This window comes from Medicago sativa, chromosome 1, assembly GCF_051527215.1.
Source record: "Medicago sativa cultivar Bolivia chromosome 1, Bolivia_mono, whole genome shotgun sequence".
Taxonomy (NCBI): Eukaryota; Viridiplantae; Streptophyta; class Magnoliopsida; order Fabales; family Fabaceae; genus Medicago; species Medicago sativa.
This window is the reverse complement of record NC_140749.1, coordinates 34187834-34252293: the sequence shown is the minus strand read 5'-3', so window position 1 is coordinate 34252293 and position 64460 is coordinate 34187834. Positions and strand designations below refer to the sequence as shown.

The 64460-nt window shown below is 35.7% G+C and overlaps 4 protein-coding genes and 3 pseudogenes across 5 annotated transcripts; 4 read left to right on the top strand and 3 right to left on the bottom strand.

Moving 5' to 3' along the window:
* Positions 1–9332: 9332 nt before the first annotated feature.
* LOC146954522 (uncharacterized) lies at positions 9333–10165 on the bottom strand. The gene has a single exon (XM_085758017.1). It carries the CDS (start codon positions 10099–10101, stop codon positions 9418–9420), a length of 684 nt encoding a protein of 227 aa, XP_085614143.1. The 5' UTR covers positions 10102–10165; the 3' UTR covers positions 9333–9417.
* A 2748-nt stretch (positions 10166–12913) lies between these two features.
* On the top strand, positions 12914–14905 carry LOC146954521 (GATA transcription factor 12-like; annotated as a pseudogene).
* Positions 14906–20311: 5406 nt separating this feature from the next.
* On the bottom strand, positions 20312–23311 carry LOC146954520 (subtilisin-like protease SBT4.3; annotated as a pseudogene). The gene is made up of 2 exons (XR_015013713.1): positions 22839–23311; positions 20312–22129 (listed from the first exon to the last, which is right to left on the bottom strand). The product of XR_015013713.1 is annotated as a subtilisin-like protease SBT4.3 (transcript).
* Positions 23312–30496: 7185 nt separating this feature from the next.
* Positions 30497–31374, top strand: LOC146954519 (uncharacterized). The gene is made up of 3 exons (XM_085744929.1): positions 30497–30642; positions 30844–31265; positions 31355–31374. The coding sequence occupies exons 1-3, from the start codon at positions 30497–30499 to the stop codon at positions 31372–31374; spliced, it is 588 nt and encodes a 195-aa protein (XP_085601055.1).
* Positions 31375–33071: 1697 nt separating this feature from the next.
* Positions 33072–38502, top strand: LOC146954518 (uncharacterized). The gene is made up of 4 exons (XM_085744916.1): positions 33072–33269; positions 33651–34061; positions 34248–34569; positions 38405–38502. The coding sequence occupies exons 1-4, from the start codon at positions 33072–33074 to the stop codon at positions 38500–38502; spliced, it is 1029 nt and encodes a 342-aa protein (XP_085601042.1).
* A 2781-nt stretch (positions 38503–41283) lies between these two features.
* Positions 41284–42879, top strand: LOC146954517 (uncharacterized; annotated as a pseudogene).
* Positions 42880–62531: 19652 nt separating this feature from the next.
* On the bottom strand, positions 62532–63311 carry LOC146954516 (uncharacterized). Its single transcript, XM_085744901.1, has 2 exons — positions 63002–63311; positions 62532–62905 (listed from the first exon to the last, which is right to left on the bottom strand). The coding sequence occupies exons 1-2, from the start codon at positions 63309–63311 to the stop codon at positions 62532–62534; spliced, it is 684 nt and encodes a 227-aa protein (XP_085601027.1).
* Between the last annotated feature and the right edge of the window lie 1149 nt (positions 63312–64460).

Below are 64460 nucleotides of genomic sequence, written 5' to 3'. Positions count from 1 at the left end.
AGTTTCATGATTTTCCTTCAAAAAAAAAAAAAATAGTTTCATGATTTACCCTGAGAACTTTATAATATAACTTTACAATATAGCTTGTAATTATAAAAATATTTAGTTAAAAAGTCAATAACTTTGACCAAAAATTACAATAGAAAAATCCACAAGCTACCACAATATAGCCAAGAAAAATAAAATTACTTTACAACCTAAAAACATAATAAAGGACTTAACCTCCAAACTGAATACTCAAAATCGAAAGTCACATAAAATCTTGGAGATTAACCTTTTCCAATAAAGATAGAAGTTGTTCAGATTTATTGTGAAAATGTTTCATATTGCGATCCTTCCAAATAGTAAAAAGAGCTGAAATCTAAATAATGTTAAAAGTCAAACAAGACTTAATGAAGAAACCCCCAAGACCTTCAAACTGAAGAAAATGCTGAAATAAGGAACCTTGAAGAGAGTCGTTGTGATGCCTAACCAACCCGATATCAAAAGTCAAAGTTGACCATAAAAAGCACAAGAAAAAAAACAAATGATCATGATCCTCTACCAATCTGCAAGTGGCCCAACAAAAAGAATCATTATAATCCAAGATATTTCTCCTAAACATATTCATCTTTGTTTCTAATCTATTCATAAACAAACGACAAATAAAAATATTGACCTTAAGAGGAATTTGCTTAAGCCATAAAACATGATTGCAACGGTATATCAATTGCCATGCTCGATCTAGTCAATTGATTATAAGCGCTTTTGACCGTAAACCTATAGAAAGAATGAAGCTTCCAAATTCACCTGTCAATCACATCAACCTGCAAAACCACAGGTGAAAGCTGCTCCGCCACTCCCTTACCTACCCTTCCTCCCACGCAAACAATCTCCTTCTCTACTTCCACGCCTCACCATTGACCTCCCAACCCGAAGAGAACATCTCCACAACAATTAATTATTTATTAACAAAAAGATCAAACAACCTATCATATCTAACATCTAAAGGTTGACCATCCAACCAAGGATCCTTCCAGAACAACGAAGAAGCCACATCGCCCACCTTTCTAGAAATATTATCAACAACCACCGATCATCTAACACACCATTCCTTATTTTAATAAGATTCAAGTTTTGCCACCACACGAACCCCCTCCCCTCACAACACATAACCACCCCTCCTTCTCACCATATTTCGCACACATCCCATTATACCACGAGCTTCCCCTTTCCTCCAACATCCTCCACGCCCATTTACCAAGTAAAGATAAATTAAACTCCTTTAACTTCTGACCCCCAAACCTCCATTCTGCCTATGTAAACATATAGTTTCAACCACCCCCCCCCCCCCCCCCCCCAAATGGAATCAAGGGTAGAAATGATGATTGTGGAGCTTTGAAGAAGGAAAGAAAATAAACTGGAATGGAGGACAATACAGATTTAAGGAGAATCCGTCGACCCCCCAATGACAGGTTTTTGCTTTTCCAACCAGACAGTCTACTTCTAATACAATCAACCAAAGGGTGTCACAAATGAAGCTTTCGCGGATCACCACCAATAGGCAGCCCCAAGCACACAAAAGGTAAACAACTATGCTTCAATTCATAACAACTGCCACCTCATGAAGCCAAAAACCCGCCACATCAATACCAAACAACATGCTTTTATGAAAATTTAGTATTAACCCAGATATTTTCTCAAACAAAGGCAAAACATTCTTCAAAGTGCGAACATTCGCCCAACTTTTCTGACCAATCAAAAGAGTATCATGAACAAACTGTAATTGAGTAACAGACAAAGCATCTTGCGCCCCCACATGGTACGCACTAAATAATCCATTATCCATTATCGCATTCATCATAACATTTAAATATTCAACAACTAACAGAAATGAAAGGAGAAAAAGGATCACCTTGTCGAAGCCCTCTCTCTAAAATAAACTCAGCAGTTCGACTCCCATTAACAAGAACCGATGTTGAAGCTAAAGTAACACATTCCATCATCCACTTACGCCAAACAAACAGAAAATTCATTTTACCCATAACCTTTTCTAAATACCCTAATCAATTTAATCGTAAGCTTTTTCAAAATCTACCTTGAACATAAGTAATTCTTTCTTTAAAGTTCTTGTTATTTTTCCGGAAATTATTGATGAAGATATGAATGCGGAAAAATAAAAGAGTAAGGGAAGAAGAAAAGAACACAAGACAATTTATCGTGGTTCCCCTCTAAACCTAAGGGTACATCCACTCCCCTCACACCCTGTGAAGGATTTTTTCCACTATGTAAAGAATTTTTGTTACAAAGCAACCTTAATCCCAAAGGCCCTCTAACAATATTTCTCTACACACCAAGATAGCACCCAACTATCTTTACAATAAGAATCTTCACCAAACCTATGATGAAATTCTCACAAATAAACAAGATAGCACTCCCACTATCTTTTAAAACAATTCCCACCAACAACGGCGAGAAACTTTACAACAAAGTGATTGTAGAATAACAAAGTGTATGGCTGTATATTTGATCAATATCACTCTTAGAAATGGACTTAGTGCTCAGAAAACTTTTCTTTATGAATGAAAAAGAATGAACAAAGTTTTTCCAAGAATGAGAATTTTAATGCAAGTGCAAGTGATATTGAATTTCACAATCGAGTGTTTAAAAATTGTTGTGTACATAATGCTTTTATTCTCAATTGAATTTATAGAGTCTAAAAAGATGTTTATGAAATGATACTATCTTTCAACTAAAGTTACCAATGAATAGAAATATATTTAAAATGGTACCTATTCATACAAATGAGAATGAAGAGCATATAAACCAAATGTGGCCGTTGGCAAAATAAATTATAAACAAAATAGCCTTTAGCCACTCTAAAAATAGTTGTGGCATGGTATTAAGCCAGATAGCCGTTGCAGATATATATATATATATATATATATATATATATATATATATATATAAAATAAAAAAATTTGTTGCCCATAAAACAAAATATAATAAATTATTCGTTTGATAATTGATAATTCTTAGGTGAACTTTAACCCAACACGTCATTTTTACACTCAATCAATTAAAATCCAATACCTCATTAAAATAATAAAAATAATTAAAATCAATATTTTTTGGTTATTTTTTAAGATTTATCTCTCTTTAATCGTCTCTCTCCACCTACTTCGATCAACACCACCATCCCAGTATTATGAGAAATTTTTCAAATTAGTTTTTTTTTTTTGAATCCTCTTAATTTCTGCAAACTGGATTTTTTATTTGATTAGGTTTCTTTGTTGGTTGGAAATTCAACTATTAGTTAAAAGAGGAAAATCAACATCTACCAATTTAGATATTAATTTCACTGCATCACGTTTTGATTGCAATTTTATGTTCAAAATTCAACCAGTTTGAATTGAAAATGAGGATCTTCCTTCTCCTTCTCTCATGAGGAGAGCATTGAGCGAAACTATTGAAACTACGGGATGCGTGGAAGAGAATGATATATATATATATATATATGAGTCAAGATCCGTTGACACCAGGTGTAAGTCATAAGACTTACACCAAATCTCAACCACTAATTTACTTTAATCTAGAGGCTAATGATTTTTCACTTAAAAGTATACGGTAACACCAAATGTATTTTTCTCACCTTAATACCTCCCTTTTTTTTCCCGAACCATCAACTCAATCTTCATGCGCCTGTATTTTACCTATCATGAATCTTTATTTGCTCTATATATGAGGCAGGATCCGTTGACACCAGGTGTAAGTGAATAAACTTACACCACAATTAGTTCAAAAGAGATGCACATGAGCCTTCTTTTTTGTTTCATCCTTTATATAGAGCAAATAAAGATTCATGAGAGGTAAAACACAGGCGCATGAAGATTGAGTTGAAGGTTCGGAAAAAAAAGGGAGGTATTAAGGTGAGAAAAATACATTTGGTGTTACCGTATACTTTTAAGTGAACAATCATTAGCCTCTAGATTAAAGTAAATTAGTGGTTGAGATTTGGTGTAAGTCTTATGACTTACACCTGGTGTCAACGGATCCTGACTCTCTCTCTCTCTCTCTCTCTCTCTCTCTCTCTCTCTCTCTCTCTCTCTCTCTCTCTCTCTATATATATATATATATATATATATATATATATATATATATATAAGGGGCGAGAAGAGTACAGAGAGGAAGAGTAGAAACTCGACAGTGGTGTGCGACTGGGTTTCACCATTGTTAGGGAGAGAGCACAAAACCATGGCCGAAGAAAGAGACAGTTATTTCTCCTGTTTTCCATTTCTTAATTAATTTAAAACAATTTTAATAATATGTGTCATATTTTTACTGGCTGAGTGTAAAAATGATGCGTTGGGTGAGAGTTCATACAAGAATTTCTCATTTGTTAGTCTGGCCCATATTGAAAACAATAGGTACTGGATTGAGGAATGTCCAAGTGTACATTCATAAATCCATTTAATAATAATCCTTTTTACATTAAAATTAAAGGGGTTTATTAAGTAAATGGCTAATATAAATATTTATATTTTGGTTTTTAATTTCACATCTTTTAGTCTTTGTATAATTTTCAATCTGTCTAAAGTTTTTCACCTACTTTTTTAGTCTTTGTAAAAAATTTCGTCAACATTTTTAATTCTTGAAAATGCTAAAGAAAATCGTTACAAAGACTAAAAAGTGCGATTTTTTTATAGAGACTAAACATGAAAGTTTGGATATTAATAAGGACCATTTACTTGATAAACCCAAAAATAAAAGATTACAACACATAAAAAAATGAGTGAATAGGCTTGTTTGCCCACAAATTTAAAGCAATTGATCAAATTTCTCCTAAAACTTTTTGAAATATCTAAATAATCCCTTAACTTTCTTAACTTTTATTCGCTTAAAAAAATTGTTTATCGCCCGTGCAGGTTAACACACTAGTTATGTGAGACAATCTGAGTTTGATTTCTGAGTGGAATAATTTTGGCAAGACATTATTTATCTTACAATAACTCCGTATTACTCGTGTGACACCCTAAATCCCAAAAATAATTATTACTATTATTTAATTAAAAATAGAGTTTGATTCAGAGCGGAAAATGTCAAATAAAAACTTCTCTAATATTATAGGAATTCTTCCAGAAAATTGAGGATATCACATTGACTCGTAACAAACATAATTCAGATTTCACTTCATTAAAAATCATAATAATATTAAGATCGAATTTTACATCATAGACAATGATTTTCCTGTACAAAACGAAATAAGTAAGCATATCCCTTTTCCCGTGTCACTATCAGAACGGTGCTTTTCCCCAAAATAACAGACGACACAAGACAAGTCTTCATGAAAGTACTTGACTCCAAGACTCATAACCTATATAACTACGGTTTCGCAACCGCAGGGCCAAGCCAGCAAACACAAACAACGAAGGGGTGAGTTTCAAGAACATGTAATAGTATAAAATAAATGAGAAGAACACGTAAACAATTAAGTCAAAGTCGTATCACATCAGAAACATAATATTCAGAACCTTGAATAATATAATATCAACTCAACCCACATTAGTAAAATAATATCATTACATCATAAGAATCAAAATCTTCACTAACACAATGTCATAATTCAATTCCAAAATAATCACAACATATATAGTCACCGATAATCATCTTCATAAGAAGATCAACAGATAATCACCTTCATCGTCTCACACAATTACACTCATTCACCAAATACAAATCATCATCAATTTTGTTATGCATATGAACTCAGTCCTAAGACCTATATGAATATGTGGTACCACACCTACTCATCGTTTTGCCAGAGTTATATTACTGGACTTTTTCTCAACATGGTTGCCAGAGATATGTTACTGGACTTTTCTCAACATAGTTGCAGAGATATGTTACTGGACTTTTCTCCCACATATGCAAGACTTATGCTCTAGACTCTATATGAACGCAAGGAATTAAATTCGACAAGTATTACACATATACACATAAACACATGTTCCACCTATGAATGCAAGACTCCCCCTAAAATGCACAACTCTAAGGCAAGCACACAAATCATCATCACTCACATCATCATCATAGAAAACATCGGCATCATGAAAATACATCGTCATTCACACCGCACATTTTAATCTACTTCATTATTCTCATCATCAAACAATTTTAAGCCTTGTCATTTGCATAGAAAAACAAACAGATTGATAACTCTTCACAACAATATAGAAGTGGATTTATTCGAAAAAAAATATATAAAATCTAAGAATACTTATTAGAATACCACTATAGCCAATTTCATACAGATGTCCAACACAACATTTTACAAGAAACAATAGACACAACAAATTAGCCCATAATTAGTTTCTATAGCACCAAATTGGCAGAAGCAAAACAATTATCTACCAAACATCAACTATCTTGTGCTAGTTCTTCAATCAATTAATAATTTATCAATTCAAATAATTGTGGCAAATCAAGCATGAGCACATTCACAAAATTTATCATTAACATCAAGTACCACATATTCACATAATTTAAATCAAAGCAACAACTTAATAATGTTTCTAAATCATCTTTTAACCTCACACTTCTAAGTTTGCACATTAATTTAATTATTCTCTCCAAGGGCTACAACCGTCGCGGTGAGCCCCGAATGAACTTTGGGAAATACGACTTTCCCGCTCATCTCAATTAATTTACACTCATGATCTCGAACTCTTCTCTCTCACCCCATACCTTGATTGAAGATTCACCGAAAGAAATTGGATAGCTCAATTAGCATGCCTCATCTGCAGCGACTGTCGTATCTCTATCAAGCCGTGTTCCAATTTTCTTCACTTAATCTCCCTTCCACTCTTGATTAAAGTGACAAATTGTTTTGGATTGTGTCTCAGGTACGGCTGACTAAGCGATTCAGTATTAGGTTTTTGTGCTACCCTTCTTAACCTAATGGGATAAGAGTATATATACTAGCTATTGGGCTATATTGCGGCGCTACCGGTTGAAAGGAAAATTAGGTTTCATATACAAGGATCTTCTATGTCTATATATAATATGAAGGACCATTGGTTTGGGTGAAGCGTGACAACCACTTCACCCCTTTGGCTCTCGTTTTTTTTTATTTTTTTATTTTTTTATTTCTTCTTTTCCTCTTTCTATTTTAATTGACATTCATATATTAAAATAATATCATAATAATATAATAACTTTCATTAGCTATTGAAGGAAGCACATAAAATTGTCACAAAAACACAAACACACATAGAGAGAATTTGATAGGATTTTATAATCTACCATAAATATGGTCACAGGCTACTAGCTTAGATAGATGCTATAATAACTAATTTTATTTTACTCACTCATAACTAATATCATCCCAAAAATAATCATAGTAAACTACTATCATTTTTGTATAATAATTAGAATAATAAATCAATAAATAAAATATTTTAAATAGCATTACTATCATTAAACTTCAGTAAATTACTATGCAAACACTAAAAGCAAACAAGTAGAAAATTATCACATCATATCAAAGATATACATTATAATGATAATTAATCACAATATTATTCATTTTTAAGAATAAGAATTTTGGGGTGTTACAACTCGAGCCTTTTTCAACCAGACAGGTAAGACAAAAAATATAATTATTTAATGTTCCATTGAAAATTTAAAACACTTATTTTAGATAATTTTTTTAAACAATAATTACTCCCTCCGAGCTCGATTATAAGCTACATTTCAATGGAAGAGCACTATTAAAGATAAAGACTACTTGCACCAAATAATACCTTGATCTCTAAATACAAGACTTGGAAATTTGTGAAAATATTCAAGCAATCAAGTACATGAAAATTTGTGATACTTGTAATCTGTTATTAGTATAAAATTCAGCACACTTGGCAGATTAGTGTAGATAATTTTTACATTTTGGATTTTTTTACCATCAACCAAACCTTAGTTTTCTTCTTCTGGTTTTCTATTCTACATACACTGGCAATATGTAACTGTCCCAAGATTCTTTTTTCTTTACACACTTTATACAATCCTCAAATACTCGAATACATTCACATACATAATTCTCGCATATCTGCATCTTTTCGCATATACATATATATTAATCTTTTGCAATACTCAATGATGATGGTCGATAAGGGGGTTATAGACCTTTCATTTGATTCGTTTTCAGTAGTAGATGGATGCTTAAAGTGAAAGACAGATATATTTTGTTAAAGAACTCTGCTACAGTCAACATCCGAACAGAAGCCCAAAGACAATACCAGACCACCAACCCCTCCAAGTCAAACAACATGCCTCAAGACACAATACACCTACAAGAGGCCAAACTAATTCTTCTCATAACCCAGAAGAAGAAAACATACACATGATTGGATAGGACTTAGTATTATAGTCATAGTAATTCATTTGAAGTATGTCATAAAGTGATACCCGACATCATCAGACCTATAACTTGTTTTCTTCATTTTCAAGTTTCAACAACTATATATGCATACGGATTTGGATCCTCTAAAGTGAGAAAATCAAGGGTTGTTATTGTTACATATTTATGATTTGTTATGATGTACTTACAATATTTACCTTTAATTTGTTCATTGACGGTTTATATTACTCACTTTACACTCTGAAGTGAGTTGCTCACTTTAGAGGAGCCAGAACCTATGTATACTATAATACTTCAGTTCTAAAATGGTTGCTTCCAATTTAAATTATGAATTATGAGGATCATCAATTCATTGATTTTTCTCAGTTGGTCCGTTAGAGAAGAATTTGACTGTTATAATGAACTAAATGAAGCCAAAACCAAAGTTTCAAGCAAATTTAAAGACAATATTGTTCACTCTTTTGGTTTTTAAATATGCAAAAACCAAACTTCATCAGGCAATTGGAAATAGCTTACAACCAATCACAACAATAATTCTGATTAGTTAAAAAACAACTACAATCACAACAATAATTTTGGTTTTTAAACTGTGCATTGACTCCACATAAAAATTTGGTGCAAACGTTAACATTAAGATAAATTTCTAGATTCAAACAAATACCTAAAAGCAGGAAATGAAATTAGCAAGGAAGAGGTTAACATCATGAGAAATTTTCAGAATTTAACATAGTTTTACATACTTCAAATTTTGAAGTTGAGGCACAGGAAACCAGAAACAGTGCTGTTATAAAACCAACCCTACTTCATGTTTATAAGATGAACCGATTTAGGATTCTTTGCTCATCAATTCTGCCTCCTCTTTCTGCTGCTTATCACGAAACTTTTTCATATCCCTGAATAAGTACCATACAGGACCTAAAATTAGCTATGCAGAGGTTAACATCATGAGCAATACTTTCAGAATATTAAAGACAGAGTTTTTCATGCATCAAACTTTGAAAAAGAAATTAACAAGCCAAGAAATTTTACTCGAGATAAGTCCGCATAATAAAGCTTTTGAGACAATTCAATTTATCCTCCATAGTTTGCATTTCAACTTTGATACTTTCTAAGTTCCCTTTTAATTCCATTCTATCCTCCAAAGACTTAATAGACTCGAGAAAATTCAGCGTAAAGCTTTTGATATATCCAATATACGTCAAAGTATTATCAAACTTTGCCACATTGATTATCATCCATTGTACATCAAGATTATCCAGATTTTCTCCCTTCTTCTCCAATTGTTCATCTTTTTCCATAAATTTATTTAGCTCAGCCAACACATTGTTCTTCGATTCTTGCTCTTCTTCTTCAGCACCAAAATCACCATCTTGTTCTTCCTCTTCCTCTTCAGCATCAAAATCAGCACCAACACCATCTCCATCTTCGTTTTCCTCCCCATCAATATCAACATCAAGATCTTCCTCATCGTGTTCTTTTTCTTCTTCCTTAATACGCGATTTGAGAGCATTGAATTGTTCATTGGCCTTACGAGATATAGAAGCGAGGTCGGTGATCGAAGTAAGAAGGTGATTCTTCATGAAAAGAGGATCAAGAACTAACAATTTCCACAACTTGCAAACGCATCTCAACTCCAAATGATTAGTTGAATCAACTTTGGAGAGAATTTCGATCATCACTTCATCTGGGAGTGACATTTCTTTTGCCATCGATAAATGGGAAGAGGTTGCCGGAAAATGGTAGTTACGGTGGCGGAAAGGGTTGCGAGTGAGAGAGGTGTGGCCACCGGTTAAGAAGGGAAAGGAAAAGTTAATTTGTCTGTTTGTTTTGATAGAATTAGAGAAGATATTTAGAAGTATGGAAGATAGAGAGAGTTTTAATTGTCATGACTCGCATAACTAAGAGGGACTTTAAAGTTGTGTCCACAATTGTAGTAATCTGAGGTAAAGATTGAAATAAATTTAAGGCTAAATTACATAGGATCGAGGTTTGTAATAGATTGTTTCTAAATTATTTTGGTCACACATAAGTCATTTTAAGTTGGTGTTGGTAAACGTTAGGAGTAAAAATAAGTGGAGAGAAAAGACTGTAGAGAGAGAGAGAGAGAGAGATCTTAAAAAATAACCAGAAAAAGAGTAATTCTTAGTTGAACTCTAACCCAACACGTCATTCTTACACCCAACCAATTAAAACCCAACACCTCATTAAAATAATTAAAATCAATTTTTTCTAGTTATTTTTTAATATTTTCTCTCTCTAGTCTTCTCTTTCCACTTACTTCGATCAACAACACCATCCCAGTATTATGAGAAATTTTCCAAATTAGTTTCCCTTTTTTCTTGTTTTGAATCCTCTTAATTTCTGCAAACTGGATTTTTTATTATATTAGGTTTCTTTGTGTACTTGCAGTGAGTACAATAATAGAAACTAGGGTTTAGTCTAGTTAAGTGATGCCTTGAGAATGCTCTCAAGATGAGTATTTATAGCCCTTCGTGGGCTTGTAATTCAGTAATTTAAGCCTCAAGCAGCTTGGGCCCTAAGTCACTCTAAAGCATTCTAGATGTTTCAAGAAGCTTGTTGAGGCGACCCCCTTTAGAGGACAAAGTCGAGGCCGTTTGGGCCCTTCTGGAGGGCATATGTTCCCTTAATTACATATTAATGGTCCACATCCTCCCAAGCACGAGTCTTGGGACAAGATGAAGTGATTAATTATGAAGTCGGTAGTCCACAGCCCCCAAGGACGAGACTTGGGACAAGGCGAAGTGATTAATTATGAAGTCGATAGTCCACAGCCCCCAAGCACAAGTCTTGGGACAAGACGGAGTGGTTTGATGGTTTGATCATATAGTGTGGGTGATGTATTTTAATGGCACTTTTATCTTTTGTAATTTTGATGTAATACTTATCGGAAGATTCCTTCGACGCCCTGATACTCTTAATTGGAATTTATTTTATTTTGTCTTGATGTGTGATTTGTACACGAATGTTTTTCTCTTTTCTTAAATTGCTTTTTCTTGACGTCGTTGTGATTTAGGATCTCTCAAGTCTGTTCAGGATGGCGAGAAGGCGAATAAACCTTGAGGCGGCCTTTTTTATGGAAGATCTCGCTGTGAGGTTTTTTCAGCGACCCTTTTTTAGGGAAGACCTCGCTATGAGGTTTTTCGGCGTCCTTTTTTAGGGAAGACTTTGTTGTAGGTAGTTTTTTCTTTCTTCTTTGCTTTTTAATAGCACTTCTCAGCCTTCTGGCTTTGGTTTGCCTTTTGGCGTTAATTCCTCTTAGCCTTTAGGCCTTAGTTCTTCTTAGCCTTTTTGCATTAATTCATCTTAGCCTTCTTAATTAGACGACTGTTGCTTGAAATGGTTTTTATTCTTCCCGCCCATTGTTGTTTAGATGACCTCTGCTTGAGTGGATTTTATTCTAGTGAAGATAGATAGATTCTCTAGGTTAATTACGTTTAGTCGTAATTTAATTTAATTTTGGTAGATTTTCTAGGTTAATTTTATACAGAATAGGGGGGCCCCAAGCATCTTTTTCATGTTCTTGGTAGTATTTTTTGAGCGATGACTTGTTTTTTTGTAGAGCTCACTTGGGGTTGACGATTGTTTGCGTTCAGAGCCCTCTTTGGGGTTGATGAGTTTTTACGTTCAGTGCCCTCTTGGGGTTGACGATTTTTTACGCCACGGGGTACCCGGGGTGGTCGTCCCCGGGTTTAGAAACTAGGTTTAGTATGTTTAAGTGATGCTTTGAGAATGCTCTAAAGAGGGGTATTTATAACCCTTCGTGGGCTTGTAATTCGGTGACTTAAGCCCCAAGCAGCTTGGGCCCTAAGTCACTCTAAAGCATTCTAGATTTTTCAAGAAGCTTGTTGAGGCGGCACCCTTAGGGGGGAGCGCCCAAGGCTGTTTGGGCCCTTCTAGAGGGCATATGTGCCCTTAATTACATATTAACAGTCCAAATCCTCCCAAACACGAGTCTTGGGACAAGACAAAGTGATTAATTATGAAGTCGATAGTCCACTTTGTTGGATGGAAATTCAACTATTAGGTAAATGAGGAAAATCAACATGTACGAGTTTTGATTTTAATTTCTCTACATCGCATTTCGATTTCAATTTTATGTTCAAAATTCAACCAGTTTGAATTGAAAATCAGCATTTACCTTCTCCTTCTCTCATGAGGAGATCATTGACCGAAACTATTGAAACTGCGAGATGCGAGGAAGAGAATGATTTGGAGAGAGAGAGAGAGAGAGAGAGAGAGAGAGAGAGAGAGAGAGATAAAGTGAGAGAGAGAGAGAGAGATAATAGGGGCGAGAAGAAAACAAAAAGGAACAGTAGAATCTCGACAGTGGTGTTCGACTGGGTTTCACCATTGTTAGGGAGAGAGCACAAAACCATAGTTGAAGAAAGAGACAGTTATTTCTCCTGTTTCCATTTCTTAATTAATTAAATCACACTTTCTAATTTTAATAATATGTGTCATATTTTAATTGGCTGAGTGTAAAAATGATGTGTTGGGTGAGAGTTCACACAAGAATTTCTCATCCAACTAAATGTTAGGATATAACTAAGAATTTACAAAAAAAAAAAAATAATACTCAATCTCATGCGCAAAGCTCGAGTAATTACATTAGCTATGTGTTTGATATGCTAAACAATAACTATTGGATAAAACAACACAAGACAGAATTGTACAATACAAACTTTTATAATATTGTGATGGCTCAACTAAAAACCACAACTTCATATTAGTCACCCTCTTTCTCACTTACTCATTCTCTTCCCTTCTTGCTTCATAAATTTTAGCTTCAACTTTCCCAACACATATTAAAAAAAACATCATACAATTCTTAAAACTACATTCCCTACGTAGGAATGGAAGGCACAACCAACAACATTTTCCAAACCACCTTTTCCTCCGACAACAACACTACCGACAATTTCATTGTTGAGGACCTCCTTAACCTCAACAATGACATCGACGATGACGCTACCATCATTTCGGACACCAACCTTGACTCGGCCACAGGCAACTCAACCGCCGCCTCCTCCATCGTTACCGTCGTCAATAGTGTTATCTCGTCATCATTGTCCGGGTGCGACCCTAATGTTGTTCCTGAGATTGGCTGTCAGAATTTTTCTGACAGCCATTTCTCCGGAGACCTGTGTGTTCCGGTATATTATATGTGTATATGCATTATCAATTATTATCTTTTTAAAAAAATATAAAAAGCATATAGACACTTCACAATTTCGTAACTCATTTGATTTGACTTTTTCTATTAGTTCCATGAAAATTTCTATCTCATGCACGTATAACATATAATAACATCACATTCCATTTGAAGATTTTGAACCCTTTTTTGCCAATAATTTCAGGAGAAAAAACAACTAGCTAGGCTAAATACACCAGAATGGGGCACATTTCACGGTTCGAAAACTAAATATTATTGCAACATTTGTTTCAATTATTACCAAATTATTGAGTATCACAAAACAGTACACGTGAAAGCATTAGTACGACTATATGAACATAAAATGTGCATGCTTCATTAGTTATGTACAATGTTATATTATTATTACTACGTAGCAAATAATGTTTCAAGAGCATATATAGAGGAATAATTAATTATTGTTTGTGTTGAAATTTGAAATAGGAGGATGATTTAGCGGACCTGGAATGGATTTCCCATATTGGTGAGGAATCGTTTTCAAGCGAGGATCTTCAAAAGATGCAACTGATATCGGGCATGAAGGTGCGAAACCAGGATGAAGAATCCCGTGAGCTTTCCCAACCCAACCGAAACAGTCCTATATTCAACAAGGAAGTTTTGGTTCCAGCTAAGGCCCGTAGCAAGAGGACTCGTGGGCCCCCTTGCGACTGGAGCTCGCGTCTTCTTGTTTTGTCTCAAACAACACCGTCTTCTTCTGAGTCAGAACTCCTTATTCCCACCCCCACCTTACCCACCGTCACTGTTCCAAGGAAGCAGGCAAAGACTGCTCCAAGAAGAAAGGACAGTGACGGAGGGTCAGGTGGAGATGGTCCGAGGTGTCGGCATTGCATGACAGACAAGACGCCACAATGGCTAACTGGGCCTAATGGCCCAAAAACATTATGCAATGCTTGTGGCGTAAGATATAAGACGGGTTGATTGGTGCCTGAATACAGGCCTGCAGCTAGCCCTACATTTGTGCTGACCAAACACTCCAACTCGCATCGTAAAGTGTTGGAGCTACGGAGGCAGAAGGAAATGTTGCGGGCGCACCAACACCAACAAAACCAGATTTTACAACATCAGAGTATGATGTTTGATATGTCCAACAATGATGATTACTTGATTCACCAACATATGGGACCTGATTTTAGGCAGATGACGTAGTAGGTGCTAGTTTAGAACATCTATGGTGGAGTCTCAACGTTAATTGATTTTGTAGTAGAGTTATACAACTTTTTACATTTGTTTTCCACCATAAAATTTTGTTAGCGATTATACATTTTTTTTTTAAATTGAAATTTTTAGTGTTTTTTTCAACCTTTTCCTTTTTTATAGTATTATTTTTGTTTTTTCTTTAAGTCATTTGTATAATTTTTTAAGATATTGTCCACTTTAAGTTGTGAGAGAGCCATTACAGATTTGTCTTAATTAAAAAGGTGAGTATTTGGTGGAGGACATGTGGTAAACCCAAATGGTTAATGGTTGGATGAGTTATGTGCTAAAAGAAAAACTTAAAGGCTTCAAAGGTTGCCTCAAAGTGTGCAACAAAAGAGGAGTATGAAGGGTTGGAGAATAGGGTGTTGTTGCTAGTTGATGAAATTAAAGAGTTGGATATCAAAGGTGATGTTCGAAATCTTTCTTCGATGGAGGTGGAGACCAGAAGTGATTTAATTAAAAGTCTTCGATGGAGGTGGTCTAAAATCTTTTGATGGATAGGTGTTATCACCCTTCCGAACTCTTTTGTTCAACTTGAATGTTTGATCGGAGGTGCTTTAATTAAAAAGACGAATAAAGATTTTTGGTTAATTTGACATATTATTGTTTGAGGTGGACGGAATTGTAGAGATCAAAGTGATTTATTGGAAATTGAGTTTGTGTGGGTTGAAGCCATCCCCTTATATGTTCTATGAATGGAGTTTGTCAGCGGAAGATTATTTTAATTTTTTAGGTAATGATGCTTGTTCGCATTGTTTGTTGATAGGTTGGTTCGTGTGAATTTTATGGGGATGTGTATTCTTCGTAGGTACGACTTTGGCTTATGTTCGGTCTGATGGATGTATGTTGTTAATTTTGAGTTTTGTTGCTATGTTGTGGTTGTGTTTTTAAAATACTCGTTCTAGAATTAATATATTTTTTTCTTAGAAAATGAAAAATACAATAAAATAGATATAAATGATTCATATTAATTATAAAAGCAAACATATATCATATTATCACACTATTGTAAAAAAAAACATATTATCACACTAAAGAAAAATATTCACAACATGCATAAATGTATTTAATAAGAAATCGAGGATGTCTTTACTTCCATTGCTTTTCTCCAATTTCAGTCTCATCAATGGTTGTTGAGAAAAATTGTCTACATATGCACTTTAATTTGAAACACCATTTTGTATGCATAACACCATTTTATCATCAGTGTGCATAACACCATTTTGTACCTAATATTTTTGTTGTTTTTGATGAATTGCATCTAATGTTCTTAATAATTATGTTACTCTATTTTTTGTGGTCCGATTCAATTTTATTCTCGTGTTTTATGTTCCCCTATTTTAGGGCAACAGTAACAAAACCCACAAAACCTAAGACGTGATGTAGTCACCGTCCTTTCAGAGTTATCCGTCTCATAAGCGTAAATCATTTTCTATTTTTTCAAGTGAAAAGAATTGTATTCTTTTCTTTCCACATGCATGTCATTTCTAATAGCTGTATAGAATCTCTAAACTCGTTTCTTTTGTTACTTCGTATACTTTTCTGAACTTCAAGATATAGCTAAGTCTTTTCATGAGCAAAATAAAAAGGATGCTTTTATCAATTTGTTTCTTATACATCTTAGATTTAATATATTTGTAAAAACCGAAAATTCTGAGAATTTTATAGGTACGTGTGTTAGTGTTTGTATTCATGAAGATTGCATGCTTGTGTGTTATTGAATGAATACAGAATAGGGGGAACAAATTCTTTTATTTTCCCTTCTTTTTTGATAAAGTTAAATTCTTTCTTGGACCATAATAAGTTGCTTCTTTGTTGGTTGAGGAATCCTAGAACCATTATATATTATCATTTCATTCCAATTTAATCTTCTTCACCTCACTTTTTCCATTCCATTATTTCTTGTTAACACTCTAAAATTTAATTACTTTTCTCTTGGGGACGCTTATCAACATCTCTTATTCATTCAAAAGCTATTGTGTATCTTTGCTTTCGCTGAGGCCTGGTAAGTATTTTCAATTATTTTTGCTATTTATTTTCTTTTGTACTATATATATATATATATATATATATATATATATATATATATATATATATATATATACACACACACACACACACACTAGCGTTGGCATGGAAGTATGTTAATTTATAAGGGTTAATTTGAAAATTTATAAGTTATACAGTCGCCGAACGGGGTTTTATGGTAATAGCGGAGCGGTTCTGTCCCCGCTGGAGCCACCAGACCTACGAACAGTAACCGTCAGTGCATCCTTGGTTTAAATTTCTTTTTTTAACTATGAAGCATGAACTCCAACACGGACACCTGACACGACACTGACATGAACATTTCGACACCACTAATGTAAAAAATATAGGACAACGACGCCGCTACATATATGTTAATTTATTTACAGACAGACTAAAATGTAAATCAAAATACATAGACAAGTATCTAACTTGACCAATTTATTTCATTAAAAAAAGTTCTAAAACAAGACATCATAGTATTTGACCTTTATTTATTCATCTACTATCAAAAAGCTAAAAATGTTATAATAAACTTTAATGTCTATAACCCCCTAATTGATCAATCAAAAATATGTGTAACTCTTGTATCTACAGTATGTGGAAGCAAGAGAGATAATTAATGTTTCAGATATTTGTCTAAGTTGTCCAACACGGCTCGTATGAGTGTAATATAAGTGTCAGACACTGGTTTTAAGAATGTCAAAGTAAAGAAAAAAAAACAATTTTATTTAGGACAGCGGTCTTATTTGTTCGACACGCGTCATACGGGTGTTATAGAAATGCCGGACACTAACGTGTGTCCGTGGTTCATAGTTTTTTATGCTTCAGGTTAGGAAAGCGTAACAACCAACTCATCTCAATTAGAAATCAGGATTAATGGATCTCTCTAATCCTGTCAATTTGCCCAAAATCAGTGATAATATTGAAATGGTGGTGAAATTCATTCGTCCAAATTTGGAAACTCATCTCTTCTAGAGATTCCTCTATCAAGTTCTAATGCTGCTATAATATTGCCTTTTCTTCCTTTGTACGTAGTACAAGTTAATAAATAAATATCATGCATTCTGCTTTGATAGAGATAAAGATCGTAATAATTGGCAAGAAAGAGAGCATAAAATTGTATTCATAAGGATGATACTTAGAGAGATTCATATTGAATAAACATAGATTGATAAAAGAATGATACAATGGAGAGAGTTATTTATAGCTACTTGAAGTAACTAGCTAACTAACTTTCACACTAGTAACCAACTTCGTAACCTATCAACTAACTAAAGTTGATTCACTGTACCGTAATAATTTGATTTCTCTTGTTCATATATTATGAGTTCTTCGGGTGTCATGCATTCTGCTTTTGAATGATTATAACCCGTAATCCCTTTGCTTTATGCTATGCATTTTGTCTTAATTGAATAAAAAAAAAAGTGACGGGGAATGTTGTTGATTTTAGCCGAATCATCTTTGCTTGCACCGCCATTTAGTTCCTTTACATCAACCAGATCACAGTGATAAAAATTTTACTAACATATCTACTTCAAAATCCTTATTATATTCAGGTCTCACCACATGTATGTATAATATAATCCTACAAACGATACCCTTGAAAACATCTTTGGTGAAAATGTTAGCAATGTTGTTACCTTTGCGCTGGAGCATATGTTTTAATATGATCTGCATGAACTTATTTAGACCGATAGATGGTCTGGGGTTTCACAGGTTCCACAATATCTTATGGATAGAAAACGTGAATGATAGGTTGAATAACTAATTCAACTACAAGAAAATAAGCGATTTGAAAAGACCATTTTGGTAGCTAATTCGCAGCTTATTCCTTGCTAACATATTTAGCTTGAAAAATGCTACAAAATACCTATTAAATCAGCCGTAGCATGGATTGAGAGACAAATTTGCTAGGGAATTAATTCCTTGTAAATCCGAAGCTAGTTAAACAAAAATACTAGCAAATATTTAGGAAATCTGTAGCAAAGAAGCATTCAAAATTTATTTTCCATAGCAACATAACTGTGACTTATCATAGCAATTTCACAACAAATCTAAGCAGCACTAGCATTGTTGTTACCTTTGCGCTGGAGCACTAGCTAGCCACTCAATGAACATGCTAACGGCAGCATATGTTGGTATAATATATAATATGATCTGCATCAACTTATTTATGTCTATAGATGGTCTGGTGTCTCGCAGGTTGCACGATATCTTATGGATAGACGACATGAATGAGAGGTTGAAGAACTAAAGAGTTAATTAGTATTAAGATTATTTTAAAACATAATAAGTATTGAGATAATGAGATGGAATAAACTCAATAGGAAGATTCATTCTCTGACATCAAGAAATGAATTCAAAGACTACGGAATTCTTTGTCCTACTTACCCTAATGAATGGTGATTAATTTATAGTTTATATACATTTTGCTAGCATGTAAAATGGCTATTTTTAATAGAACTACTTTTATCTTTATAATTATCTAAAACTATATTAGATCTAATACATTGTTCTCTACCTTGTTTGTATTCCCTTTCATATATAGTTCAGAGAAGATGGAATTTCTTACTGAACTAGCAAAAGAAGCTATCTCAAAGCTTGAAGAATTGGCAGTGGAATCTACGGTGAAGCAGTTTGAATATGTGACCCACTACAAAAAAAGTATTGCCGACTTGAAGGAAGAACACGATAAGTTGGAGGGTGTTAAAGAAGCACTACAAGGATGGGTGGACACAAAAAGAATGAATAGTGAAGGAATTGAACCTAACATACAAAAGTGGCGGCTAAATGATGTTGCAGCTTTTGAAAATGTGTTAAGAAGTTTCTATGAAGACCTTCACTGAAGATATTAAAAGCTTGGAGTTTCAGCTCATATCCTACCATAAAGCTCCACCAACTCTTGGATCGACCTTCACTGAAGATATTAAAAGCTTGGAGTCAAGGAAAAAAATCATAACAGAAATCATAGAGAAACTAAAGGATGATGAGTTCAAAAGAATCAGCATATGTGGGATGGGTGGAGTGGGAAAAACCACATTGGTGAAAGAACTCGTCAAATCCGCAGAAAATGAGTTATTTGATAAAGTTGTGATGGCAGTGATATCCCAAAATCCGGATTACAAGTATATACAAAGTCAAATTGCTGATTGTTTTCTGCATATTATCATCGAACAAGTTGTAATTGTGTATTTGTTTACAAAAAAAAAAGTTGTGACAACACCATAACCTTCACACCTTTCACCTTCATCTTCTCGTCGCAAATTTGTGTCACTTGATTAATAATTATTTTTTCATTGAAAAATAATGACAAATTAGTTCAAGAGAAAACTAGTTGTACACGAGTTATTATATCATCATTGTATCTTCAGTGTTCATTTATTTTGTGCAAATTCATTTTTGTTCTAGTGTTATCTATATTAAATTTTGAACTATTATAAAAAATCAACACGAACAACTAAAAAATATAGAGAGCATCATAATTCAAGACTCAATAATCATTTATTTAGTTTTCCATGACAATAACATGGTTGACTATAGAGATAACATTTGCACAATGATAGGACTTCTGACATTGTGGATTCCATCTGACCAAACAAGTGATGAGGAAAACACAGTTTGATTTGATTTTACTCTTCCAACAACAACAATAACAAATGATTGTTTCTCATTTAATGATTTGAAAGAGAGAAATTTTGGTTCCACACTAATCTTGATTTTTGGATCATGATGGCTGAGAGTAGCTTTGTAGGTTGAGTTAGGAAAGCCAACATTTGTGACTGTTCTATGAACCTTTACATTGAAATGCTTATGTACAGGAATAACCATTGCAGGATAGTTTATATCTTTCACCAATGATCTTTCAGGATATCCATGGCAACTTGAATTATCTCCACTAATCTGTTTAATTTTGTCATCACCATAACCATAATTACAAAGCATTTTCACATAATCTTGCTTAGTGATGTCATAAACAAGTCCAGGTTGAACGGCTTGTTGTGGATTGATATTACCAGATCCATAAGCAAATTCACCAGCCAAATCATCATAAGTACCTTTCATTGTTGTAGCAGTTGTCATGATAGCGGATTTTATAGTTGCAGGTGACCAATCAGGATGAAATGATTTCACATATGCAGCAACTCCAGCAGCATGAGGGCATGCCATAGAGGTTCCAGATAATATGTTGTATTTAAACTTTCTCTTATCATTTATATCCGATGAGGGTGACGCTAAAGGTGAATATGCAGCCAAGATTTCCGTTCCTGGGGCACTTATATCTGGTTTCATAATTTCTAGAACATAAGGATTTGGGCCACGTGAAGAGAAAGTGACAACTTTAGGAGCTTTGATGTCATGGAAGATCTCACTCTTTAAGATCTCGGCGATAGGGTGTTTGGTGGAATTTGTGTAATGTTGAACTCGAACGAAGTTTTTTGATTCCAAGGTAAGTGTAGGCTTCTTAGTGACAAATGCAGTTTCAAAACCAAGGTATGAAACATTAAGGATTGAACCAATTGCACTACTCACCGATGCCAATTTTTGACCTGATTGCGATCCACATAAAACAAGTTTACCCTTCACCCTCTTTTTGTCTTCAGAATTACACTTTTCGGGAGAAAATATAATTCCATCAGCTGAGCAAGCATGAGCATTACACAAAGCTATTGGAAATTTGGTGCCATTTGACGGTGTTATGTTGATTTACTTACCAATATATGTCTTTCCATTTCCAAGAATGAGCTTAGAAATGAATTGTCGATCTATGGTAGTTCCAGCAACACTAAATAACCAAGGTGATACACTACAAACACTACTTCGGGTAGGGCCAGAATTTCCTGCAGCCTGCACTGTTAGTATTCCCTTCTCCATGGCATGAAACGAACCAATAGCAATAGGGTCATTCAAAAAATCATAAAATCTTGGGGAACATATAGAGATAGTAATTACATCAACTCCATCAGCAATGGCATCATCAAATGCAGCCAATATACCAACAACACTACATAAACCTGATTTTTTGCAAACTTTGTATGCAGCAATCCTTGAAGATGGAACTCCACCTCTTGCAATGCCTTTAGCATAACCATAAAAGCTCACACCTTTCACCTCACGTCCACCTACTATCGATGCTGTGTGGGTTCCATGACCTGATTCATCTCTTGCACTCACATCTCCAATGCCATAAAATCGTGCTCCGATGATCTTCCTGTTACAATTGAAGTCACTACCGCCTGCACAAACTCCCCTCCACTTTTTTGGGATTGGACCAAGACCTAGTAAATTACAAAAATGAATAATCGAATTAATAAGCTCATTGTGTAAGATAAACTATCTCACGTAAATTAGCACTGATAAGAATCGAACCTGAGACCTTGAGAGGAGCACACTCCAAGGTCTCACGCCAATGTCATCAGACCAACTCGAGTGGGTTCTCATCGTATATAGTTAGTTATTACAATCTTCTAATTATAATATAGTATCTTCCTATAATGAAAACAATAATATTTCTCCATGTCCTAAGATACTCATGATAAACAACATTATTAATTAATCTATGAAAAGTGAAAAATTAACTAAATATAATAGTCGCAAATTATTCTAAGTAATTAAATATTCATAATTTTAAGCGAGGTGAAATTTCGGACATATGATAATTATTAGGAAATAAACAATTTATAATAATTATAACAGATAAGATTTTGTGATTTTATAACGAATAGGGTTAATGGTGTTTTATCCCCTATAATATAGGTCATTTTCATGTTTACACCCTGTAAAAAAATTGCTTCACCCCCTGTAAAAAAATTGATTTACCCCCCTAATAGGCCATTCAAAAACGAAAATTTTTGGAATTTTTTTTTTTGGTTTTTGAATGACCTATTAGGGGGTTATTCTGAAAGAAAAAATTACAGGGGGTAAACCCGAAAAAGATCTATATTACATGGGGGGTAAAGCACTATTAACCCTAACGAATATATATACCTTTATCATTGAAACTTTTAGATTCTGGCCATATTCCACTGTCTATGACTCCAGCCACCAAATCACTCTCAATAGTTTGATATCTTTTGAATGAGTGAGGAAGTCCAACGAAGTCCCACAACCTTGTGGTTTGAAGGTGAAAGTCTTGGTTTGGAAAAACTGAGACCACACCTCTCATTCGGACAAGTTTTTCCTTTTCTTGATCATTGAGTATGGCAGCAAAACCATTGAAACTCCTCTTGTAACTTCGAACTAAGCGATTTTCTATGTCACTCCCGTCCATAACATGTTGCAACAAACTGATATGGTGAGAGGTTGGGGAATATGATGCTCCCTTAGGAAGTGAGCCCATGTACACGATGTAAAGTTTACTACTTTCTTCGCCACTTTCAATAGCATCACACACCAAGGTAATTAGTGATGTGAAAACTAAAGGCACAAAGATTGATAAAACAACATAATGATTTGCCATATTTGAAATGGGGAATACTAAACACAAATCCAAACAATGTATTTATACACATAAGAAAATCATATTTATGGAAATATTTTTAATTGATAAAAAAATAATTTAATTAGTATATGACAATTAAATAAAAAATTACTCCCTCAATTCCATAATAAATAACTCATTTTGTAACGCAAAATAAAAGATCCTTTCAATTTTCAATATGAGATTGATTTTTTTCTTTCAATTGTGTCCTCTAATTAATATTTTTTTATTAATCTCAATTCAATATCTTCTCATCTACATTTATGATAATCAGGAATGTACAAATACTTTTTTTTTTTTGAAAAAAATTCACAAATATGTGATTAGGGTAATTTATTAAAATTGTCCTTATCTTTTTTTTCATTTACACTTTTTTTCATTTATTTTAAATGTTCAAATGGTCACATAATAACGGATGTAAGGATTATATTTTAAAGAGAAATGTTTTTTTAAGAGGTATTTTAAAGAGAATTTTTTTTTTTGACAAGTTAAAGAGAAATGTTATAATCATTATCCTTTCAACAATCATTATTTTGTTAGATGAAACTTATGTCGGTCCCACCATTTTATGTGGACCCATTTGTAAAGTGTTGGATCCACATTGGTAACTTCTCGTCTACTCATGTTTGTAGTTTAGGAACCTATTCCAGCTTTTAAGGCTTTTTTTCCTATTCTCAGTAACTTCTCATCTACTCATGTTTGTAGTTTAGGAACCTATTCCAGCATCTAAGGCTTTATTTTCCTATTATCATCATGGCATCACACTACCTTTATTCAACCTTTTTCATCTTCTCATCACACTACCTTTATATGTGTTCTCGGTTTTTTACTCATTTCTCTAGCACCACTTTCAACCTTTTTTTATGGGGCGGTGGTTTTTATAGCTATTTATAAAGCTTTGGCCCCACAATGAAAACTTCTCACATGCGCGCACATGTAGTTTAATCAATTATTCTCAGCATCCACGGCTTTTACCCTCTTCTATTTGGCATCATGCTACCTTAATCCATTCAAATGCCCCCACTTTCAACCTTATCTTTAGGGAGGTGGTTTCTAGAGAAACTTCCAACTTTTTCCCTCTTCTCATCAAGAACGTCACGCTATATGTATTTCCTATTTATGGCATCACGCTACCTTTATTTCTTTTTACTATTTTCCCCCTCTTCTCATCATGGTACCTTTATTTGTGTTCCTTGTTTTTATATTCCTTTCATGTTCCCCACTTTTAATCTTTTTCATGGAGAGAGGTGGTTTTCAAAGCCGCTGAAAAAAAATTATGGTTTAATAAATTTTGTGGTTTAACATTGTTCGTGTTTCTAGCTATTAATAAGAAAATTCAATTCAGAAATTCTAAGAGATAGAAAATTATACACAATGTTGGCTCATTTTTAAGCCTTTTTATTCACTTTTCCGCAAGAGAGAAAAAACTCATATTTTAACTTTTAGAACTTGGAGCGAGTGACTTACGAAAGAGATTAAAAAGTATTTATAAACACAAGAAATTTATATAAAGGGAAATCTTTTCAATTACTAAATAATTTGTTTAATAACTATAATACAATTGAATAAAAAAAAATCTCTACATTCCATAAGATATGACTCATTGGTAAAACTATGTGTATCTTACTGTTTTATGTCGAACTAATTTTTAAAGATTTGGATCCACAGTTGAAACTACTCATCTACACGTGTGTGTAATTTAAGCATGTATTCCCAGCAGCTACTGCTTTTTCCCTCTTCTATGTGACATCACATTATCTTTATTCATTTCTAATGACCCATCTTCAACCTTTTCTATTTGGGCAGTGGATCTTAGAGCTATTTCTAAATTGTGGACACATAATGGACATTACTCATCTATGTGTGTGTAGTCTAAGCAAATACTTCCAGGATCTACGGTTTTTTTCCTCTTCTTTATGGCGTCAGAATACCTTTATTCTTTTTAAAGCCCCACTTTCGACTTTTTCAACGGGGATGACGGCTTTTCGAGCCATTTATAAAGCTTTGGACCCACATTAAAAACTTCTCAATTACGTGGATGTGTAGTTTAAGCAAATATTTCTAGTATCTGCAACTTGTTCCATCTTCTTTATCGCATCTTGATGCCTTTATTCCTTTCTAATACCCCCCACTTTCATCCTTTTCTGAAAGGGTGATGGTTTCTAAAGACATTTACAACCTTTTTCCGTTTCTCATCATGGATATCATGCTACTTGTATTTCTTTTAGGCCTCACACTACCTTTATTTCTTTCTATGAATTTCTCATTATCTCATCACGCTACACTTACATATGTTCCCCTTTGTTTATTCCTTTCTTGTGCCATGTGTAACATCAGGATATTTTATATACATTATATAAGTTCCTTCTAATAATTTTCTTGGTTTATAATTTAGTCAACGGCTTACTTTATGTGTAGAATTTTTTAGAAAATTAATAAATAAATACTAATAATTTATGAAAGCTAGAATCGTTTCATACTATTAGATATGCATGGTTTATTTATAGGAATGTGTAATTAATCCCTATCAACAAAGAAAAGAGACGAGACGACCATGATTTGGAATAATAGATAATGTCATGTTTTGTAAAATTAGGCATAAGATTATCTCTATAAATAATAATCAACATATAAATATTAGAATCAATTAAATTAAATATAAGTAAAAGAGAATCAATAAACTTATCTATTTTGTGATTGTTGTGGAATTAGATACCCGACCACAACTCTATCAACATCTTTGACAAGCAAATCATATAGAATCAACACCTGCAAAAAGAACAAACGATGAATAGTCTGAGGCGCACTGTTCGCATTGTCCTTAAGGATTTTATGCATAATTATACACTAATTCCTCATGATTAACAAACCCTTCCAAACAGGTCGAGGATTCAGAACTGGCAAGGAATAATATGTAATTGAAAATGTAACCCTTAAGAATTGACTCAAAATTTGAGGACCAGAAATCTGGAAAAATCGAGCATCGATTTGGAGAAATCAAGCCACGATTTTGGGTGCAGTTTTGAGAGTTTTACTTCTAGAAAAATCGAGCCACTATTTGCAGAAATCGAGCCATGATTTTGCGCTGGTGCAATACAACGTATTTTTATGTGTGAGATTTTTTCCAATTTTTGAGGGATTCTTTTACTATAAATATAAACCTTGTATCAGATGTAAACCTTGAGAGAGCGGGGGGGGGGGGGGGGGGGGGGGGGGACTCTATGGTTGTGATTGATTCACCTTGGGAAACACTATTAGGATTGAGTCTCTTGGTCACTGGAAGTGTAACACTCACACTAAACGTATCTAGAAAGTTTAGCATGTGCGTTATCTTTAGTACTGGATACATGAATATTTCCAACAATAAAACTTTGAATGAATATCTTATACAAAAGCAAGCGTTTGTACAATAATAATACAACTCATCTTTTCTAAAACATAGAAATTGCGTCCTTGAATGTCCATATCACCCTGCAACGGCTACGAACGAGCTCTTGCTGAATATCCATTCGTCTACTAGCTTGCTAAACCAACCTATTTATCTGAAACAAATAAGGATTGGAATGAGACATAATGTCTCAGTGAGTTCTACCTAATCCTAGGCTATAGGTAACCTCGGGGGAAACCTACGGTCACCATGTGTCTACAATACAACCTGACGATTGATTATACGTGTGTGGTCATGCTTTCCTAGACGGTCGTGCATACTAGACCCGTCATAGGTTCTTCTTAACTTGCTATAGGCCTTGCTAGCACTGTATGTGTCATGGCGGTTAAGGGGAATCTAAGACCGCTTTGCCAAGATACACTCTATGCATCGAGGCCTACGCATACCATAATCATGACACGATTCTAAGTCGGATGGTTAGGGAAAACCTAAGATCGTCGTCGACATAAATTCCATTACTTGCTCTACTTGCATAAATATGTTGTATCTAACAACATATCATATCTTGAGATACCTATGAATTTCTGCTATCATACTGGTTCTTGACGATCTACGTCAAGGCTCTATGACATAACATATACATGTCTAACATTATGCATAGTCAGATTCATTCATTAAGTTAGCGTCGAACAAATAAACATTATCTGAGTTCATTTTACGGAGAGCTCCGGGGTGGAGTAAACCCAAGCACAATCCCTTTCTAACCGATGGAAACCTATCTAAGGTATAACCAACGGAACTCCTACAGAGACGTGCGGGCCCCTTACGGCTAATCCTGTTTCACCTAGTGGAAACCCCTTGAGTCCAACCCAGTGTGGGTCACAAGAGACACGACAACTACATCTTGTTTAAACTTTCTTTGTGAATAGATAGCTAATCACTTCACAACTTTATTAAAGTCTTGGTCTATACATGCATGAAGGTTAAATCTATACATGCTATCTCTTTTGCCTCGGATCCTTAAACGATCCCACTAGAGGTAAACTATATGCTTGCTCATCTTACTATATAAAGAGATTAATTAATCAATTCACGTCTTGCCTTACTTGCATGGTCATTCTAGTTCATATGCAAATGGGAATACTCTAAATCACTTCGCATCTTAGCGTACTTAGGACCCATGCAAAGCATTCTAGTTCTTGACAAGCTATGTCAAGACTCTACTCTCATTCCCTTCCTTAATGATTAATTTGCTACCCGATTCATATCGTAACATTCTCTCGTTTGCCATGCTTTGCTAATTATGTCAAATACTTACTTCATTCACAAGAAAACCTTGCAAAAGATTATCAAATAGGACCTTGGTTTGAGGGGTTTACTTTTTATAAAAAGACTGCACGAAGAAAAACCGATCCGGAAAATGCCAGGAATGTCTGAACCGAGCAAACAGTGAATTTTACACTGTCTACTCGCCTAGGCGAGTAACTTGCTCGCTGTGGCGAGTAACTGCTCGCTATGGCGAGTTGTGGGCGAGCAGACCCCCCCTGTTCTATGGTCTAGCTCGCCATGGCGAGTTATAGCTCGCTGTAACGCCCACTTTTTCATAATTAATATTTAAGTGATTTATGGCTTTTTATTAGAATATTATGTGAATTATTATATATATTTATAATGGTAGAAGATATGTTAATAATATAAGTATTTTCCTAAGTGGGGAAGAAATATTGTTATTAGTAGAAATAATTAATTATTAGGGGAAAGAGTAAGTTGTGGTGAGAAGAGCAATTAGGGAAAGAATAAAAGTCTGTAATTGGGAGAGAAAATTAGAACGCGTACAACTGAGAAAAGAGGAGAGAAAGAAGAGAAGTCAGAGAGAACCCTAAAGAACGAAGAACGCAGCTGTTGGATTTCAGAAACATAATCTAAGGTAAGGGTGAGACTAACTCTCATTATTAACAAGTTTTGATTCATAGGAAGTGGTCAATTGTTGTAGGTTTAAGGGATTGGGATTAGGTCCAAAAGTCATTAAAATTGGAAGATTTAAGTGAATTGTTGCGTAATTTGATGTAGAATGATGTTAGTCAATCATAGAAAACGTTTAGATGTTGATTCCTAACGAATTTGGGGCCTGGGTAGTGAACTTGGATGACTGAGATGAGAGAACAGAGCTGCGACAGAACCCAGTTCTGTCATCGCTCGCCATTGCGAGCGATTCAGCTCGTCGTTGCGAGCAAACCCCAACTCGCAATTGCGAGTAACCTTGCTCGTCGTTGCGAGTTTCCCCGTTCAGCTCGCCGTTGCAAGTAGAATAGCTCGCTGATGCGAGCTAGTGCAGTACAGACCTGTTGTTGTGCGAAATTGTGTCTTTTCGCCCGTTTCTTTGATGAATTAGTTTCTGATGTTTATATTAATGATGATGCTGCTAATTATGATGTTTCAGTGATGCTGTTTTGATGTAATGAGTTTTTGTGAATTGTTTGTTAGTTAATTTAACATTAAAAATGAAGATTGTTGCATTTAGAGTCGAGTTGTTGCATAGTCGGCGATGGGGGCTTAATGCCTGACAGGTTCTTATGACCCTAGCGATGGGGGCTTAATGCCCGACGGTCCAAATATGACCTTAGCGATGGGGGCTTAATGCCCTGGTGGTACCACATGCATGTTGATGTTGTTGTTGCATTGTAGAGTCATCATAACTTAAAATAAATGATCAATGATGTGATGATGTTGCTGCCTTGTTGTTATTGTTGATGTCCCAATAATTATAATGATGTAAATGAAGTGAATTAAGATGAATATGTTACCTTGAATAACTATGAAGTTGTTGATTACTTAACCTTGTTAAATGATGATAAGATGATGCGATTAATTTTAGATATATGTTGTTGGTTATCTTTTTATGAATTATTATTTGTTTTTAATGATTGTGAAATCTCACCCCTTCTGCTTGAAAATGTTGCTCTTCGTATGGGTAACTTGCAGGTAACCAGGACTAGCTGTCTTCGTGAGTATACTCCTCACATCGTGTCTAGGATGCTCTGATACGTAACGGGATGGGGGTGTCTGATGATTGTTTTTCCTTGTTACGTATTTTATTTAACAAATGTTGAACATTTTATGAAGACTATTTGAGATGTTAAGTTGTGGCCTTTTAATGCCAAAGATTTTATGAGACGTTGCAAACTAAATTTCCGCTGTTTTTGATTATTGAATTTTATAAGGACAGGTTGCTTAAATAAATGGTATTTCCTATTATTATGTTTGTTGGAATTGATGTATTGATGTATGTGATGCTCCGTTATGTTGATAAACTCTGATAATTTGTATGAAATTTTTAAGTTGGTTAAAACGGGGTGTTACAATTGGTATCAGAGCAGGTCGGTCCGTCCGGCCAAGTAGTGAGTCAAGTTGTGTCATTTTAGCAATTGGAATACCATTATTATGTTATTCTAAACGTTGTGTGTTGTGCAGTGAAGAAGAGTTGACCTGGAGGCTGCAAACCTTATCTGTTACAAAGGGACTAGAATGGCTGGAAGAAATGATGCTGCGATTGCTGCTGCTTTGGAAGCCGTAGCCCAAGTTGTGGGACAACATCCAAATGCTGGTGCTGGTGTGAATGCTGATGTGAGAATGTTGGAGACCTCTCTGAGGAATCATCCTCCTACCTTCAAAGGAAGGTACGACCCTGATGGAGCACAGACGTGGCTCAAAGAGGTTGAAAGAATTTTCAGAGTTATGCAATGTACTGATGATCAGAAGGTGTGTTTTGGTACGCACATGCTGGCCGAGGATGCTGATGACTGGTGGGTGAGTGTTCAACCTACCCTAGAACAGAATGAAGCGGTTATTACTTGGGCTGTGTTTAGGGAAGAGTTCCTAAACATATATTTTCCTGAAGATGTTCGTGGAAGGAAAGAGATCGAGTTCCTAGAGCTGAAGCAAGGAAACATGTCGGTGACAGAGTATGCAGCGAAGTTTGTGGAGCTGGCTCAGTTCTATCCACACTATACCAGAGACAGTGCTGAATTTTCTAAGTGTATCAAGTTTGAGAATGGTTTGCGTGCTGATATTAAGCGAGCCATTGGTTACCAACAAATCCGTGACTTTTCTGCTTTGGTGACCAGATGTAGAATCTATGAAGATGATTCAAAGGCTCATTATAAGATTATGACTGAGAGGAGGGGTAAGCAGCAACAGAATCGTGGGAAGCCTTATAGTGCTCCAGCTGATAAGGGCAAGAAAAGGGTGAATGATGAGGGAAGACCTAAGAAGAATGAGACTCATGCTGGGATTGTTTGTTTCAAATGTGGAGAAAAAGGTCACAAGAGTAATGCTTGTGGTGCTAATGAGGTAAAAGGGTGCTTCCGTTGTGGCGTCAAAGGGCATACGGTTTCAGAATGCAAGCACGACGACATTATTTGTTTCAATTGCGGTGGGAAAGGACATATTTCTGCTCAGTGTACTGAACCAAAGAAGGCCCCGGCCAGGGGTAGGGTTTTTGCTTTGACTGGCACTCAGACTGAGAATGAGGATCATTTGATCAGAGGTACTTGCTATATCAATGACACTCCTTTAGTTGCTATTATTGATACTGGTGCTACACATTGTTTTGTTGCTTTTGATTGTGTTTCTAAGTTGGGCCTTTCTATGTCTGATATGAATGGAGAAATGGTTGTCGAAACTCCAGCTAAGGGTTCGGTGACCACTTCTCTCGTCTGTTTACGTTGTCCTCTGTCTATGTTTGATCGTGATTTTGAGATTGATTTAGTATGTCTACCTTTGAGTGGAATGGATGTGATTCTTGATATGAACTGGTTAGAGTACAACCATGTTCTCATTAATTGTTTTAGTAAGTCGGTGCGTTTCTCTTCTGCTAAAGAGGAAAGTGGAGCGGAGTTTTTGTCTACTAAGCAGCTGAAGCGGCTAGAACGCGATGGAATCCTAATGTTTTCTTTGATGGCATCCTTATCTTTGGAGAATCAAGCAGTGATCGATAAGTTACAAGTAGTGTGCGATTTCCCTGAAGTTTTTCCTGATGAAATTCCTGATGTGCCACCGGAAAGAGAAGTTGAATTTTCTATTGATCTTGTTCCGGGAACGAAGCCTGTGTCTATGACACCTTACCTTATGTCAGCTTCTGAGTTGGCTGAGTTGAAGAAACAGTTAGAAGATCTACTTGACAAGAAGTTTATTAGACCAAGTGTTTCACCTTGGGAGCTCCAGTGTTGCTGGTTAAGAAGAAAGATGGCAGTATGAGGTTGTGTATTGACTATCGACAGTTGAACAAAGTAACTATAAAGAATAGGTATCCACTCCCAAGAATTGATGACTTGATGGATCAATTAGTGGGTGCACGTGTGTTCAGCAAGATTAACTTGAGGTCGGGTTATCACCAGATTAAAGTAAGAGATGAAGATATGCAGAAGACGGCTTTTAGGATGCGATATGGACATTATGAATATAAGGTGATGCCTTTTGGTGTTAGTAATGCACCTGGTGTATTTATGGAGTATATGAATCACATTTTTCATGCATTTTTGGATCGTTTCGTGGTTGTGTTCATTGATGATATTCTGATTTATTCTAAGACGGAGGAAGAACATGCTGAGCATTTGAAGATTGTCTTGCAAGTGCTGAAAGAAAAGAAGTTGTATGCTAAATTGTCTAAGTGCGAGTTCTGGTTGAAGGAAGTAAGTTTTCTTGGCCATGTTGTTTCTGGTAGTGGTATTGCAGTTGATCCATCTAAAGTTGAAGTGGTATCACAATGGGAGACTCCGAAGTCAGTTACAGAGATTAGAAGCTTTTTGGGTTTAGCGGGTTACTACCGAAGATTTATTGAAGCATTTTCTAAGTTAGCACTTCCGTTAACGCAGTTGACGTGTAAAGGTAAAAACTTTGTGTGGGAAATTCATTGCGAGAACAGTTTTAATGAGTTGAAGAAGCGTTTGACGACGGCTCCGATTTTGATCAACCTGATGAACCTTTTGTAGTGTATTGTGATGCGTCCAAGTTGGGCTTAGGAGGTGTACTTATGCAAGATGGTAAGGTGGTTGCATATGCATCAAGACAGTTGAGAACTCATGAACGAAACTACCCTACTCATGATCTTGAATTAGCTGCAGTTGTATTTGCACTTAAGATTTGGAGACATTACTTGTATGGTTCGAGATTTGAGGTGTTTAGTGATCACAAGAGCTTGAAGTATTTGTTTGATCAGAAGGAATTGAATATGAGACAGCGAAGGTGGCTCGAATTATTGAAGGATTATGACTTTAGTTTGAATTATCATCCGGGTAAAGCTAATGTTGTTGCAGATGCCTTAAGTAGGAAGACTTTACACTTGTCGGCAATGATGGTTAAGGAGATGGAGTTGCTTGAACAGTTCAGAGACTTGAGTTTGGTTTGCGAAATGTCGCCAAGGAGTGTGAAATTGGGGATGTTGAAGATCAACAATGAATTTCTGGATAGTATCAGAGAGGCGCAGAAAGTAGATGTGAAGTTGGTGGATTTAATGGTTGCAAGCGATCGTGCTGTAGACAGTGACTTTAAGGTTTATGGCCAAGGAGTGTTGAGGTTTCGAGGAAGAACTTGTATTCCGGATAATAGAAGCAGTTTGAGTATTCATCCAGGAGCTACTAAAATGTATCAAGATTTGAAGAAAATGTTTTGGTGGTCAGGTTTGAAGCACGACGTGGCACAATTTTTGTATGCATGTTTGACTTGTCAGAAGTTGAAAGTTGAGCATCAGAAACCTGTCGGGTTATTGACACCGCTAGAGATTCCGGAATGTAAATGGGATAGTATATCCATGGATTTTGTGACGAGTTTGCCGAATACCAACAAAGGGAATGATGCAATTTGGGTGATCGTAGATAGATTGACGAAGTCGGCTCATTTCATTCTGATTAATATTACTTTTCCTGTGTCCCAGTTAGCAGAGATTTATGTTAGAGATGTTGTGAAGCTACATGGTGTCCCATCTAGTATTGTGTCGGATAGAGATCTGAGGTTTACATCGAGGTTCTGGAAGAGTTTGCATGAGGCCTTGGGCACTAATTTGAAGTTAAGTTCAGCGTACCACCCGCAGACGGATGGACAATCGGAAAGGACAATTCAGTCGCTGGAGGATTTATTGAGAGTTTGTGTGCTTGAGCAAGGTGGAACTTGGGATAGTTATCTACCTCTGATAGAGTTCATGTACAACAACAGTTACCATGCTAGTATTGGAATGGCACCCTTCGAAGCATTGTATGGTCGGAGATGCAGAACTCCGTTGTGTTGGTTTGAATCCGGTGAGAGTGTGGTATTGGGACCAGAACTTGTCCAACAGACTACCGAGAAGGTGAAGCTAATTAGAGAAAAGATGAAAGAGTCACGGGATAGACAGAAAAGTTATCATGATAAGCACATGAAGGATCTTGAGTTTCAAGAAGGAGACCATGTGTTTTTGAGAGTCACTCCGGTGACGGGTGTTGGACGTGCATTGAAGTCAAAAAAGTTGACTCCGAGGTTTATTGGTCCGTATCAGATTTCAGAAAGGGTCGGAACGATTGCTTATAGGGTGGGTTTGCCGCCACATCTTTCGAACTTGCATGATGTGTTTCATGTATCGCAACTTCGAAAGTATGTGCCGGATCCATCCCATGTGATTCCAATAGATGATGTGCAGGTAAGGGATAACCTTACAATCGAGACCCTACCGGTGAGAATAGAGGATCGAGAAGTGAAGAGGCTTAGAGGCAAGGAGATACCTCTTGTGAAGGTCGTTTGGGAAGGAGCAGCTGGTGAAAATTTGACTTGGGAATTGGAGAGTAAGATGCGGGAATCTTACCCGGAGTTGTTTGAACAAGGTACGTTTACGAGAACGTAAATATTCTAAGTGGGGGAGAGTTGTAACGCCCACTTTTTCATAATTAATATTTAAGTGATTTATGGCTTTTTATTAGAATATTATGTGAATTATTATATATATTTATAATGGTAGAAGATGTGTTAATAATATAAGTATTTTCCTAAGTGGGGGAGAAATATTGTTATGAGTAGAAATAATTAATTATTAGGGGAAAGAGTAAGTTGTGGTGAGAAGAGCAATTAGGGAAAGAATAAAAGTCTGTAATTGGGAGAGAAAATTAGAACGCGTACAACTGAGAAAAGAGGAGAGAAAGAAGAGAAGTCAGAGAGAACCCTAAAGAACGAAGAACGCGGTTGTTGGATTTCAGAAACATAATCTAAGGTAAGGGCGAGACTAACTCTCATTATTAACAAGTTTTGATTCATAGGAAGTGGTCAATTGTTGTAGGTTTAAGGGATTGGGATTAGATCCAAAAGTCATTAAAATTGGAAGATTTAAGTGAATTGTTGCGTAATTTGATGTAGAATGATGTTAATCAATCATAGAAAACGTTTAGATGTTGATTCCTAACGAATTTGGGGCCTGGGTAGTGAAATTGGATGACTGAGATGAGAGAACAGAGCTGCGACAGAACCCAGTTCTGTCATCGCTCGCCATTGCGAGCGATTCAGCTCGTCGTTGTGAGCAAACCCCAACTCGCAATTACGAGTAACCTTGCTCACCGTTGCGAGTTTCCCCGTTCAGCTCGCCATTGCGAGTATAATAGCTCGCTGTTGCGAGCTAGTGCAGTACAGACCTGTTGTTGTGCGAAATTGTGTCTTTTCGACCGTTTCTTTGATGAATTAGTTTCTGATGTTTATATTAATGATGATGCTGCTAATTATGATGTTCCAGTGATGTTGTTTTGATGTAATGAGTTTTTGTGAATTGTTTGTTAGTTAATTTAACATTAAAAATGAAGATTGTTGCATTTAGAGTCGAGTTGTTGCATAGTCGGCGATGGGGGCTTAATGCCTGACAGGTTCTTATGACCCTAGCGATGGGGGCTTAATGCCCGACGGTCCAAATATGACCTTAGCGATGGGGGCTTAATGCCCTGGTGGTACCACATGCATGTTGATGTTGTCTAAGTTGTTGTTGATGTTGTTGTTGCATTGTAGAGTTATCATAACTTAAAATAAATGATCAATGATGTGATGATGTTGTTGTCTTGTTGTTGTTGTTGTTGTTGTTGTCCCAATAATTATAATGATGTAAATGAAGTGAATTAAGATGAATATGTTACCTTGAATAACTATGAAGTTGTTGATTACTTAACCTTGTTAAATGATGATAAGATGATGCTATTAATGTTAGATATATGTTGTTGGTTATCTTTTTATGAATTATTATTTGTTTTTAATGATTGTGAAATCTCACCCCTTCTGCTTGAAAATGTTGCTCTTCGTATGGGTAACTTGCAGGTAACCAGGACTAGCTGTGTTCGTGAGTATACTCCTCACATCGTGTCTAGGATGCTCTGATACGTAACGGGATGGGGGTGTCTGATGATTGTTTTTCCTTGTTACGTATTTTATTTAATAAATGTTGAACATTTTATGAAGACTATTTGAGATGTTAAGTTGTGGCCTTTTAATGCCAAAGATTTTATGAGACGTTGCAAACTAAATTTCCGCTGTTTTTGATTATTGAATTTTATAAGGACAGGTTGCTTAAATAAATGGTATTTCCTATTATTATATTTGTTGGAATTGATGTATTGATGTATGTGATGCTCCGTTATGTTGATAAACTCTGATAATTTGTATGAAATTTTTAAGTTGGGAAAAACGGGGTGTTACACTCGCCCCGGCGAGTTGTGACAGTCCAGCACCTTCAAAAATGGTGTTTTTGACCCAAAAACCTCAAAATCAAGTGTCCCAAAGTATATTTTAAATATATGGATCATATAGTACCTAAAAAACATTCTTATGGCAAGTATTCACATGCATAGCAAGCATGGCATAAATGGGCAACTAATCATTAAACATAATCCCAAAGGGTAGGAATACTATCTATGGAACTCACCTAACATGATTTGCTCTTGATTCCCAAGCTTTCAAGCATCATATTCACTTAACATAAACAAACCCTAGCATGCTTCCTTGCTTCCAAAGCTCCAAGTTTACCAAGAATCACAACCCATACTCTAGCTTATGCTCAATCTTCCACTAGTTGCTTCTAATTTGCCATACATACCATAATCAACATCAAACCCACTTCTTGATTTTCTTGAAACCCTAGTCAACTTTATTATGTACTCAAGCCTCAACTTACAATCTCATCCTCAAATCATCAATTACAAACTTATGCTTATAAATATCTCTTTGACATCATCATACTAGAATCCACAAATTTCTTAGGAGGGTGATGGTGGATCAGTTATGAAGAGATAAGAAGAAGATGAGGGTTTTCCAAGCTTGTTAGCGGTTAACAAAGTGTTGAGGATCAAGGTACTTGCTTGCATATTCATTGGGAGGTTAGACGATGATGATTTTGGTGACTTGAAGAGAAAAGGGAGTGAGGGGCGATGGAGAGAGTAGAGAGAAGGAGGAGCAATTGCCAAACTCAAACCCTAGAGAGAGAAAGAATATGAATTATGAAGATATTTTGGCCCCAACTTACTTAAATACCCCTTTTGCGTGAAAGTACCATAATGCCCTTCACCTTAAACGTGTTTAATCCGACACTGATACATAAATCGTATTAAGCAGACGTCACGTAATAAACATTCTCCATTACACTTACTTCCATGAACATTCGTCCTCTGGCACGTTTGACTGGTAATATTCCGATACTGACAAGCGGGATATTACACTCTACCCCCCTTAAAGATATTTCGTCCTCGAAATTTAGAGATCATCTACCAATCACTGCGACTAAAACCTGCCTTCTTTGGTTTTAGTTATATAAAGTCTGGTCATACTCACTCCAAAGAGCTCAAAGCATACTTTCCTCATCAAAACATGTAACTCATCCTCTTTCTTAATCCGCATAAAATCGAATATAGTCTTTTCAATCTTAATATCTTTCTCAAAATCACAGAACTATCTTAGAATATCGTGATTGAAACTTACCTTTGATACATGTGGATTGGTTGTCTCGGATCCATAACTTATCTACTTAGTATTAGCCATTCATATAAGTAACCTTTCATTAACTAAAACACTCATTGATTTGCCTTTGAACTGGGGTCTTACTAGAATCCAGGTTTGCCCTACAGTGCTTACTTGCATCTTAAACATCTTATTATGCATACACTTAGTTCCATACATAATCTTTCTTACTGCACCTTGAGACTTATGCCTCTTACTTATGTTACTTATCTTGATGATTCTACAAATCTCTTATCTCTTTTCAGAGTCTTAAGAAACCTTTCTATCTCTTCATAATCTCCTTGCACCCGAATTCATGGGTAACTCACATAACTTGGCATGGAGAAGCGAAATCAATTACACCGATTCACCTGACAATCTAATTACCAGGTTTGTGGTTCACATGCTCTTAAAACTTCCAACTAAGTCCATTTGCACTTGAACTTGAATACTCTTAGCAAAAATTTGTGCATCCCGTATGATATTGGTATCACACGGACATGTCATTTCCTCATCAAACCTTATCTCCATAGTATTTGCATACTTTCAAGTACCGCTTCTTGTTAGTTAATAGCGATACTCGTTCTAGCATTTTGCTTCAAGAAATTTCTAAACATTAGTATATAGGTTCTTGGAACGAATAGATACATGACTTAAAAAACATATCATTTTAAAACCGTGTCTGTAATGGTACTGCAGAACCACAGGACGAGTTTCTATACTTTGAGAAAGGTTTTACAACTCGCCCCGAACTTGCCTATAACAAGTTGGTCCTGAAGTCTGCACGTCCTAAGTGAGCTTACTCGCTTACGACGTGCCTCATCAGTTTCAACAATGTAAAATATCATGTTTTTAAAACAAGCATCGTTCCCTAGTTCCTTAATGCCTATCTTAACTTTAAAAGTTATAAAATCAGGGTTTGACATATCATAACAAGTATCGTTATCACTTAACAAGTATGGCATAAGAGGATATGAATCTCATCGTGCATAACTCATGAATCATATTTCTCTTATCATAGTACATACCCTTCCTGACTGACCAACAGCTCTTGTACGCATTCGACATCATCAAATAGGTAACCCGATTACTTCATTTGTGGTGACTCTAGTCTTTCTTATCTTACTTAGGTGAAGATACATCCGTTATACTTTTACCTTAACCATCAATGTCTATATAAGCATCAATACTTACTTATCATATCGAGAGCTCCTCGCTCGTCTCATAATGCTTCTCACCTAAACTGTATTACTACCCCGAACATTCTTCACAAAGATTCTTACTACCAAATTTCATGTTCCATGGTTACTATTGTAACGCCCGTCTTAACTATTTAATTAATTCAATGAAGTTTAGAATATATTTATAAATATATGCTTATATGATTTATAATTTGTGTAATTTATGTGATTTATGATTTGAGTAAGTTATATGATTTATGAATGAATTATGTGGAGTATTTGATGTTGTGAAGTTGTTATGTTGGTGTGACTTATTTTATTATTAAATAAAATAAGATATTAGAAATAAAATAAAAATATTAGAAGTTGGGCTGTGAGGTGGAAAGAGTAAGTTTATAGGTGAGATGAGTAATAAGAGTAAATAAATAATACAGACATAAGTGGGAAACGTTTTTACGTGAAACGCTTTTGGAGAAAAGAGAGAAAGAGTCAGAAGAGGAGAACCAGAGGGAGAGGCTATCGATTCTGCAATTACAAGGTAAGGGTGAGACTAATTCTCAATATTATTAAGAGTATGATTCTATAGGATAAATTTAGCATGATTAGACTAAGTTTTGGTGAGAATTGGGAATTAGGTTTAAGACCGAATTTGATGATTGATTCATGAAAAGATGTTAGGTTGATGTTAAATTAGTGTACAGAACTTAGATACACCATAAGATGATAATTAGATGTTGAATTGAGGATAAAATTAGGAGATTAAGTGAAAAGTTGGAATTTTTAGGTTTCTGGCCGTACTGACATTCATCGCTCGCACCTGCGAGCAAGAACACTCGCATCTGCGAGCTAGAACCCATAACTCGCAACTGCGAGCAGCACAACTCGCAACTGCGAGTGACCTGTGAGTTCGCAACTGCGAGCAGAATAACTCGCCACTGCGAGTAAATACGTAGGAACCCAGAATGCACACTTTGCTCGCCATTGCGAGTGAAGTTACTCGCCACTGCGAGTTAGGCTGTTAGTTGCCCAAAATTGTCCCGATGCGATCCTTTCGCACGTGTAGTCTTGAGATGACCTTAGAAGTAAGTTAGAGAGCTGTTTAGGATGCTTTCATAAGCTCCAGAAGTCTGTTATGGTGACTGAAATTAGAAGTGTTACTACATGAATGCTATAGTGATGTTTTGTGCTATTTATATTGATGTAATTAATTCTTTATGTGAATGTTAACACATTCCAGTGTTGTTAATTGTTGTATGTTGCTGCTGTTTTCTGTTGTCGACTGTAGTGTCTTGAGGTTGCATGAGTCGGTCTATGTTGTTGGAATTTAAGAAGTTGTCCATGATTATGAGTCGTATGAGTTGTACACGTCGTTGTCTAAGTTGTTGGAAGTCGAGTTCATTGCATACTCATTAAAGTTGGGGGCTTTAGGCCCGGCAGCCTTTGTGCTCATTAAAGTTGGGGGCTTTAGGCCCGGCAGCCTTTGTGCTCATTAAAGTTGGGGGCTTTAGGCCCGGCAGCCTTTGTGCTCACACGTTGAAGAGCCTATTATGCTCATTTTGTTGCTGATTGGTACCACATGCATTTGCATATCAAGAAGTTCATGATGTTTAAGTTGTCAGGTTGTTGTCGAGTTGATAGAGTTGCATGGTCAAAGATGAGTCGTGTTGTTAAGTTGTTGTTGAGTTGATAGAGTTGCATGGTCAAGGATGATTTGTGATGAAAATTAGTAATGGTATTTGATGATTGTATTTGTTATGTAATGAAAAATGTGCTAATTGTTAATTGTTGATATGTTATTAATGTTTAAGTTGTTAAATGCATTTTATTGGATTATATGCTTAATGTATTGATTATGAAATCTCACCCCTTCTGCGTATATGTTGCCTCGACCGTGGGTAATGTGCAGGTAATAAAGATTAGAGGCGTTCATGAGTGGACTCTTTGTTGGTGTCTAGGTGCTCTGATACGTAACGGGATGGGGGCTTGCTTCTACTTCTATTCCTTACGTGTCTCTTTTATGAACTAATTTATGAGATTTTCCAATAAGGCCTGCGTGCCAAGACTTTTAGATGTTGAACTATTTTCCGCTGCAACAATTTTAAGATTTTCATGATGTTGAATTTGAAGGATAATTATTATTATCCGTTTTATGATTTAAATGAAGTATGTGACATTCCGTTGTGATCAAAATACTCTGATTTTAAATGAAATTTTTATGTTGGGAAAACGGGGTGTTACAATTGGTATCAGAGCAGGTCGGTCCGTCCGGCCAAGTAGTGAGTCAAGTTGTGTCATTTTAGCAATTGGAATACCATTATTATGTTATTCTAAATGTTGTGTGTTGTGCAGAGAAGAGACCTGGAGGCTGCGAATCTTATTTGCTATAAGAGGACTAGAATGGCTGGAAGAAATGATGATGCGATTGCTGCTGCTTTGGAAGCTGTAGCCCAAGCTGTGGGACAACATCCAAATGCTGGTGCTGGTGCGAATGCTGATGTGAGAATGTTGGAGACCTTTCTGAGAAATCATCCTCCTACCTTCAAAGGAAGGTACGACCCTGATGGAGCACAGACGTGGCTCAAGGAGGTTGAGAGAATTTTCAGAGTTATGCAATGTACTGATGATCAGAAGGTGCGTTTTGGAACGCATATGCTGGCTGAGGAAGCTGATGACTGGTGGGTGAGCCTCCAACCTACCCTAGAGCAGGATGATGCAGTTATTACTTGGGTTGTGTTCAAGAGAGAATTCCTAAACAGATATTTTCCTGAGGATGTTCGCGGGAGAAAAGAGATCGAGTTCCTTGAGCTAAAGCAAGGAAACATGTCGGTGACGGAGTATGCAGCAAAGTTTGTGGAGCTGGCTCAGTTCTATCCACACTACACGGGGGACAATGCTGAGTTCTCCAAGTGTATCAAGTTTGAGAATGGTTTGCGTGCTGATATTAAGCGAGCCATTGGTTACCAACAGATCCGTGACTTTTCTGCTTTGGTGAGCAGATGCAGAATCTATGAAGATGACAGCAAAGCTCATTATAAGATTATGAGTGAGAAGAGGGGTAAGGGCCAACAAAGTCGCCCAAAGCCTTACAGTGCTCCTGCTGACAAAGGAAAAGGAAGAGCTAATGATGAGAGGAGGTCTAATAAGAAGGATGCTGGTGCTGAGGTTGTTTGTTACACTTGTGGCGAGAAAGGCCATAAGAGTACTGCTTGTACTAAGGATATTAAACGGTGCTTTCGTTGTGGCAGTAAAGGACATACACTTGCAGAGTGTAAGCATGCGGACATTGTGTGTTTTAACTGCAAAGAAGAGGGTCATATTGGGTCTCAGTGTACGAATCCGAAGAAGACTCAGACTAGAGGGAAAGTGTTTGCTTTGACTGGTACTCAGACTGAAAATGAGGATCGTTTGATCAGAGGTACTTGTTATATTAACAATACTCCTTTAGTTGCTATTATTGATACTGGTGCTACACATTGTTTTGTTGCTTTTGATTGTGCTTCTAAGTTGGGTCTTGCTGTGTCTGATATGAGTGGAGAAATGGTCGTCGAAACTCCAGCTAAGGGTTCGGTGACTACTTCTCTTGTTTGCTTACGATGTCCTTTGTCTATGTTTGATCGTGATTTTGAGATTGATTTAGTTTGTCTGCCTCTGAGTGGAATGGATGTAATTCTTGGTATGAACTGGTTAGAGTACAACCATGTTCTCATTAACTGTTTTAGTAAAACGGTGCGTTTCTCTTCTGCCGAAGAGGAAAGTGGAGCAGAATTTTTGTCTACTAAGCAGCTGAAGCAATTAGAACGTGATGGGATCTTGATGTTTTCCTTGATGGCATCCTTATCATTGGAGAATCAAGCAGTGATTGATAAGTTGCAAGTGGTGTGTGATTTTCCTGAAGTTTTCCCTGATGAAATCCCTGATGTACCACCGGAAAGAGAAGTTGAATTTTCTATTGACCTTGTTCCGGGAACGAAGCCTGTGTCTATGACACCTTACCGTATGTCAGCTTCTGAGTTGGCTGAGTTGAAGAAACAGTTGGAGGATTTGCTAGATAAGAAGTTCATTAGACCGAGTGTTTCACCTTGGGGAGCGCCGGTATTGTTGGTTAAGAAGAAAGATGGAAGTATGAGGTTGTGCATTGATTATCGACAACTGAATAAAGTAACTATAAAGAATAGATATCCACTTCCTAGAATTGATGATTTGATGGACCAGCTGGTGGGTGCACGTGTGTTCAGCAAGATTGATTTAAGGTCGGGTTATCATCAGATTAAAGTAAAAGATGAAGATATGCAGAAGACGGCCTTTAGGACGCGATATGGTCATTATGAATATAAGGTGATGCCTTTTGGTGTGAGTAATGCGCCTGGCGTGTTTATGGAGTATATGAATCGCATTTTCCATGCATTTTTGGATCGCTTTGTGGTTGTGTTCATCGATGATATTTTGATTTACTCTAAGACAGAAGAAGAACATGCAGAACATTTGAAAATCGTTTTGCAAGTGCTGAAGGAGAAGAAGTTGTATGCTAAATTGTCTAAGTGTGAATTCTGGTTGAACGAGGTAAGTTTTCTGGGCCATGTTATTTCTAGTAGTGGTATTGCGGTTGATCCATCTAAAGTTGAAGCAGTATCACAATGGGAGACTCCTAGGTCAGTTACAGAGATTAGAAGCTTTTTGGGTTTGGCAGGATACTATCGGAGATTTATAGAAGGATTTTCTAAGTTGGCACTTCCGTTAACACAGTTGACGTGTAAAGGTAAAGCCTTTGTGTGGGATGTTCATTGTGAGAACAGTTTTAATGAATTGAAGAAGCGTTTGACGACGGCTCCAGTTTTGATTTTGCCAAAACCTGATGAACCTTTTGCAGTGTATTGTGATGCGTCCAAATTGGGCTTAGGCGGTGTACTTATGCAAGATGGTAAAGTTGTTGCTTATGCATCAAGACAGTTGAGAACTCATGAACGAAACTATCCTACTCATGACCTTGAGTTAGCTGCAGTCGTATTTGTCCTTAAGATTTGGAGACATTACTTGTATGGTTCGAGATTTGAGGTGTTTAGTGATCACAAGAGCTTGAAGTATTTGTTTGATCAGAAGAAATTGAATATGCGACAGCGGCGGTGGCTCGAATTGTTGAAAGATTATGACTTTAGCTTGAATTACCATCCGGGTAAAGCTAACGTTGTTGCGGATGCCTTAAGTAGGAAGAGTTTACATATGTCTGCTATGATGGTGAAGGAATTTGAATTACTTGAACAATTTAGAGATATGAGCTTAGTTTGTGAAATGTCGTCTCGGAGCGTTAAGTTAGGAATGCTGAAAATTGATAACGATTTCTTAAAAAGTATTAGAGATGCACAGAAGGTTGATGTTAAGTTTGTGGACTTGTTGGTTGCTAGTAATCAAACTGAAGATGGTGACTTTAAAGTCGATGATCAAGGTGTGTTGAGGTTCCGAGGTAGGATTTGTATTCCAGACAATGATGAGATAAAAAGGATGATTCTGGAAGAGAGTCATAGGAGTAGCTTGAGCATTCATCCGGGAGCTACAAAGATGTATCATGATTTAAAGAAGCTGTTTTGGTGGTCAGGATTGAAACGTGATGTGGCACAATTTGTGTACTCTTGTTTGATTTGTCAGAAGTCGAAGGTAGAGCATCAGAAACCTGCTGGGTTGATGACACCGTTAGATGTACCAGAATGGAAATGGGATAGTATATCCATGGATTTTGTGACAAGTTTGCCGAATACTCCTAAGGGAAATGACGCTATTTGGGTGATTGTTGACAGATTGACGAAGTCGGCACATTTCCTTCCGATTAATATTAGTTTTCCTGTGGCTCAGTTGGCAGAGATTTATATTCGAGACATAGTGAAATTGCATGGTGTTCCTTCAAGCATCGTGTCAGATAGAGATCCACGATTTACTTCTAGATTTTGGAAGAGTTTGCAAGAGGCTTTAGGTTCTAAGTTGAGATTGAGTTCGGCTTATCATCCTCAGACAGATGGTCAGTCGGAAAGAACGATTCAGTCACTTGAGGATTTGTTGAGAGTATGTGTGCTTGAGCAAGGTGGAACTTGGGATAGTCATCTTCCGTTGATAGAGTTCACTTATAACAATAGCTATCATTCCAGTATTGGGATGGCACCTTTCGAGGCTTTGTATGGTCGGAGGTGTAGGACTCCGTTGTGTTAGTTTGAGACAGGTGAAAGTGTGGTTCTAGGACCAGAAATTGTTCAACAGACTACCGAGAAGGTGAAAATGATTCAAGAGAAGATGAAAGCGTCGCAGAGTCGACAGAAGAGTTACCATGATAAGCGTAAGAAAGACCTTGAGTTTCAAGAGGGAGACCATGTGTTCTTGAGGGTTACTCCAACGACCGGGGTTGGCCGTGCATTGAAGTCAAAGAAGTTGACTCCAAAGTTTATTGGTCCTTATCAGATATCAGAGAGAATTGGCACGGTGGCTTACAGAGTTGGCTTACCACCGCATTTATCAAATTTGCATGATGTATTCCATGTGTCGCAATTGAGGAAGTATGTTCCAGACCCGTCCCATGTGATTCAGAGTGATGATGTGCAAGTTAGAGACAACCTTACGGTAGAGACCTTACCCTTGAGGATTGATGATTGCAAGATGAAGACGTTGAGAGGCAAGGAGATTCCTCTAGTGAGAGTTGTTTGGAGTGGAACGACTGGTGAAAGCCTGACATGGGAGCTAGAGAGTAAGATGATGGAGTCTTATCCAGAGTTGTTTTCTTGAGGTAAATTTTCGAGGACGAAAATTCTATAAGTTGGGGAGAGTTGTAACGCCCGTCTTAACTATTTAATTAATTCAATGAAGTTTAGAATATATTTATAAATATATGCTTATATGATTTATAATTTGTGTAATTTATGTGATTTATGATTTGAGTAAGTTATATGATTTATGAATGAATTATGTGGAGTATTTGATGTTGTGAAGTTGTTATGTTGGTGTGACTTATTTTATTATTAAATAAAATAAGATATTAGAAATAAAATAAAAATATTAGAAGTTGGGCTGTGAGGTGGAAAGAGTAAGTTTATAGGTGAGATGAGTAATAAGAGTAAATAAATAATACAGACATAAGTGGGAAACGTTTTTACGTGAAACGCTTTTGGAGAAAAGAGAGAAAGAGTCAGAAGAGGAGAACCAGAGGGAGAGGCTATCGATTCTGCAATTACAAGGTAAGGGTGAGACTAATTCTCAATATTATTAAGAGTATGATTCTATAGGATAAATTTAGCATGATTAGACTAAGTTTTGGTGAGAATTGGGAATTAGGTTTAAGACCGAATTTGATGATTGATTCATGAAAAGATGTTAGGTTGATGTTAAATTAGTGTACAGAACTTAGATACACCATAAGATGATAATTAGATGTTGAATTGAGGATAAAATTAGGAGATTAAGTGAAAAGTTGGAATTTTTAGGTTTCTGGCCGTACTGACATTCATCGCTCGCACCTGCGAGCAAGAACACTCGCATCTGCGAGCTAGAACCCAGAACTCGCAACTGCGAGCAGCACAACTCGCAACTGCGAGTGACCTGTGAGTTCGCAACTGCGAGCAGAATAACTCGCCACTGCGAGTAAATACGTAGGAACCCAGAATGCACACTTTGCTCGCCATTGCGAGTGAAGTTACTCGCCACTGCGAGTTAGGCTGTTAGTTGCCCAAAATTGTCCCGATGCGATCCTTTCGCACGTGTAGTCTTGAGATGACCTTAGAAGTAAGTTAGAGAGCTGTTTAGGATGCTTTCATAAGCTTCAGAAGTCTGTTATGGTGACTGAAATTAGAAGTGTTACTACATGAATGCTATAGTGATGTTTTGTGCTATTTATATTGATGTAATTAATTCTTTATGTGAATGTTAACACATTCCAGTGTTGTTAATTGTTGTATGTTGCTGCTGTTTTCTGTTGTCGACTGTAGTGTCTTGAGGTTGCATGAGTCGGTCTATGTTGTTGGAATTTAAGAAGTTGTCCATGATTATGAGTCGTATGAGTTGTACACGTCGTTGTCTAAGTTGTTGGAAGTCGAGTTCATTGCATACTCATTAAAGTTGGGGGCTTTAGGCCCGGCAGCCTTTGTGCTCATTAAAGTTGGGGGCTTTAGGCCCGGCAGCCTTTGTGCTCATTAAAGTTGGGGGCTTTAGGCCCGGCAGCCTTTGTGCTCACACGTTGAAGAGCCTATTATGCTCATTTTGTTGCTGATTGGTACCACATGCATTTGCATATCAAGAAGTTCATGATGTTTAAGTTGTCAGGTTGTTGTCGAGTTGATAGAGTTGCATGGTCAAAGATGAGTCGTGTTGTTAAGTTGTTGTTGAGTTGATAGAGTTGCATGGTCAAGGATGATTTGTGATGAAAATTAGTAATGGTATTTGATGATTGTATTTGTTATGTAATGAAAAATGTGCTAATTGTTAATTGTTGATATGTTATTAATGTTTAAGTTGTTAAATGCATTTTATTGGATTATATGCTTAATGTATTGATTATGAAATCTCACCCCTTCTGCGTATATGTTGCCTCGACCGTGGGTAATGTGCAGGTAATAAAGATTAGAGGCGTTCATGAGTGGACTCTTTGTTGGTGTCTAGGTGCTCTGATACGTAACGGGATGGGGGCTTGCTTCTACTTCTATTCCTTACGTGTCTCTTTTATGAACTAATTTATGAGATTTTCCAATAAGGCCTGCGTGCCAAGACTTTTAGATGTTGAACTATTTTCCGCTGCAACAATTTTAAGATTTTCATGATGTTGAATTTGAAGGATAATTATTATTATCCGTTTTATGATTTAAATGAAGTATGTGACATTCCGTTGTGATCAAAATACTCTGATTTTAAATGAAATTTTTATGTTGGGAAAACGGGGTGTTACAACTATCAACAACTTTATCGATTAACTTTCGTTGCGCTACTCTGATTCCCACCGGTTGGCTTTAACCAATACTCTAATCCGTTGAGACGAGTAAAACTTCACACTCCTTCTATCATTTCATTAATATCTTCTTGAACTCTTCTCAAGACTTCCTATGTTGCAATCAACTCTGCAACCTTGCTCTACCCTTTGCTTTGTAAGATTAAATCTCAAGGTAAACTTACCTCTTGACATATCAATACCATACTTACACTTGTTCCCGAGCAATCTTGACTCATAGTGCACATCTTTGTTACTACATACTTACTATTTCCATGAATCATTCTTACGACTTCCCATGGTAGACTCATCTCGCACTAGGACATACCTTCCTTAAACATCTAACATTGTATCTTCGTATTCTCGCATACTATATTTTGCTTAATCATACCAATGCTTGCTCGTTGGTTTTTCTTTTTAAGAAAACTTCATAAATTAGCACATGGGTCATTGACGTTGATGATTTTCCACTATATATATTTATAAAAATATATTGAACCTAGGCCCCAGTCATTACTCTAAAATCACGGAACGAGTTGACAACACCACCATGCCATCAGACCTTGTTCCAAGTGAATTTAGCTTACTCTATACGAGTAGTGACCGACCGGTACCTGCAGAATTCCATTTTAATTTCAAAAACGTCAACTTCAATTGCCCATATGCGTATATCTCCTAAAATCATGTAAACTTTATGATTCAACATCCTAAGGAGCGAGTGACTTACGAAAGAGATTAAAAAGCTTTCCATTGAGGCTTGCCAGCTACTACTTGCCAGGTTCTTGTTTGGAGAATTTGAAGGCTGTTCAACGGACACATTGATCCTGAAAAGAAAAATTCCATCAATAATTAAATTTGAAAGAAAGTATAGTTAATAGAATGTGCAGTTGAAGGAATTATAAGAGCATACCTTTGATAACAAGAGTAAAGAAGATTATGGAAATAAGATATGTGAATGTGGTTGCCATTCTTCTTTGTTGCTTACTCTTGTAGCTTTGGTTGTCTTATTATTTATATGAAAAAAAACTACCAACTTCGTAGCTAGGAGAGTTGACCAAGCATTAAATATATTACTCCCTCCGTTCTGCAATAGATGACCCGTTTGAAAATGTGTAATTTTGACCTAACTTACTTTGACCATGTTTTTCTACTAATATACAAATATCATATAAGATGTCGTTAGATTTGTCTCGGTGAGTATTTTTAATTTTAAAATATCAAATTTTCATAATTTTTTCTAATATATTATTCAAGATATTTAAGCTCAAAATTATGTATTGACATGCGTAATAAGGTCAACTGTGTCAAGTATTATGGGACGGAGGGAGTATATTTTTTCTCTTAACTAAAATGGTAGAAACAAATACCAAATGAAAAAATGGAGACCAAACGGGGATAATATATTTTTTTAAAAGAATATATTATCTCAATCCCACGAAGATTGTCACCTTTCCTCGTTTCACACATATTAAAATAATAAAAACTAAAAATAAAAGTAAGAAAATAGTAATTTTACAATATTATCGTTAATAAATATTGTTGTATTCGTCTGTAAGATATAGTACATTTGACATTGTCGATATTGTATGAGAGTGTTTCATATGTTGTTTGTCACGCCGTCTACAGACAAAAAAAAAATTATTGACGTATTTACCATTATGAATATACAAAGTAAAACATAATTACATAGAAATGATGATCATAATATTATATTACATTCCGCTTCACTCATTTTTTTACAAATGTGACACTTATTATTTTATTTTTTTAACAAATCAAAATGGAATATATTGCTCAAAGTAGGATAAATTCACCTCGCACAAAGTGTGCTAAAATGATGAATTAATTAGGAGTACATGATCTTCACCAAAAAAAATATTAGGAGTACATGATCCCCGTGAGCTTAGCTCAGTTGGCAGGGATATTGCATATTATATGCAGGGGCCGGGGTTCGAACCTCGGACACTCCACTTTTCCACAATTAAATTATGTGAGCTCTAACCACTAAGCTACTAGACAAAAAAAAAAAATTGGGAGTACATGTCGTTATGCTTTCAAAGTTGATTTTCTTTTTATATATTAATCCTTTCTTAAATATTAGTGCAAGAGATAATTTCTCTATGGGGGATCTTAAGCATTGTCTTGATTTTAAGATGAGTAATAAATTGTGGGATGGAAACTTGAGATAGATTGGAAAGATTTTTGGGCCATGGGCATGTCATTTTTTGTGGTATTAGAGATATAAGGAGTCTCATGAAGATAATTTTCAAATACTAATTTTCAAATACTAATTTTGGGCCACATTATTTCTGATGGGTGCTCGATATTATCAGTATGCCATGAAGGCTAACAAGGTGATTGCGACGATTCATCGTGAAGTGGTGTTTATTTGGTGGACGCCTCTACTAGGAGGTGTTGAAAAAAATTAGTCATAAAATTATCATTAAGTAAAACATCGAAGAGAAAAATTATCACAAATAAATTGATTATGGATGAAATTAAATAGAGTATAAGAAAAATATCAATCTTGTTGACAAAGGCGTGCAAATGAATTGAGGTTGAGTATTTCGCTATCTTCAAGTGCAGTTACCAGTGCAGTTGGTCTCATAACTAGTACTCTTCAAGATACAACAGTCACTTCTTACTAACATCATACTTAAATTAGCAAGGTCTCGGAAACAACTTATCAATAGTATATATATAAAGTTAGGTTTTTTATGCCACGTGTCACTAGCTTCCACATTCATTCTCAATATTTTTATTATTTTTTCTATTTTTAAAAACCAATATTTTTTATTTAACATAAATATATCAACAAACTTTTAATCTTATGCACTCAGTATTTTATTTTTATTTTTATTGAATTTCTAATATTTTATGTAGCAGAAACATCTCAACAAACTACACATCAATCAATCAATAGTATATGTATATATATATATATATATATATATATATATATATATATATATATATATATATATATATATATATATATATATGTGTGTGTGTGTGTGTATGTGTGTATATATATATATATATATATATATATATATATATATATATATATAAACTACACATAATACTTTCAACAAAGTTTACATATACGATCTTATTTTATGATTAAAAGACTCCAATTTGTTTATTTGTTTTTAGGAAAAGAAGCTTCAATTAGTTATTACTAATCTTTTAGCACTACTAGACTTTTGACCCGTGCGTCGCACGAGTTTTCTCGACTATAATAGAGACCAATAAATAATCTTTAACCCGTAAGATCATTGATATGGTAGAAAAATATTTTCTTCAAAAAAAAAGGCAAGCGGATAAGAATGAAATTGGTGTGCAATGCATTTTTTTAGATGGAATTTGTTAGGTTAAATAATTGCAAAATTAATAAAGCAAATTTGCGAGTAAAAATTAGGTTAAGTTGCTGCAGACGTAACAAAATTAATAAATAAGGATATCATTCAATTAAATTTTATGTTTGAGGGAAAAAAAAAGGAGCGAGTAAAAATTAGGTTAAGTTGCTACAGACGTAACAAAATTAATAAATAAGGATATCATTCAATTAATTTTTATGTTTGAGGGAAAAAAAAAGGTTCGATTAGTTATTATGTTATCTTTTAGCATCATATTCTAATGCAAATGTTAACTATAAATAAATAAATTTTCGTTAATCACATAATTACATATTTTGAGCACAAGCAGAATCTCCAAACCTTCTTTTCATCTAACATTTTTCCTTCTTCAGGTTTGCCAAACACCAATTTTATTATTTCTCATACATATACTTTGATATATATATATATATATATATATATATTTCAACCACTTTTCAATCGATTTTTCTCTCTCATACGCATGGGCCACGAAACAAACTCATGACCACATGTTTAAAGGGACCCAAAACTCTTACCACTTGAACTAATTCATCATTGATTTTGTTACACTTTTTATTCTTGCATTGATCATTCATCTCATCATTTATATTTATTTTTATGATATTATTATAATTGTAAATTTAAATAAATTCAATCTAATATACTGACACGTGTATTCGTGCACACAAACTTATAAAACTTATTTAATATCTAACCCGGGCAACGCCGGGTCTCTAAACAAGTTGGAAGCTAAAGAGAACTTTTTTTTGTACAAAGCGAACTTAATTATTTATAATTACACATAAATATTTATAAGTATGCTTGCTTTGCTAAAACTTAAAAGCCTTACATTGTACCCCTACATTTATACCTTTCATCCTCTCAACTACATTTGTAGATTCAACATGAGTTCACCCTACGCTACAATTCCCCTACTGAAAAAGTTTTTCGACAAACATCATATAAGACTTTCGGAAAATATTTATAAAGAGTCTCGTGAAGATAATTTTCAAAGACCAAATTATCCACCTCATTATGTTCTCAAGCGTGCTCGAGATTATCATTATGCCATGAAGGCTAATAAGGTGATTACAAAGAGTCATCGTGAAGTGGTGTTAATTTGGTGGAAGCCCCTACCAATAGGTTGGGTTAAATTACACACAGATGGTTCTTGTAGGTGAAAGCCTCTTTTGTTCAATAAGTTGTTTTGAATGCATCCTTCTCCTAGATCATATCATACCAAGATATTTGAAAGAATTTCATTAACGTACGTTAATTAAGAACAAAATATGATTTGGAAAGCTTTTTTGCACATGTTTTTGATGTTTTTGTATTTATGATTCGAATCATTCAGTCATTTGTTATAAAAATGACTCGAATCACTATAAATAGAGTTCAATTACAAAATTTGATTCGAATCGTGAAACATGTGATTCTAATCAATCTTCATATGGAGATCAATTATTTGAATCATGAAATATGTGATTCGAATCATTCTTTATCAAGATCATATGATGATTGGAATTATGAAATATATGATTCAAATCATTTATCATACACCCTCATAACTCATTTCATATATGATTCGAGTCATTTTTTAAAAAAAGTTAAACTATATGATTCAAATCATTAGAGGGTTTAACGTTTATTTAGTGCTTTAACTTGCACTAAACTCTCAAACCTGTAAATACTTATCACTACTTGTTTGGTCGTTCATGGAATCAAACACTCCCTCAAGGCTTTTCTGTCTATCTACAAACTATTTTGATTAAACACTTTTTCAAAGATCACTTGTAGATCAAATTAAGATCTAGGTTGTTAAGGTGCTATAGGATATTGTAAGAATTGGTTTCTCTCAAGGATCTTGGTATAGCATCAAGGATTTAACGTAAAAGAAGATACTTTTCACCTGATCTAAAGATAATAGTGGGGGTTGTTTCTCAAAGCATCAAAGTTGAAGGGAATTGAAGCAAGATTCACTGTATTGAATATTTCTTGGACCAGAAGACCGAAAGAGTGCATGGAAGTTTGAGATTCAAAAACTTTAGAGGATCCTATTTCAAGAAGACTTTGGAGTGGTTAATTAGCATAGAAGGTTTACGATCGATTGGATTTGTAAATCGAATGAATCTTTGTAATATGTAATTATACAACATAATATAGGTTGACCGTAGAATTTCTCGTAGTAAGAGTGGATGTACACTATAGTGAGGACAATTGAGGGAACCACTATACACGAATGAATCTTTGTAACATGTAATTGTTCACTAGACCATCGACCCGTGTTATGCACAGGTCATATCGAAGGTAATATTTGACAGTAACATGTAACAAAATAGTTTAGTTGAATGTCATATTTGTTCTAATTAAATTCATAATATTAATTATCATAGACATTGGTATTGTACCATATCATATTATGTCTATGACATCGACCTTGATATTGTAACATGATATTGACCCGACACAGATTTTGATCTTTTAATTGGAATGAACAATAGATGCGATTATCATTGAAATTAGGAACATAATTTGACTAACATAATAGCGAGACGGATTAAGCTTTATTAATAAGCAGAGAAATTAGGGTAAATTTCGGGCAAAATATTGCTTTCGGATTAACTTTAAGTAATAAGAGATAAGAGATAATAGAAGAGATAGGGTTAATATAGTAAAATTAACAGAGAAATTAGAGTAAATCTAGGGCAAAATATTGCTTACGGGTTAACTTTAAGTAATAAGAGATAATAGAAGAGATAGGGTTAATATAGTAAAATTAAGCAGAGAAATTAGGGTAAATCTAGGGAAAAATATTGCTCACGGCTTAAATTTAAGTAATAAGAGATAAGAGATAATAGAAGAGATAAGGTTAATATAGTAAAATTAAGCAGAGAAATTAGGGTAAATCTAGGACAAAATATTACTTACGGGTTAACTTTAAGTAATAAGAGATAAGAGATAATAGAAGAGATAGTATTAATATAGTAAAATTAAGCAGAGAAATTAGGGTAAATCTAGGGCAAAATATTGCTTACGGGCTAACTTTAAGTAATAAGAGATAATAGAAGAGATATGGTTAATATAGTAAAATTAAGTAGAGAAATTAGGGTAAATCTAGGATAAAATATTGCTTACGGCTTAACCTTAAGTAATAAGAGATAATAGAAGAGATAAGTTAATATAGTAAAATTTAGTAAAATTAAGCAGATAAATTAAAGTAAATCTAGGGCAAAATATTGCTTACGGTTAACTTTAAGTAATAAGAAATTTGGTCAATTATTATATGTTCTAAGCGATTGAAAAAATTTTAAATCTAATTTTCTAGGAATCTTTTGTAAACTAGTTTGATAAGCCAATCACTTTTCATATTTAAAATTAGCTTGTCTATATTTTCATCATAGATCAAATCTTATCGTCTCTTTGTTAGTATATTAATTGTTGAAGTTTAGGTTTGATTTGAGGTTGCCTATGACATTGTAATTGATTTGTGTATTAAGTTTGATTGTTCTATAATAATTCAATTGTGAATATCCTGTTCAACATTTAATTAGTATAAATTCATATTGTTTAATTAGTATTATCCTTATTGCAATTGCACCGTTTCAATAGTCAATGGATTTCATGAAAAGTTTTTCAAACCACGTTTCCGCGCAAAGTTTTTAAAGAGTGAATCTAATTACCACAAATCATAAATCATAAAAAAAACTAGAAAAGAAGCCAATAAATCAAAAACATAGAATATAAAAATTCAGAAAAATCTTTACAAAAGAGGAATTGCTTGTTTGAAATCCTTCTTGTAAACTTCATTGAATGTCCCCCTCCATCTGAATTTGAAGCTCCATCTTCCGCAAATCCTCCGATGATAATTTTCATTGAATTAGGTTAATCTACAACATTCCAAATTAGAAAGAAAAAAAAAAATCATCTGAGATATGAGAAGATGAAAAAGCGAAATTCAAAGAACAAATATAAATGGGTTGCACAAAATAACATCCTAAATTAAAATTATGCAAAAACTATCTATAACACATGCCAAGCACGACATAAAAAATATAGTCATGTTAAGTATCTAGTTTTAAAAAATCTCAAGCTATAAAAATAAAAACTAAGAGAAACAAACTCTACATAGAACACTCAAACTTTTACAAAATGTACCTACATCAGAGTAAGCTTTGGAAATGTCTCTTATTAATTACTTCTTGAATGATGTAGAGTTGGAGGATATGCAACTTTTGAGGCGGAAGTATACTTTGTATCATCCAAATGGGCGGTCTATGAGCAGTATTGATAGAGCTCTCGTTTTGGCGAAGTGGGGTGAGAATTGGGGAAGTATGGAACTTTGGGTTTGTCCGAGGGATGTATCGGATCATTGTCCATCCATTTTAAAAATTTATGGTTGTGATTGGGGGCCAAAACCCTTTATATTTAATAACCATTGGCTTGATAACCGGAACTGGCTTGAATGGTTTAATGGGTTTAGTGTTGCATTCAAAAATGAAGGGGTTGAAGAATGTGATTAGAGAGTGGAATAAGGTGGAGCATGGGGACTTGGAGACAAAATTTTCAAAGCTAAAGCAAGTTAGTGGTGCGGTGGGAGTATGTCTATCCTTGTAAATGGGAGCCTAACAGAGGAAATAATCATTCAACGTTGTTTGAAACAAGGCAATCCTTTGGCACCATTCCTTTTCCTTCTCGTTGTGGAAGGTTTTAGTGGGTTGATGTCGAATTCGGTAAATCCTGACCTTTGGTGTAAATAATCCATCGGAGTTTATGGGAATGACGTGTAATTTCTTGAATTGTAGTGAAAGATCCATTCCTTTTAATTATTTGGGCCTTGCGGCAGGTGACAATCCGCGGAAGAAGACAACTTGGGAACCTTTGTTTGAGCATTTAAAAAGTAATCTAATGTCTTCGGGGAGTAGATATATTAGTTTGGAAGGTAGATTTGTCCTTTTAAATTCGGTTTTGAACTCGGTCCCTATTATTTATCTCTCTTTTTTGAAGTTGCTGGTTTGTGTGTTGAAGTTAATAGTGAGACTCCAAAGGAATTTTATTTGGGGTGGTGTGAGAGGTGGTAGGAAGACTTGTTGGGTGAGATGGAGGATTGTGTGCCAACCAAGACTCAAAGGATGTTTAAGTGTTAGAGACGTAAAATTGATCCTTATCGAGAAATATTGTCTGAAGATGAGTGGTAGTGTTGACATCAACGGAGGTGTTGCCTATATTTGCGTCAACTTGGTGGAAGGATTTTGTCTTCTTGGATAATCTGAGTGGGGTTAATTGGTTTAAGAGGGAGGTGGTCCTTAAGGTGGGAAATATTTTGGGTATGATATTTCGGACTAATACGTCGATGGGTACATAACATCTTTGTTGTACTTTTCCACGTGTATTCGCCCTTTCTAATTGAAAGGAGATGTTGGTTGGAGAGCTGAGCACACGGAAAGAGGGGCAGAGTTTGTGGTCATTATCGGTGGAGAGTGTTGTTCTTGTGGAAAGAGGAATTAGTTACAAATTTGTTGGCGTTGGTGGATGGTTTCCAGGGGTCGATTGAGGATGATTGTTGAAGGGGGTTACCAAAGGATGGGGGGATTCTTGGTAAATTCTTGTTATACATTATTGGAGAGTCTTTGTTTATTAGATGAAAGGGTGAATCATGAGGAGGAAGTGGTTTTAGAGCACCTTTGAAAAAGTCAGGCGTCGTCTAAGGTGGTGACCTTTTCTTGGACAGTGTTTCTTGATAGAGCTCAGAGTCTTTGTTTCTTGATAGGATGCTTCATCGAATTGTGTTTTTTGTGGAAGTGTTGAAGATTCGGCAACCCATCTTTTACTCCATTTTGAGGTGGTTTCTAGAATTTGGATTAAGGTGATGGCTTGGATACAAATGAGAATTTCATTACTCCCTCTAATCTTTTTGTGCATTTGGATTGTTGGACAAATGAGTTGAGGAATAAGAAAATTAGTTAGGGTATGTGGTTAATTTGGCATGCCGCAATTTGGTAGATTTGGTAGGAGCGAAATGATAGAGTCTTTAACAGTTGTGTTAAGGAGGTGGATGAGACTGTGGAGAGCATTAAGGTCCTATCGCAGTGTTGTTTAAGCCGCATTATAACATTCTTGTAATATGAGTGGCATTGAAACCTGAGGGATTTCCTTTCTAGGTAGTGGCCGGCATCTTTGGTTTGTTGTGTTTTTTGGGGTCTGTGGTGTTTCTTCTGTTATGTTTCCACTGGTGTTTTGGGGAGCCTCTTCGCTTTTACAGTTGAGTGTTGTGGTTGCCTTGATGTTTTAGTTTAACTTGTATCGTATTTTTCGGCTAGACTCATCTTGAGCAGGCTGTGATAAATAAAGTGTTTTAGCTGTTAAAAAAAAAGACAATCCTCGGTACTACGACTAACGCTCGCGTTACAGCGTTGAACACAACAACACTGCCTCTGCCTCCTCCGCATTTGGAGGACGTTCCTCCTCCGCCTTAGCGTCCCTCTTGGTCCTTCGTTTGGTGCGGAGAATATTGCTCCAAGGAAGATCCGACCTCGGTCTTTTTCACCTGCGCCGTCGTTGTTCGCGTATATCCGATCTCTATCGGTGGTGTTCCGCGCCCAAAGTCTTCGTTTTGCGCGACTGACGCTCGCGCTGTAAGCTTGTTGAACACGACGACGCTTCCTCCACCTCCTCTGCATTTGGAAGACGTTCCTCCTCCTCCGCCGCCTGAGATGAACGAGGTCCTAGCGATCCTAGTGAACTTGCTCCGTCAGCAGAACGACAGACTTGAGCGCGTGGAGAAAATCAGGAAAGGATTCCGATGATAGTAGCCACGCAAATCAAAGAAGCTCGACGAAGCGAACACTGTACAAAGCCATTGGCAGTGGATGGTGCTACCTCTGTACCAGTGAACCATCGTACAACAACTTTTAAGAATATCAAGTTGACATTTAGCAAAATACACACCATTCACACGTGACTATAATAGAAGCACATCAATGAATATCACATCTTTAAATAGTTACACATCTTTAACTAACACATATTTAAATTATACATCTTCAAATATACTTGCAGTTATGTATGTAATGTCCCTAACTCAACTCTATATTCATGTGGTACCAAGGTTCGGAAGTCATAGTTATTTTACTGATCATTCCTCAACTACAAATCAAAGGCAATATCAATGGCATGAGTGCATGAATGCAATTAAAACAAGGGTAGTGTTAACTTGTGCCCTCAGGGCACATGTTAAGAATCTAAAAATGGAATTAAATAATAAATTTTGTCTTGAAAAGATAAGATTTCAAATTTCAAGAATATTGAATGCACAATTTCCAACAACATATTTCTATCTTTGGCTTCTTAACTTGTGCCTTGAGGACACAAGATAACATTTCCCTTAAAACAATGACCACATCTAACAACAACATAACAACGGATAACAACGAGAAAGCAACGACTAAACAATGGCTTGGCACGACTAAGCAACGGCAAAACAACGACTAAACAACGACCAAAATATCACTACAAATAATATTTAACTCACGAATAGAATCACCGTAAACAATATTTATCTCACCAATGAGCAAGATACTGTATAATAATAATTACCTCACCAACCAACAACACACCATATAAAAATAATGAGTAGTGATATATGTACAACAATTTGTGACAACTTTCATTTTCTCTCTTCTTATTGGTCTAAAACAATAGAAAGAGAAAAAGGAAGAGAAAGAATAAAAATATAATGTGAGTATGAGAGAGAAAATTGTCAAAAAGTTGTAATAAAATGGTTGTACAGGAACCGTATAAGCTTAATTAAGCTTGCAAAAGACATGGACTTGTTCCACACATTTCATAAATATATATATATATATATATATATATATATATATATATATATGAGTCGGGATCCGTTGACACCAGGTGTCAACGGATTGGTTGACACCAAATCCTATCCTTCCATTTTTGTTAATCCAAAGGTTAATATTTTATATAACTATATTTTACATATAACTATATTTTATATATATATGTCCCACACATTTCATATAACTATATTTTACAAGAACCGTATAAGCAATGACACTACTTATATATTAGTATAAGCAATTGGCATAGGAACCGTACATATATGAAATAAACAAGGACACTACTTATAAATATGTATAAATATGTATAAGGATATAGTATAGGGCATAATTTAGACTGGAGTACGACATTACGTTGCCTCCCGTTTTTCTTTTTCTTTTTTTTTTCTTTTAACAATAAATTAATAACTACAAAGGATTTAAAAATAACCACAAGAATATAAAAATTTTGAATGATCGCACAAGATTATTAATAATCAACGAAAGTTGCAAAGAAACATAGTTCACCTTTCCATTCGTCCATCGAATTAAAATTGCTTATTGATATTGACTAAATAACCAATTATTATACCTTAAACTATCTTCAACTGGATCAAGGTCAACACGGATGGAGCTGCTACAAAGAACCCTATCAATGCTTCTGCAGGTGGTGGTATTTTCAGAAACAAGGAAGGTATTTGCTTAGGCTGCTTTGCTCAAAATGTATGAAACACTAATGCATTCAATGCAGAACTGATGGCTGCAATTCTGGCTATGGAAACAGCTTTTCAAAAAGGATACACCCACTTATGGCTTGAAACTGATTCTCAATTGGTTTGCTTAGCTTTGAAGTCATCTTCCTGTGTTCCTTGGATTTTAAAAAATAGATGGAATAATTGTTTAGCTTTTGTTAGAAGCATCAATTTCACTTTCTCACATATTTATAGGGAAGGAAATTCTTGTGCTGATGGTATGGCCAATATGGGTCTTCATTCCCTGTTAATGATTTTGCTTGGTTTGATGCTATTCCTGAGGTTATCAGGGGAGAGTACACTAGGAATAGGATGGGTTTACCTAATTTTAGGTTTGTACATTTCTAAAAAGGTCTTGGCCTAGTCCCCCTTTTCTTTTTTGTACTCTTTTTTTTTTGTTTTAATATATTTGGGTTGTTGCTCAAAAAAAAATACCTTAAAACATCAATTATACTTCTAATTCCATGGATTTTTACTCACTTTTCCTTATTTATTCAAAACACAACATAACCATATATCAATCATGAATTTAGCACATGAAAATAATGAATTCAGAGACAATAATATACCTAAAATCACAGCAGTAAATTAGAGCGCGAATTTAACTTGAATTCATTAAAAGAACATGAAAAACAATGGAAAACAAAACTCTTCACTGCCCATATGTTCATACAACTCTTATGGTGGATAGAGATTTCCCTTACCTCTAGCTCTTATGGTGAATACTAAAATTCTTACAATTAAATACTACCCATATGTTCATACAGCTCTTATGTTTTTTTATTTTTTGAGGGAATAAAGCTTAAAGCATATCATTAATCAAAATGTGTTCAATACAATATGGTATTTCATACAAAACATGGAAACTAGCTGATAATGTGGCCTCCTTAGCTAAAGCGTGGGCTGCCTCATTTGCTTGTCTCCGTACAAACTCCACCTTAGAGTTTTCATAAAAATTCCTAAAAAGAGATCGACAACTTTGAACGATATCTCCGAATTCAGTCCCGTCATGTTTTGTCAATAAAAAATTATCAACAACCTTCTTCGCATCCAACTCAAAGTCTATTGGGCCAGATTAAGCTCATGAACCCATTCTAAAGCCGAAAGTAAACCAAGTGCTTCTCCTATATGAACTTCACATAACGGACTAATCCAATCTGTTATAGCTAAGACAAAAGCTCCTGTGTCATCTCTTAAACATATACCTATTAATTCCTACCTTGTTCAAATGCCTGGAAAAGGAAGCGTCAATATTGCATTTATATCTACCTTCAGCTGGCTTCTTCCACTTTGAGTTATCAATAATGTTTGGCATTCTTAAAGGTTGTTGCTGGTATGGTTTAGCTGCTCTCCAATCTTGTAACAGAGTTTTTGCCCGTTCCAAAACAAACATATGTGCATCAGCCACATCATTCCATATCTTGTTATTCCGTTGCTTCCAAATACTCCAAATAATACAGCAGAACAGTGTTGCATCATCGCTATTTAACAGATGCAGCAGCTGGAAAATAATACCAGCACTATCATGGCCCTGAGATATCACATTATTAATGGTAGCAGATGACTCACACATGCTCCAGATGTAGCAGCTGCCTGGACAGCGAAAGAAAAGATGAAGGTTGTCTTCTTCCATCAGATTACACAAAGCACATACCTTTGCACAATTAACCCCTTTATTCTCAAGACGCATACGCGTTGGTAGAGTGTTTCGGCAAAGACGCCATATGAGATTCTTGACCTTTGGCGGAATTTTGAGCTTCCAAATCAAATCCCAGGAACCATGTGCCTTAAAATGATCAACATCAAATAATTCATGCATACACATACGATATGCACTACGAACAGGATACTCACCATTGTTTTCCTTTGTCCAAACTAGCCTATCATCATGAACCGAGGGATATAGAGGTGTGTTGACAACCTGATTCACAATATACTCGTCAAAAATTGAAAGTAAGAAAGGAACATTCCAAGCTTTTTCCTCCGGAAGAATACAATCTGAAACTCTGAGATTATCAATAGGAGTTAGACCTTGATTTTGTAAAGTAAGCTAACCATTGCCAGCAATCCAGTTATTGTTCCATATCGGAATAAGTGACCCGTCACCAATTTTCCACCTGCTTCCCGCCTTAAGGATGAATTTAGCATTGCAGATACTCCTCCAAACATAAATTGGCTTGTGCCCCAAAGTAGCTTCAAAAAAATTACTATTTGGAAAATATCCTGCTTTGAACATTCTTGCAATAAGCGTATCAGGATTAGTCAAAATTCTCCATCCTTGCTTACCTAGCATAGCAAGATTAAAAGTCCCTAAGCTCTTGAATCCCATACCTCCATCTTTTTTGTGCATAGATAACCTGTCCCATGACATCCAATGAATACCTTTACTTTGAGCTTCTGAGTGACCCCACCAGAAAGAATTCATCATCTTTTCAATCTCGTCACAAAGAGAAGACGGTAGTGTGAAAAGACTCATAAAATATGTGGGAATGGATTGTAATACTAAATTTGATTAAAACTTCGCGCCCTACTTTGAGTCATACGGCTCCTCAATTCATTAAATTGATGAATATTATCGCTATCCACCTGGCTCCTCATTCTGTCAATGTTCTTATGACAAATATCAATTTCAAGCTTCAAATTATGAAAATTATTTTTACTCCAATCAGTGAGATCAGAAGCACAAAATTCCAATTTTTCCACTAATCGGACAAGCTCCATAAGAATTTCACTTGTCTTTGACGAAGATGCCAGCTAACCAAGCATTCTCGAATTTAAACCGAGGTGCAAATCTTCTGTTGTTGGGCTGCGCTGCACAAGAGAGCATAATTGCATAATGATCCGAGGAAGGTGCTGGTAGATTATCTAGTACTGCATTAGGAAACAAAACCTGCCAATTGTTAGTGGCAAGAGCGCGGTCAAGGCGTTCCTCAACTGCTCTAGTTGTACCTAGACTTTTAAACCATGTAGAGAGATACCCTTCAGTATGTATATCAGCCAAACCAGAGTCACACACAGCATTTCTGAAACCATTGATAAGCCAATTAGCCCTGTCATTGTTACCTTTCTTTTCATGAGGAGAAAGGATATCATTGAAATCCCCTAAAATGCACCATGGTAAATTTGAAACATTAGCCAACTGTCTCAAAAAATTCCAAGCCTCCCTTCTTCAACCATTGTTCGAAAAACCATAATAACCGGTAAGTCTCCATGTGCCTTTATCATTTTCAACTATTTCAGCATCAATATGATTAAAAGAATAATTAGAGATTGAGCAATTAACCGAAGAATTCCAATATAAGACAAGACCACCGCTTCGCCCTTGTTTATTCACAGTAAAACAACAATCAAAACCCAAGACATATTTTAACTCCTCTGTTTTATTACTTGTAGAAATAGTTTCACAAAGGAAGAGAATATCCAGTTTATAAACACGGACAATGTATTTTAAACTAGGAACTGTACGAGGACTACCTAAACCTTTACAGTTCCAACTAATGATTTTCATGGCTGCTGGCGGGGATGATTTTCAGCCTCCGCCGTTACAATATTATCAGAAAATAAAGGGTTGTTTTGAACCGAGAGAAAATTGCCTCCAGCACTAGCACCTTCACAATATGTGTCAACAAGCATCTGCATATTTTCCTGCTCAACTGCACCTTCAGAATTCCCTGTACCACGTGTAGACATGTTTGGTCTTGTTCTCTTTTTAATTGATGGCCCGTCTTCCATTTTTCCTTTACCTTTATCACCATGTGGGACCTCCATCACTTGAGAATTGTTGACAGCATGTACACCTTCCCTTATAACAAGTGGCCCTGCTATGAGGGGTCTAGTGGGAACTGGTTTGTTCTTTTTCTTATTACACACAACTAGGCCCACCTCAGAAGTTTCACCTATGAAAACTTTGTTAACTTGTTTGGCCCCACCAGTGTTTACAAAAGGCATCCCCAACACTTGGTTACACCCAATCAACATTAACATGTCATTACTAGATGTCCTACCTTTGCAAGCATCTCCCAACATCAATTGAGTTGTCTGTTCACCAGCAGCATTTGAATTAACAGAATTGTTACCTGCAGCAGCATTGTTATCATTTCTGGCCTCTCCATTCCTTGCACCTAAGCCACTCACCAACATCATAATAGTCCTATGATTTTCTATATTTGTTTCATTCAACTCAAAAGGGATCCATTGACCTTCGCCTCCTCCATTGTGACCGATTATAGTAACTACCATCCTCTGAAAAGTGAAGTAACCTCCACGTAGAACTTTAACTCTACCAAACAAAGCATGCTCACTTGAATGACTCATTACAACAACATTAGATGGGTTGTTGTCAGCACCACCTCTACCACCGCCCAATCATCCTCTACCACCATCAAGCCCACCACGCCTAGCTGAGCGGCCACCCCTAAGCCACATGTTCACCGTGACTCCACCACCAATTGTACATCCACCCGAATTCAAAAATTTCCCCCATCCTTTAGTCTCTTCAATATAGCCAGGCTCCAACCTTTTAGGACAGAAGTTATCAGTGTGTCCCATAATGCCACAAATATAGCAAAAGACATCGAGCCTTTCATATTTGAAATGGACATGCACGGCATTACAATCTTCTTTTTCAAAAATCATACTGCGCTTCAGGTGCTCATTG

Bases quoted from the DNA above. Each gene is read 5' to 3' on its own strand.
- LOC146954522 (XM_085758017.1), bottom strand. From the start codon at position 10,101: ATGGCAAAAGAAATGTCACTCCCAGATGAAGTGATGATCGAAATTCTC.
- LOC146954516 (XM_085744901.1), bottom strand. From the start codon at position 63,311: ATGAAAATCATTAGTTGGAACTGTAAAGGTTTAGGTAGTCCTCGTACA. The intron at 62,906-63,001 runs GTTATTATGGTT...GGTGCATTTTAG, and splicing joins AGGCACATGGAGACTTACCG to GGGATTTCAATGATATCCTT.
- LOC146954518 (XM_085744916.1), top strand. From the start codon at position 33,072: ATGGTTAAGGAGATGGAGTTGCTTGAACAGTTCAGAGACTTGAGTTTG. The intron at 33,270-33,650 runs GTTTATGGCCAA...CCTGTGTCCCAG, and splicing joins CTGTAGACAGTGACTTTAAG to TTAGCAGAGATTTATGTTAG. The intron at 34,570-38,404 runs GTACGTTTACGA...ATGGTACTGCAG, and splicing joins CCCGGAGTTGTTTGAACAAG to AACCACAGGACGAGTTTCTA.
- LOC146954519 (XM_085744929.1), top strand. From the start codon at position 30,497: ATGCTGGCCGAGGATGCTGATGACTGGTGGGTGAGTGTTCAACCTACC. The intron at 30,643-30,843 runs GTTCCTAGAGCT...TTTGGTGACCAG, and splicing joins CGTGGAAGGAAAGAGATCGA to ATGTAGAATCTATGAAGATG. The intron at 31,266-31,354 runs GTACTTGCTATA...TGTGTTTCTAAG, and splicing joins TGAGGATCATTTGATCAGAG to TTGGGCCTTTCTATGTCTGA.